Source organism: Staurois parvus, unplaced genomic scaffold (genome assembly GCF_062004578.1).
Source record: "Staurois parvus isolate SC_StPar_1 unplaced genomic scaffold, SC_StPar_1.0 ptg000633l, whole genome shotgun sequence".
In the NCBI taxonomy this organism is placed as follows: Eukaryota; Metazoa; Chordata; class Amphibia; order Anura; family Ranidae; genus Staurois; species Staurois parvus.
The window spans coordinates 430,853-502,941 of NW_028318429.1; the positions used below are offsets into that span (position 1 = coordinate 430,853).

The 72,089-nt window shown below is 49.7% G+C and overlaps 4 protein-coding genes across 4 annotated transcripts; 2 read left to right on the forward strand and 2 right to left on the reverse strand.

Moving 5' to 3' along the window:
• Positions 1-16,235: 16,235 nt before the first annotated feature.
• On the reverse strand, positions 16,236-18,675 carry LOC149449299 (tripartite motif-containing protein 14-like). Its single transcript, XM_089693417.1, has one exon. The coding sequence runs from the start codon at positions 18,672-18,674 to the stop codon at positions 17,082-17,084; it is 1,593 nt and encodes a 530-aa protein (XP_089549543.1). The 5' UTR covers position 18,675; the 3' UTR covers positions 16,236-17,081.
• A 3,127-nt stretch (positions 18,676-21,802) lies between these two features.
• Positions 21,803-25,484, forward strand: LOC149449300 (uncharacterized). The gene has a single exon (XM_089693421.1). It carries the CDS (start codon positions 22,482-22,484, stop codon positions 25,482-25,484), a length of 3,003 nt encoding a protein of 1,000 aa, XP_089549547.1. The 5' UTR covers positions 21,803-22,481.
• Positions 25,485-29,964: 4,480 nt separating this feature from the next.
• Positions 29,965-31,974, forward strand: LOC149449301 (uncharacterized). The gene has a single exon (XM_089693418.1). The coding sequence runs from the start codon at positions 30,896-30,898 to the stop codon at positions 31,937-31,939; it is 1,044 nt and encodes a 347-aa protein (XP_089549544.1). The 5' UTR covers positions 29,965-30,895; the 3' UTR covers positions 31,940-31,974.
• Positions 31,975-48,510: 16,536 nt separating this feature from the next.
• On the reverse strand, positions 48,511-50,205 carry LOC149449302 (E3 ubiquitin-protein ligase TRIM39-like). The gene has a single exon (XM_089693432.1). The coding sequence runs from the start codon at positions 50,203-50,205 to the stop codon at positions 48,610-48,612; it is 1,596 nt and encodes a 531-aa protein (XP_089549558.1). The 3' UTR covers positions 48,511-48,609.
• Between the last annotated feature and the right edge of the window lie 21,884 nt (positions 50,206-72,089).

Below are 72,089 nucleotides of genomic sequence, written 5' to 3' on the forward strand. Positions count from 1 at the left end.
TCTTTCCTCCATCTCCTCTTTCTTTCTCAGAAGTTTCTTCAGAACTTTCCTCAGGGCCTCCTTCTTTTTCCTAGAAGCCTTATTTATCATCTCCACCTGGTGACCTTGATGTTCTCCAGCCAAAGTGCAAGACACACAGAGACAGATATCATCCTCAGTGCAGTAATACTTCAGGATCTTCTTATGGACGGAGCATTTCCTGCTCTCCATGGACAAGGTGGGGTCACATAAGATGTGTTCTGAGGACTTTTTGTGGACCTTCAGGTGTTTATCACACAGAGAAACCTCACAGTGCAGACAGGATCTAACAGCAGGTACAGGAGAGCTCTTACAGTAAGTACAAAAGACCTCAGACTCCTCCAGATCAGGCTGAGCAGACAGGAACTTCTCCATTATGCTACGTAGCGTGATGTTCGTCTGCAGTGCCGTCCACTTCTTAAACTTCTCTCTGCATTCAGGACAGGAATATCCTCCAGACCCCTCCTGTGTATCCAGAACACGATCAATACAGATCCGGCAGAAGTTGTGTCCACATCTCAGGGTTACAGGATCTGTAGAAACGTTCAGACAGACGGACCATTACAGCTCAGCTCTCAGATCAGATGACGCCATTGCTGACAGCAGACACATGGGAAAGAATGCGGTTGGGAGGGGTCACATTCTCCTACTCAGAGTGAGGCTGGGCTGTGACTTGTGCTGTACGGAGAATATAAGTTGTAGGAAGGGACACAGATAATAAGATCTAATTAACCCCTTCCAGTCCGGACACTTTCCCCCCCTTCCAGTCCGGACACTTTCCCCCCCTTCCAGTCCGGACACTTTCACCCCCCTTCCAGTCCGGACACTTTCCCCCCCTTCCAGTCCGGACACTTTCACCCCCCTTCCAGTCTGGACACTTTCACCCCCTTCCAGTCCGAACACTTTCCCCCACTTCCAGTCCGGACACTTTCACCCCCCTTCCAGTCTGGACACTTTCCCCCCCTTCCAGTCCGGACACTTTTCCCCCCTTCCTGTCTGGACACTTTCACCCCCTTCCAGTCCAGACACTTTCACCCCCTTCCAGTCCGGACACTTTCCCCCCCTTCCAGTCCGGACGCTTTCAGCCCCTTCCAGTCCAGACACTTTCCCCCCCTTCCAGTCCAGACGCTTTCAGCCCCTTCCAGCCTGGACACTTTCCCCCCCTCCCAGTCCAGACACTTTCCCCCCTTCCAGTCCGGACGCTTTCCCCCCCTTCCAGTCTGGACACTTTCCCCCCCTTCCAGTCCGGACGCTTTCCCCCCTTCCAGTCCGGACGCTTTCCCCCCCTTCCAGTCCGGACACTTTCCCCCCCTTCCAGTCCGGACGCTTTCCCCCCCTTCCAGTCCGGACACTTTCACCCCCTTCCAGTCCGGACACTTTCACCCCCTTCCAGTCCGGACGCTTTCAGCCCCTTCCAGTCCGGACACTTTCCCCCCCTTCCAGTCCGGACACTTTCACCCCCTTCCAGTCCGGACACTTTCCCCCCCTTCCAGTCCGGACACTTTCACCCCCTTCCAGTCCGGACACTTTCCCCCCCTTCCAGTCCGGACACTTTCCCCCCCTTCCAGTCCGGACACTTTCCCCCCCTTCCAGTCCGGACACTTTCCCCCCCTTCCAGTCCGGACACTTTCCCCCCTTCCAGTCCAGGCTAATTTTCAGCTTTCAGCGCTATCACACTTTGAATGATAATTGCGCGGTCATGTAATGCTGTACCCAAACAACATTTTTTGGAAACAGAGACAATCAAGTACTGTCCGTGATAGTTTTTTTATTTGCACTAACATACAATTTTGAGGACAAGCTTTCGGGGTATGTCCCCTTCTTCAAGGTCCAGGCAGTACTTTTGTTTCTGTCGCAAATGCACTAATATGGCTACAATCACCTCTTGGAAACAGAGAAAACTTTCTTTTAGTGGTATTTATTCACCACGGGGATTTTTATTTTTTTTGCTAAATAAATTAAAAATTTTGCAAATAAATAATCTTTCTTCATAAATCTTGCCCAAAATGTATTTAAAAAAACCCAAATCAGTTTAAAAAAGCATTAGAATTTTTCAACATTTTATTTCTATTTTTATTTTATTTGTTATATTATTATGTTTTTGTTTTTTTTTGCATACTGTCACCCTAGTAGTAAGTGCCACCATAATGATACTGTGTTACTTGTGGGGGGTGATGAGGATTTTTTTTTTCTTTACACTGATGGCTTTTACACCCATAAAGGTTGTAAAAGCAATCATTTCTCCTCTCTGGCTGCATTTCTGCAGCCAATGAGAAATACTGTGAGAGCTGTGATTGGTCAAAGCTTGTCACATGGTACAAGTCTGTTATTATTTCAGGTACTTATATAGCTATGAATGGCCTTGTACCATGTGACCTCTGTGATCATTGGCCAATCACCGATCACATGACCTTGCACAGTGGTCCCATACATCGATCATGGTGCTGTGGGCTCAAAGGAATCATGCGCAGGCAATGGATGCGGGGGGACATTTCTAAAATTGGCAACGCTCCCATCCGGCCCTTTATCGGCATGGGCAGGACAGGAAGAGGTTAAGAACAATGTAACTTTTTTAGAAAAATGTCCATCCTTTTTTGAATACCTGCTGTTTCCATAGCCAGGGGCACAACTAGAGTCAGGTACACTGGGCACATGGCCCCCATCTAGTACTGGGTGTTTCGAATCCCATCACTGGCCTTGATTGCCCACCATTTTTTCTATTCTGACTGTAGGCAGGTTGTCTACTCTGTGTTGGTAATTAGCACCTGGCTGCCCAGGTCAGGGGGAAGGGTTTAATGTTTTGCCGCCTTTTTTCCCCAGGTGCGGGTGTGGGTTTTGCTGGTGTCCAGCCTCCCTCCCGTGTTCTATAAAAGAAAGACATCTGGATCCTAAGTGGGCTCCAGGGACTTGGGATTTGGGGAAAATGCATAGGGAACCTACACTAAAGACTTATTTGGTCCTATGATCAGCTCTGAAAAGCCGATTTGCCAAAAGAACCCTGGAACATGGACTTCTCTGTTGATCACTACCGAACATGGACTTCTGTCCAAGAGAATCTACCTGTGCGGGTAACCTGGGGCAGCCACAGTTAGGTTCATTTAGGAATGGAATGGTATTGCATGTTATACATGTTTGCCAAGTTAAAGTAAACATTGATTCAACTGCTCAGAGTTTGGTCTGAAGTTATTCAAGGTGTACATGTGAGGATTTAACATATCATCAATGAACTTGGGTCCTTAACCACAGAATGGGGTACATATAACATCACTACAGTAGAGGTTCATGAGTAAGGACAAGGAGAAAGAGTGACCAGTTATCACGTACCTGGTGATGGAGGCCAATGGAGAGAGGGCTTCCCTTGTGGCTAAGTTCCGGACTCCCCTGAGAGTAGGACAGCGGGAGTCAGGCCCAAAGTTGCACAGGTCGCCTGTAGGAGTGCTGGTTGGTGGACCACTCAGAAGAACAGCTGGTGCACGGAGATAGGTCTGCAGACAGGAGGCTCCTGTGCGTGGTATGCAAGCCCTTCCGGGATTTGGATGTTTACTGAGTAGTCGGTTCAAGCCAAGGTCAGGTACCAGGTGGGAATCAGAGTGGATGTAGTCAGATGGGAAAGCCGAGGTCATTCACAGAGGAGCGAGAGAGAGAGAGAGAGAGAGAGAGAGAGAGAAAGAGAGAGAGAGAGAGAGAGAGAGTATCCATAAGCCAAGCCGAGTTCAGATCAGGGGTAAATCAGAGTAGACAGGTCCAGGAGCAAGCCGAGTTGGTAACAGGTAATCACAAGTCAGAACCACAAGAAACAGGAACCAGGAACAGGGCACGAGGAGCTAGAGATCATCCAGCAACCAGAGGAAGTGATGAGCCTCCTTATAAAATTAGATCTGATTCGGTTATTTTGGCGACTGCTGATGTTGCATCCCTTTATACTATTATTAAACATCAAGATGCAATAGAATTTGCAAGCTTGGCATTGAGAGAACTAGGTGATCTAAAATGGTCGTAAAGGAAATACCTCCTTGAATTTCTTGAATACTGTCTTACACACAATTACATCTGACTTGACCATGCATACTACCGTCAAATAAAAGGTGTAGCAATGGAAGCATGATTTGCACTGAGTTTAGCTAACCTATTTATGACCCTATGGGAAGAAAGAGCAATATACTGTAATCCCCCTGAGGAATTAAAGTTGTATAAGCGGTATATTGATGATGTGATCAGTATATGGGGAGGTGAAATGGAGCGTTTGGAATGTTATTTGAATAGTCTAAATCTGAATGATAAGAACATTCATTTTTCTTGAGAGCCGAATGTGACTAAAGTTAATTTTCTGGATTTGGAGGTTTCTAAGCAGGGAGAAAGAGTTACCATGAAGACCTTTTTGTCAAAACAGTTGATTGGAATGGATATATTCCGTCGGACAGTTGTCACTGTTGGTGATGGCTCCTGAATTTACCGGAGGGCCAATTTATTAGATTAAGACGGAATTGTAGCAATAAAGAAGATTTTTACCATCGAGCCAACTTAATAGGACAGTGTTTTATCAATAAAGGTTATCAACCTAACCAGGACAGATTCAAGAAACAAACTTGAGGAAGTAGGAGAACTGGATTGAAGGGAATTGATTGAAGACAGGATGAGGGAAGGAAGAATCTTTGGCCCAAGTACTTATTATTCTTGATTTCTGGTACAATAATTTATTGTTGCAACAAAAGTACAGTAGATCACCCACGCAGGGGGAATACAATAGAAATTGAGTTAAGCAAACGTGAGCGAGAAGATGTGCAACAATTTTTTTATTTTAAATATGCTAATGGTGACTGCACAAACAAAGTCGTCACTCCTCACGTGTTCCCTGGGCCCTAGGGTCCAGGGGTATACCAAAAAATGGATGAGAAATAAAGGATGAGAAGGCGGTGGTTAGTGAACCAGCATGCCAGTCCTGGGGGGGGATAGAAATGGAAGAGGGAGAGGAGAAAGGTTCTATCTGGAAGAAGACCAAAGGAGGGGAGGAGAAAGGGGAGGGTTACTGCAGGCTTGGGCGATGGTGTCAGCAATTAAAGGCTGCCAAGCCTAGACGGGTAGGGCATACGACCAACAGGGGGTTCAAACGTTCAGGAATTTGGCATGGGAGTTGTGCAGAGGATGCTGGACATCTTTTCATTTATCCTGTGGGTGGTCAGGTTGCCTTTCACCACTGCAAATGATACGGAGGGTGTCTTCCAAGCCCTGGCTATGGCACGCTTTTCGGATAGGTACATGGAATAATGTATGTAGAAGCCCGAAGAACCGAGACCTAAATCTGGTTAGGCATTGGCAGGACCACCAGGTATGAACCACATTCCCACGTTGGCTGCATCATCTGAAGCATCTATTGCTGTAAGAAGGGCTTAAACCTGTGATGCAGGCCGGAACCCAGTACCACCTCACTATCATCCTTGATTTCAACAGCCAGTACAAGAAGATAGAAAACACCTTCAGGAAATAATGGCCGATATTAAAGTCAGATAGACAACTGAAGGAAATATTACCAGCACATCCTAAGTTTACCTATAGGAAGGCTCCGACTTTAAGAGATAAAATAGCTAGAAATATAATTTGATCTGAATTGTTTTATTAGTAATTTTTAGTTAATGAGCAGCCAGTCTTACTTTTTAGAATTTGCCACAAGAGGGAATTATTGGGTGGTCCTCGGGAGTCTATTTTTTATATTGCTCTTACTATGGGAGTTTTTGTCGTTTTATTTTAATTCTCTTTTATTGTTTTCTATATCTTTTTTAGTGATTAGAGTTTTTAGTTAGTTTGGGCCGTTTTATATGATTTAGTGATTCTGAGATCCCTTATTGTACTACAAAGGCATTTATTATTATGTGTGGTTAGGAGGTCTTTACCAGTAATCATTCTATCCTAGATTGGTCTCCAATAAAATGGCTGCTTCTGTTATTTCTATTTACTTGGTGCCGATCTTCAGTAAAATGGCTGCTGAAGTTAGATGAGCTATTATCCTCTATTGTCAGCCAATATAAATGAGTCACTTAGTCACTGCCTTCCTATCACGTGATTTGTGATGTAACATGTAACACGTAGGAAGGAAGTGTGATGACATCAGTTCCAGTAGGACGGTGTCTGCCTTCTTGGTACACCTGTTCCTATGTATTTTGTTACCAATACTTGTATGGGTCTGCTTGCCCGATTTTAAAAGTTGAGTATTCTATACCTAGTTTTTATACATTAAACACAGACATATTACACTATAAGATGTACACTGTAAAGTATTTCCATCTCATTGATGTTATTTCAAGGAATAAATATAAATATAAATTTACCTTTATGTAACGCAATATATTATCACCTAATTTACTGAGAACTTGAGGTTCAATAAAAAAAAATGTGGAGACAGACCTTTCATATAGTCCATGCACAGCATCTACACCTCGGGCAGCAGGCGTGCGTTTGAGCCCGAATCTTATTGTTGGTGGAATGCAGGGGCGGACTGACAACTCATGGGGCCCCCGAGCAATAGGGGATCATGGGGCCCCTGTGTCCTTGCCAAAATTCAAAAAAGCCTATGAAAAAGGTACCAGGGGCATCTCATGGGGCCCCCTACTGACCCCAGGCCCTCGGGCAGTTTCCAAATGGTCAGTCCGCCCCTGGTGGAACGCACGAGAATCTCGAGGTGATACGTCGGTGCTTTACATGAAAGGCTGTTTACATCAGTGCCAAAGTTGTGCACAAATAGAAGGATGATTGAAGTTCTATGGAGGTTGTGGAAGACCAACAGAGGAATGGTATCTGAAGGACATTCATTATCCCAAAGCACTAGTTAACCTTTAGTAAAGTAGAGGTTACTGGATAGCTGGTGAGTGTGCGCTTCTCACAGAGGTGGGGATCTGTGGTGGCACAATTGCAAGACTTGGTATCAAGGCACGAAGTATAAAATACATGGTGTGATGAACGCATTTCACGTGATGGACTTCATTGGAGTATATCATACAATTATGGACTTTTAGTCATTATAGAAACTGATGATGTTATAGAGGGATTGATTGTGTTAGTGCTTCACTTTTTCTTTTTTCACACAGGGGTAAGGTGCTAGTCCAGCTTATCAACTTGGGAACTACCTCGTTCCCACTCCCGAATCAGACCACCATCGCAGACCTCTACGTTACTGCATCTCTGGGGCCCAACCTGGGTTGGAAGCCGTGTGTGCCCCGTTGCGAGCTGCAACAACCTCCTTGAATGTTTAACAATATAAAAGCTACTGGACCAACTGACCATCCAATTTCAGGACTAACCATTGCCTTAGCAATGTCTTCTCCATCAACTACACGAAAAACACCTACTAGTCTTTGCAACTAGTCCTGAGGACTATGGCTGCACTGAGGCAATGGACCAGCCAGTTTAAACGGGGGATGTTCTGCCCATCTGGGAGCAAAACCGTTATGTTCTCCCCCACCCATGACAAGAGGTGAAGGACTTTGTCAGTAACATTCTGCAGAGTGGGATAATCCAAGAGAGTCACAACTCAGGGCCCCTTTTGTCCTAGTACATAAAATTGATGGTGGCGTGCGGTTCTGTGTGAACTATTGCAAGTGGAATATCAGTACCCATAGTGATGCCTATCCCCTACCCACGGTGAAAGAATTACTCATGGTGCTGGGCCAAGCTCAATACTTCTCTACTCTCGACCTGGCATGCATTTACTGGCAAAGCCCAGTGAGTGAACAGGAGCGGGGGAAAACAGCTTATATTACCCCCCCCCCCGGGATTATTTGAGTTCAACTGCATAACCTTTGGGCTAAACAACATCCTCAGTACTTTCTAATGGTTGATGGAGGAGTGTTTGGGGGATTACAATTTTGAGACTGTGCTAATCTATGTATCTGGATGATATCATTTTATATTTTCTCTAATTCATTTCAGGATAATTTACCCAACTGGCCCAGTATAGGTTAAAATTGAAGCCAAGCAAGTGCTGCCTGATGCGTCAGAATATCCAATAACTAGGAAATGTTGTGGAGGCTGGGGAGGGGGGGTCTTTTGAGATCTGGCAAAAGTCCAGGCAGTACAGGAAAAACTTCCCCTCAAAACTGTCACCGAACTACTCTCCTATCCTAGGACTTGTGGGATACTACAGGCGGTTCATTGTCAAATTCATACAGATCACTGCACCTCTCATTCCACGCAGAAGAAAGAGGTAACCTCCCCATCAATCCAGCCCCAGTGGTGGGAACAGCAGTAGCGAGGGTTTTATGTTATGATTACTTGAGGCCCTTCTGAGTATACAAAGATAAAAGCTTAGAGGGCCTGGGAACCATCCTCACCAGGGAACAGAATGGAGGGGAAAGAGTGATCACCTACGCGAGCTGCAGTCTGAAGCCTACCGAATGTAATCCCCACTATTATAGCTCCTTTAAACTGGAACTATTCGCTCTGCTGGTGGCCATCACTGAAAAATTTGTGGAATACCTTATGGGGGCAGAGCTTGAAGTATACGCAGATAACAACCCTGTCACCTACTTATAAAATGGCCAACTTGGGGACACTGCAACAGAGATCGTCTGCCTGGCCCATTTTAACCTCCTCGGTGGTATGATTATTTCCGATTTTTTGTGCTGAAAGCGGTACCATTTTTTTGTATGAAAATATGTAGTTTTTTATTGTAGGCTGTAATTTTTAGGAATAACTCACTGAAATCTGTCCGAACAAGAGTCTAGTAAACATCCCTGGTAGGATAAAATTTGAAACACGAAATCATAAATTATAATTTAATAAATAATCATAAAAAATAATAATATAATAATAATAAATTTAATTCAATAATATATTCAAACCAAAAACACTGAAATTTGAAATACAGAGGCAAATTCGCACATCGCTGAGCAAAGTCGCAGAATCGTTTTCAGTGTCTGATGAGGAATTTCCCCCACGAATCATTATCACTCAATTCTGCAAGTGGTTCTGACTTACTATTGCTGTTCTCTAGCTGGTCTAAAACCGCATTTGACGTAAAGGGGCGCTTTTTGGACGCCATGGACTTTTCTAAGTTTCCAGGCAGTCAAAATGCAGGCAGAGCGCCGGACAAAGCAGTAGGGACAAAATGTACAGTATGTGAAATGCATTGAAACAGCAATATTTTACTATGTATTAATCATTTAAAAAAAAATGACATTTTTTTAAAATTTCAAATTTGCCGCCGGTTCCGGCGCCCGTACGTCCCGACGTCACAGGGACCGGAACACGGAAGCCGGATGCCGGCATCGGCCAGAGGAGATGGCTGGGGACGCTGCAGGGGACACATTGTGGGAGCGAAGGACAAGGTAAGTGCTGCACGGACTCCCTGAGCAACGCCGCATGGTAAGCCCGAGTGTAGCTCAGGGTTACCGCTCTTGGTACTCAAATTTTACCCCGAGCTACACTCAGGAATACCGCTAAGGAGGTTAACTTTATTATACATTGAAAACCCAGGAAATTAAACTGCTATGTGAATGCCCTTTTTCCACTACCTCGCAGAAAGCCCAGGCAAGGTCTTGAGGCACCACCAGTTTTAACCCATGATGGCCTTTTCTCACTCCCATCAGGAACTCTCAGGCTGCTGAGATCCACACACTTGAGGAGTGGGCCCTGATTCAACAGAAGGACCCTGTGAGGGAGGGTAGACAGTACAGAACACACAGAGTAGATGGCAAACGCACAAAGCATCATGGTACTCCTTCAACATGTTGATGTGGACCGTGCGCTGCTGGCGGTCACGGACGTTGAGACTAATATCGTAACTAGTCTCATCTAACTTGCGAAGGACCTTGTATGGTCCTTCCCAGGTGTGCTGGAGCTTGTTCTGGGGGTTGGGGACTATCCTGAGCACCTGCTGCCCTTCGGTGGACTCGCGACCACGGGCCGTGTGGTTGTACCATACCTTCTGACGCATCTGGGCAGGTCAGCCTCTCCCGCAGCTCGAGAACGTAGGGAACGTCGGGGGTACCCGTGTCCTCAATCTTCCCTTCCCAATGCTCTCGGAGCAGGGATAGGGGACCGCGGACCCTCCGCCAGTACAGGAGTTCAAAGGGGAGAACCCTGTAGATTCCTGCGGCACCTCCTGGTATGCAAACAGCAGGTGAGGGAGGAACTTCTCCCAGTCCGCCTCCCCGTCAATGAAGGACATCAGCATGCTCTTCAGTGTTCCATTGAAGCGCTCGCAGAGGCCATTGGTTTGGGGGTGATAGGAAGTGGTCCGGATCACCCGTACCCCGCACGTGCGCCAGTGGGATTGGACCACCTCGAACATGAACTGGGTACCCTGGTTGGTCAAGATCTCGCTGGGGAAACCCACCTGGGAAAAAACGGTGACTAGGGCCTCAGCCACTTTAGGGGCAGAGATGCTGGACAGGGGGACAGCCTCAGGGTAGTGGGTGGCGTAATCCACCACTGTGAGGATGTACCGCTTTCCAGACTTACTGGGCCGGGCCAGGGGTCCCAGGATATCTACAGCTACCCGCTGGAAAGGCTCTTCAATGGTGGGTAAGGGGCGGAGCTGGGCCTTGGGGTGGTCCCCTGGGCTTCCCTTTTTCTGACAGACGTCACAGGTCTGACAGAAGTGGGCTACGTCCTGGGAGATACCCGGCCAGTAGAAGGCTTGGGTCAGCCGCTGCCCCGTCCTCCTCTTACCCAGGTGGCGGGAATGTCATGGGCTATCTGGAGTAGTGGGAACCTGAACCGTCTAGGCACTATCAGTTGCTTGGAGCCAGCAGAGGGTTGACCCGGGCGGCTTGGGCCTGCCTCGTGATACAACAGCCCCTGCTCCCACCAAAGCTGATCTCCACCCACCTCCTGCCGCCCTGGGTCCTAAACTTGGTCAAGGTGGGGTCTGTGGCTACCTCCCGCTTAAAGTTCTCCCAGTCCAAGGTCAGGGGAAGGTCTGTGTTAGGCGGGGGTTCACTCACCTAGTCCATGCTGCGGGAAGGTCCCGTGGTGGTTCCATCTGTAGGAGGACCTCGACCTGCTTGGCTCCGGGTCACTGTCCCGACGTACTGGCATTGTAGCTCCCCCAGGTCGTTTCCAAACAGAACATCCACCGGGAGGCCGCTCATGACACCGATCTGGCACTGTTGCTCTCCAAACCCATAGTCGAGGTGTACGGATGCCCTGGGGATATGATGTCTGGCTCCTCCTGCCAGTTCGATGGCGAAGCAGAAGCAGTGAAACCGGCTGAGGAAAACTATGCAAATAGTCCTTGACAGGCATAAGGGCTTGGCAGAGGACACTGACGTGGACAAACTGCTGCTGTGGCCAAGGGAAAAGGTGTTGGTAAAGAATCCAAAATGTGAAAGAGGCAGCAAGTGGGAATGCACCCCTATCAGAAGGAGAAACAGTCTTTCCCTGTTTATGATGTGGTGTCAGAAGACCTAGAACCACTCAAAAAATGGCTCCATCACAATCTGCTGAGACCCTGTGTGCTGAGTGGGGACTGTTCCACAAAACCTGTCGCGGACAGGGATGATGACCCGAGGATGTTCTGCCAATCCATGAGATCCCTTTTGAGTGGCATCTGCCTCTCATTGAACCTGGGCCTCTGGTCCCAGCTGATCCTGGGGAGGAAAGTACCACTGACACACATACAGACAGGAACCATTCCTGGAGGCTGACAGTCCTGCTGATTCTCTGGACTCCTCCAAGGGTACAGCCTTCAGCTAGGGTGAAGGGCATGTAGCTGGCCCTGATGACCTCCAACCACCCGAGGCCTGGGAGCCATGAACAGAACACGAGAATCTGGAAGGCAACTCCACAGAGGACAGTGGGGGTAGCTGCCCTACGCGATCCAACTGTGAAGAACTTTCTGCAAAGTACTTTGATTATGTTGTTTGAAATGCTACTGTTATTGCCTTAATTATGTTTCATGCAGTTATATGTGTTCTTTACTGTGGTTCGATACCAAGGACTGTCAAAGGGTGAAAGTGTAGGCAGGGGCAGTCTCTATTCCACACTGTAGGTGGAGCTCGACCAATGCAGAAAGGGAAGAAAGTCGTAAGGAACTTAGTTCCTCTATGACTTTCTGTGGTCACTAGGGAGACAGCTGTCCAATTGGATGCTGGGGCCCCATATGACCTTGGTGCCATCTTTAGCCAGGGCAGAGCCTATTTAAGACTCTGGGTTCTGTGCTTTATGAGAGTGGCTAGTGTAGGGACAGGTTCTCCATCTGGCAGGGACAGAACTATGCGGCAGGGAAAGGTTCTTGAGGAGTAGGGAAAGTGCAGGGACCATACCATCTCCTTGTAGGATGCCTCCCGTTTGCATGTGGACCAGCCAGGCTACATTCCTGTCAGGAATGGACTTGCCAGTAATGGTGGGACTCACCTGCCTTGTGGGCTGAAGTACCAGGGCTGGCCAGCGGGTGCTCTCAGCAATCAGAGACTCAACCCTGCAGCCAGCCAAACACCTGAAGCTGATTATGCAGGTGTATTTAAGGGATGGCCAGACCTGCAGTCTGTGCCTTGGTGTGTGTTTTTCCATGGGCCCCTGTATCTTGTAACCTGCGTTCCTGTTCCTGTTCCTGCCTCTGCCTCTGCCTGACTTGTTGCCGACCCGGTCTGATCCTGACCTCTGCTGACTTCTCCTGTTTTGATCCCTGGCTTGTGACCCTGTCCATTCTCTCCGCCTGCTCCTCCTGTACCTACCTGCCCGTTAGTTATCGACCCGGCCTGCCTGATTACGTTGTGCTCTATATGTGTATGTACCTGTGTATCTGTATCAGTTTAGGTTTGGGTTTGTTTCACCTTGTTGTATGTATTTGTGTTAGCTTGGGGTTTGGTGCACTGCGTTTATGTTTGTATTGTTAGTCTTTAATAAATTGTCTTATTGTTTATAACATATCTGAAGCCTGCGTTTCCCTGGGTCAGTTCACATACCTCTGGTCATACCCGGAGCCCTGACAATTCCTGCCCATTGCTCCAGAAGCTGTTGGCATGATTTCATGGTCACAATCCTCTGCTACTGTTTATAAGTGGCTCCCGTCGGCTGTGCATACCTGCCGGGCCTGATTGTACAGTTTTGGAACCTTGTCAATGTCCTGTTTTCTCCTACATCAGCCTTTGAGTAAACTCTTTACCGCCGGTGGCACTTTGCCCACATGCTCCTGCACAGGAGGTCTACCATAACTAACAATGTAGCTCAGCCCACACTGCTGCATTCTCTCTACGTGGCGGTGACTGCACTGTACAGCTGGGCAAGGGGAAAGAGAGGAGAGAGAAATGATTGCTATCTGAGATGGTAAAACTGTCCCCTTCTCTCTGGGGAGGAGGTGACAATGCATGCTGGGGAGGGTAGTGGAGAGGCAGTGCTGTGCAAGAAAGACTGTGTGGGACTAAAAGTCCCAGGAGAATGATGTACTGGAGGAGACTGGAATATCCGCACTGTGCAGCTCAGACCCATGTAAAAAGTTGGAGCAGATGGCTTTGGCTTGGGAAACTGAGTGGTGCAGGGAGACTGAACTGGTGCACCGGCACAGAGATTGCTGCAGTGGATCATGCATAAACAGCAGAGGGACCCATAAGGCTATGTGTAGAGGACCATGTCCCATGGGTGGTGAGAGACTGTTACCTTGTTTACTTGACTGTGTAGGATCCTTCTGAAGTTGTGGTGTCCACATCTGCATTGCCATGGGACTACAAGGCTCAGTGTGCTGCATGGGAGGACGTCTGCATGGACGACATTTGCTATTTCATCCAGGGTTATTGCTGTTTTCAGGATTTCCCTTATCACCCCAGAGACTGTGGGTGACCACATGCAGCTTGTGTCCAGTGGCACTGGTCCACACACCTCAGGAGAATGAGGAATCTTTGCGACAATCTGAGGAGTGCTGAGAGGCCTTCTGCCACCATCTTAGGTACTGCTTGGGGGGCCAGTGCTGCCCCTTGTCTTTATCATACATCAGGGGACACAGAGCAGCTTTAATAATTATTACTCATAGGGCTATTCTGCCACCTATAGGTGATTGGACACGGGCAAAAAACAGGAAGTCCTCTCCTATACTGTCTGACCCCTCCCATGCAGGAAGTACCCTGGTTTTTTGGCCAGTGCGTGAAGGTGAAGGTCAACACTTTGCAGCTCTCTGCACAAGGTTGCCAGATTCTCAAAAGATTCCAACAAGGATCAGGAGACTGGTGCTATCTGGATCCATTCCTAAAGCTATCATTGTATGGAAGAATGGTACCCGAACCCTACATTGATTGGAGAAGACAAGACATGGGGATTACCTGTAATGCAACCTCTCAACACTGCGCCTTGTGTATACAGAACCCTGTTCAGTAAAAACTTAGCAGGATTTTTTGGTAGGTTACATACATACATACAGGTCCAAGATCCTGGGCAGTGGACCCCACCAAGGGGATTGAGTCCATGAAGTTAGTATGAGACTTTGCTTGCCATGATGGGTGAATATTAGATCCCTATCTTTAAAAGGATGGATCCTATGGAGAGAATGGTGACTATCCAGGTAGCCTGCTGGTGCCTGTAGTGGACTTTCATCCTTGTGTATGCTCCCTGTATTAGTGTCCTCCCATGTTCTCCATCAGTGGGCAATGGTGTACATTAGCCCGCGAGCTGTCTGTCTCCTATGTAAGATGCGTTGCATGCCTGTTAGCTGCCTGGTGTTCTGGCAGGATCTACTGTGTTCTTTTATTGCCATCATAGGTAAGCCAGTCAATAAGCAGGTGTATATGCCAAACAGAAACAGAGGCAGAAGCATTGCCAGTAGAGTCAGCAACACAGGAGACACAGGGCAAGATTCCTAACCTTCAGAGACCTGTCACAGGTCATGTGAGTACACCAGTCAATGGGGTGTGGGGGGGGGGGGCATTGGCATCTTCTAGTGTAACTAGCACACTGTTTGTTGGGACTGCTCTTTATCTTAGGTCCTATTGTTTGATATCAGAAAGCCATATGCCTTCTAAATGGCAAAGAGGTGGGAACACAGCAGAGGACAGATCCTTCCATCAGGTGAGGAAGACTCTAGACATAGCCCCCTAGTGTAGTTTTCCCTGAGGGTCAGGGGGTCTCAAGCAAGTCCGAACCCTTTTTCTTTCCAGGTATTTTAGTCATTTCCAGGACACCTGCTTATGTAACTAAGGAGGATTTGTCATCTGTTTTGGCAGGGACACAGCAACAGCTTTCCAGGATAATTGTCACTGTAGAGTGAGAAGATTGAAAATGGAGGCATTAAGAATGTGGCCATCAAATGTCAGGAAATGTCACTCAGGGTATCTTTTGCCTTGGTGGGGGCTGCATTACAGCCAGCAGTGACACAGAAGATTCATGTCAGTTTTTTTTTTGGGAGAATAAGTTTTATACGCCAAATATAAGGATCGGGTCCACAACAAGTGCGTCTCAACAGGAAGAGTATCCTCATGGAATGTACCCAAGAGAGCGAATTTAGGATCCATCTGCACCTTCTTGGAACAAATTGAATGAAGGGTTGTAAAGACAGAATTCCAATATCGGTGGAGCTTGGGGCAACGTCATAACATGTGGACAAGTGAACCTGTAGGTGAATTACATCTAGGGCATTGTGGTGCAATGCACTACTTGTGGGGGGTGATGAAGATTTTTTTTTTTTTAACACTGATTGCTTTTATACCCATAAAGGATGTAAAAGCAATTATTTCTCCTCTCTGGCTGCATTCTTACACTACTGAGTGAGCTGTGATTGGTCACAGCTTGTCACATGGCACAAGGCTGTTTGTGAATAGCCTTGTACCATGTGACCTCTGTGATCATTCACAGATTTCACAGGTAGTAAGCAATGGTGTCAGAAGTGACATCTTACTACTCTGCATGTGATCACTGATTGGCCAATGGGTGATCACATAATCTCACACAGAGGTCCCGTCCGACAATCAGTGTTCCACTGTTTCGGAGGATGCAGCGGGCACCGCTCCCAGGAAGCACGCATAGCTAGAAAATGCGGGTGCCGTTTATGAACGGCAACCCACCCCTAGAGTGCCGTTTAAAAACAGTAGGCAGATGGCAAGTGGTTAAACCTCTTTTGGAACAAGATGTGGAAGTTGCCATAGTTAATGGTGTAGAGGGGTTCTACTTCACTGAATGTAACTTGTCTTTGACCATTGTACTTTCCTTTAAATGATGGAGGTAGGAGTGGTGGGGGGACCTTTGGGCTCATCCCAGCTGAATATCCACAAATTCTAAGGAAGCAGAAGCCGCACTCCAAATTTCCATCTCATACTTAGCTTTATTGATACAAAACCGTTTTGCACAAACATCTCACCCAATGCGTTTTGCTCCTGAAGGAGCCTACAGCAGAACTTAGCTGTATCTGGGCACCACAAAAAAAAAAACACCTTTTTTTTTTAATTTCAAAGCAAGCTCAATCCATCTGCCCTTACTGAGGTGACACCTGAGATAAGCCGTACAATGGACACAAGAGGCCGGTACACTGTTCAAGGTCGGCGAAGGCAGGAGGGCGTGCTTAGCTACGAAAGGCCCCTCCTCCATATTAATGGAAAAACTTGCCCTTGAAGACTCCTGGGATGTATGCCATCATTTTGGGCTAGGCCAGGAATCAGGAACCCACAGAAGAAATGAAAAAGTTACAAATGAGTAAATATAATATATCTTCTTATCTATTTATTAACGCCAACAGCATAAGGATTCATCAAAGTTCATTCAGATTGTAAGCTCCAAGGAGCAGGGCCCTCGAACCCCTCGTGTATTGTATTGTTACTGTATTGTCTCATGTTCTGTCCTCCACTATAATGTACAGCGCTCAGCAAACCTTTTGGCGCTATATAAATTCTGTATAATAATAATAATAATTCAGATTGAAAGAGTAAAGTTCCACTTTGAGCACAGGAACCAGAGGTGGTAAATGGTTTGTTTCACCCCTGTAAACTGATACATCTGGAAGAGAGCTTCTTTAGAAACAACAGACTTACTGGCCAGATCACCAGATGAAAATACAAGAAAGAAGACTAAAAACTAAAATTATTGCAGCCGTCACATCTAAGAATTTGTGAGCTGCAATATAATAAATGTTTGCTCTTAGGTTTAATACTACTTTAAGTGTCCCCAAAAATGTATTTTCCCCCTCTCCCCCCACAGATCTTTATACAACCTCTCCATACACGTAACCCAGCATGGAGGGGCTCAGTGAAGGTAATGGTGAAGGTATGGAGGTGTCGGATTGGTTCACACAGATCATAAAAGCAGATCCACCCGGCCTCATAATCCAGATATATCCTGACTCTGGGACTGGGGGGATTGGAGGGTAAGGGGGTCACATTACTGTCATGTAACACCATGTACTGATTACCATCCCTGTACAAACCCCAGGACTTGATATTATATCCGATCCCTGCTTCCCATCCTCTCCTCTCTATACTGGGGTAACACATCCCGACTCCCCATCCATCTGACCCCCCGACATCCACTTCCCAGTAATGTCTCCCTGAGGAGAAACTCCGACTGCTCAACACCTGAGGCCAATACTGAAATCTCTTTGGTGTTACTGGACGATTCTGGTCTATATCTGACCTGGATACAGTTTTCCTGTCATCTGATATATGTAGATTATTATGAGCTGTGTTTCCATCCAGTAATATGTCCTCAGCTCCCTGTATATAGAAGGATACATTTCCCTCTGTTATTATATCAGATAATGTGTGTAATGTGTGTGATATCCCAGCCACATCCAGCCCCCCTCCATCATGGAGGAGTTCCTCATGTCTCTTTCTGTCCTCATTATCTCCATCCTCAGTATCACACAAGTCACCTGTGTCTGATTCCTGTAGGACAGTCAGTGGATCCGTCATGTTACACAGCTCCTCAATGTCACGCATCTTCCTGGACAGCTCCTCCTTCTTTATTTCCAGATCCCAGATGAAGATGGAGACCCGCTCTGCCCTCCCGGAGATTTCCCTCAGGACTCTCTTCTCCAGGTCTTCCAGACGTCTCCTGAGATCTCTAAACAGGGCAGTGACTCTCTCGATGTCACCAGCTGCTTCTTCTTCTACTTTCCTCCTGTGTTCCTGCAGACTCTGGACTCTTTCCTCCATCTCCTCTCTCTTTGTCAGAAGTTTCTGCAGAACATTCCTCAGTGTCTCCTTCTTCTTCTCAGAAGCCTCATCCAGCATCTCCACCTGGTGTCCTCGACGTTCTCCAGCCAAAGTGCAGGACACACAGATACAGGTCTCATGCCCAGTGCAGTAATACTCCAGGATCTTCTTATGGACGGAGCATTTCCTGCTCTCCATGGACAAGGTGGGGTCAATTAAGATGTGTTCTGGGGACTTTTTGTGGACTCTCAGGTGTTTATCACACAGAGAAACCTCACAGTGTAGACAGGATCTAACAGCAGGTACAGGATAGTCCACACAGTGAGTACAGAGGACCCCGGACTTCTGATCAGGCTGAGCAGACAGGAAATTCTCCATTATATTACGCAGTGTTATGTTCCTGTACAGTGCAGGACGATCCGGAAACTTCTGTTTGCATTCAGGACAGTAATATCCTCCAGACCCCCCCTGTGTATCCAGAACACAATCAATACAGACCCGGCAGAAGTTGTGACCACATCTCAGCATTACAGGATCTGTATAAATGTTCAGACAGATGGAACATTCCAGTTCGGCTCTCAGATTAGCAGACGCCATCACTGACAGCAGAAAGAGAAATGAAAGTGAAAGTCTCTAACACGGGGAAGAATTCAGCACATAGTTAACCTTTTGATCGCCCCTCATGTTAACCCCTCCTGCCCAGTGCCATTAGTACAGTATCAGTGTTTTTTATTATCACTGACCACTGTATTGGTGTCACTGCAGAAGTCAGTGACACCAAGTCAGTTCCCCCCGTGTCAGAATGCCCGCCACAGTCCTGCAGTCCTGCTATGAGTCGCTGATCGCCGCCATTACTTGTAAAAATAATAATAATTTTAAAAAATCCCAGTAACTATACCGCCGTTTGTAGACTTTATAACTTTCACGTAAACCAATTCATTTACATTAGTGGGATATTTTTTTTTAGCAAAGACACGGAGCAGAACACATTTTGGCCTAAATTTATGATGAAATTTGATATTTTACATTTTTTTACTAGACGTTTTTAATAGCAAAAAGTAAAAAAATATGTATATTTTTTTTTTTCAAAATTGTCAGTATTTTTTTGTTTATAACACAAAAAATAAAAACCGCACAGGAGATCAAATACCACCAAAAAAAAGCTCTATTTGTGGGGAAAAAAAGGACGTAAATTTAATTTGGGTGCTGGCGCAAATATGCGCACCAGATGCAGGCACGGCCTCCATTTTGTTAAGAGTTCTCCATGTCCCCCCCCATTCTCCCCCTTCCTCTCTGTTCAGCCACAGTGACATCTGGTTGTGTGTCACTGGCAGGCTAGAGCCCAGCAGGGACCCCAGAGCTATAAAACACCTCTCTGAGCAAGGTGCCTGGCTGTTTGAGCAACCTGTGCCATTCAACACCTCGTAAAAAGATAACGCGGCCTTCCCAGGAGTTCAAAAGACCTTCCAAGGAAGAACGCCAGATAACCTTGTTAAAAATCAATTTTTCCTCTATGTCTTCTTATATCTTGGAATATGAGAGACTTGCATAAAAACCAGGCATATCGTCAGATTGGCCGAGAGGAGGCGAACATTTTGATAGGTCCTTCTCCTTGGCTGGAATACATAGGAAAGCAGAAAAGTAGATCTCATGAACCATTCAGTGTAGAATTTCATAATTCATATCTAATCAATCCTCAGACGTGTCTGCATAATAATCTACCCGCGGGTGGAGTGTCACTTATGCATATGGAAAGTTATGAGCCAAAATATGAGTTATGAGAGATTTTGGCTCTAGTTGAGGTATCCGCCCAGACCATCCCTCCCTAATGAAGCATTGGTCCTTGGCTTTAGAGACACCCCCTGCTAGGGAACTACAAATTGGTTTGTCAGGCCTAAGAAGAGTTAAGTTGAAGAAGTTGTGACGGGAGTGACTTTTGGGGGTGGGGGGACCGCTTGGTCAGCTCATGTCCCCCTCATTATGTTTAACCCACCCTGTGCCTGTTAAGGGTACAGGGTGTGAATTTGAATGTCCCAGTATTGTGTATAGTGTGTGTTCCTTTGTCCCTGCCATGTGCTCCCCCCCATGGTGCTGTGTCTCCCTGTCCAGCCAACTATTATGGGATGTACTGTTTGTGTATTGGTGTGGGGGTTGGTCAATGTCCTTTGCCACATGGTTGCATCCCATTGTTCTGTGTCTGGTTGGATGGGGAGGGGTGATGAGGTGTTTCCTGCCTATACTGTAGCCCTTCCCACTGAGAGAGTGGGCTGATGATGTATGTCCTGTTCCTGGTTGTGTTTCCCCGCCCTCTGTATAAAACATGTTGTTTTGTGTTCAATAAAAGTAGTTGGCTTTCTGTCTTAAGAGCTGGGTGTTGTCTATTTTCCTGAGGGATTCCAAGGGCGTGGTCCGTGGATGGTGTTCGGACAGGGGAAGCTGCAGTATAACGGAATATACCCAAGTGCGGTCGGGTACCGGTTCCGTTACAGAAGTCTCCCATTTTAACATCAGTACCACCTGGGGAGACCCGTGCCCTTTCGCTCTGAAACTTGATCTGCTAACCCAGGACTTTGGCAAGTACCTTAACCCTTTAACCTCTCTCTGTTATCTCTTTGCTGTGCTGTTGTTCTCTATATATTTATATATATATTAGTTACCTCTTGTTCTGTAAATATTTTTATTGCACCCCTTTTCAGTAATAAATCTTTCCTTCTGAAAGTGTTGAACTGTTTCTATAGCTCTTAATTGCAATTTACGAATTCCTGCTTCTAAAAAGAACACTACTGTGTTTGTTTAACCCTCTGTATAACCAGCCTGCGGTGACCGTGTTATACAAACGATTACCTCAACCATTATAGTGTTATAGCTGATATCGCCGAGTTTCCTCTTTCCCTGTACAAAAAGGAGGTGGTGGCAGTGTGAAGGGTTAATTGCGTAATTAACCTGACTCAGTAACAATCGCTCAGGCTGCCATTACATAGATTGTGGTCCAATTAGCTGGAAAATCGTTGTGCAGGGTGCAGCTGGGTGTGGCATTGTTACGCTGTCGCGGTATGGGAGCCTGCCAATTATGAATCCCCTTATTAATGCCTTGTATCACATGCCCTCAGAGTCCTGCTCTGTATTGTTCCAATTGTCCCCGTGTCACTGGCCTAATGGCCTAATTAAATTACTTTGGACCCCTCCTCCCTTCACCCTCATGCACAAATTCCTGAACTCTCTGGACAGGACCCATTGCCATGGTAACCCGACAGGAAGTATCCGGTTACCAGCTCAATACTTAAGAGAGAGCAAGGAAACCCCCCCTGTGTGTTCTCCTGGCTGTGTGTGTGAGGGAAGGCTGTGCTGAGCGTCAGCTTCTCTCATCCCCGTCCTCCTCCTCATCTCCTGGACTGTCTGTGCTGCCTGGAATCCCTGCACTGTGGAGGAATCTTCTGCTGTCCCCGTGAATCTGCCTGGATCTATCCCCTGCCTGGACTGAACCCCTTGTTCTCCGTGAGTACCTGCTTCCCCACTGTTACCTGAACTGTTACGGTGGTGACTCCAGGCACCCCTCTCCTGTGTCGGACTACCCCTGTTACAGGGACACCCCCTTGGCTCTCCTAGTGGACTATAAGTGGGTGGGGACCCTCGTTACCATTTAGTGGCAAATCCACCCTGTCTGCCACTGCCGTCTGTTTGTCTCAATAAAGCTTTGTGCATCGGTCATCCTCTCTGTGTGTTCTGTCCTGCCTTTCCTCCGTCACATACTGGTTGGCAGCGGTGGGATCAGGACACTGAGGAGATGACAGACAGCGAAAGCCAGCGGATGCAGGAACAGACCCGGCCCAGCGAATACAGGAAGTGGACTGTGGCATGTCTGCAGGAGAGGGCTGAGGAGCTGGCCCTTTCCTGGAGGGGCCTAGCCAAAGAGGATCTGATCACCGCCATTGAGGAGGCAGACCCCCAGGACGCCCCGAGAAAAAGCAGATCAACACCAGCCTCCCCAGCACGCAAGGATCCAGGGCCCAAGAGCCCCTGGCTTACTCGGGTGGAGGAAGAGATGGCCCTCCTGGGGTCAGACGCCACAGCAGAGGACAAGCGAGAGGCTATCCAGAGGGCGCATGAAAGAGAGAGCCAAGGGAGCCACCGTGACCTAAGCTGCCCGTCCAGCCCCAAGGCCGCGGGATACCGCCCTCCCCGGGTCAGCCGCAAGGACTTTAAACCCTTCAATGAAGCCACCGGGGATGTGGAGGGGTTCTTTCAGGACTTTGAGCAGCAGTGCCAGCTCATGGAGGTGCCAAGCATGGATTGGATACGGCACCTCGTGGGTCTGTTAGAAGGGGGTGCAGCTGCGGCCTACCAGCCTACCGCACTCTGGACTATGTGGATGGCCGGGATTACGCCCGGGTCAAACAGACTGTGATGGAATATTATGCGGTGACCCCAGAAGTGCACCGGGCGCGCTTCCGTGACCTTCCCTACCTTGCGGAACCGTCCTATAGGATGTATGCACACAAGATGTCGCAGTCCTGTCGGAGGTGGCTAGAGGGGGAACAGGCCTGCACCGCAGAAGAAATCATCCAAGCATTTCTGAAGGAGCAATTCTACAACCAATGCCCGGCGGAGGTGCGTGGATGGGTAAGAGAGAAAGCCCCTACCACCCTTGCAAAGGCCACTGCCCTGGCTGATGAGATCCTGGCCATCAAGCCACACTGGAAACGGTGGGCCCCTGAGCCGTCAAGGGCCCTGCCCCCCGCCACCTCTGCCAAAACGGGCCCCCCACCTACCACTGCCAATCCCGCAGGGCCACCCCCCAGAGCCCAGTTCACAGGGCCCCCCATGGAGCGCCGCTGCTACGGATGCAACCAGCCAGGGCACCTCCAAGCTAACTGCCCCACCTCTCGAAGGCGGCGTTTTACCCGTCCGGTTCACTACCTGGAACTTCATCCCGCAGAAGAACCACTGCCCCCGCCTCCCGGCAAATGGATGAGCCCCCCAGACGCCAACCAACCCTGGGGGGTTTACAGTGTCCACCCCCCGGGGGCTACATACTCCACCCAGAAACAACGCCACTTGCAGGCCGTGCGGGTAGACGGGCAACCCGCCACCGGTTTTCGGGATACGGGGGCCTTCCTGACCATCGCTGATCCCCGAGTGATCCGGCCTGAAGCCATCCAACCCGGCCCTGGATTCGCCATCGAGCTGGCGGGAGGAGCCAGGCATCACATCCCCAGGGCATCCGTGCGCCTCGACTATGGGTTCGGGGAGCAACAGTGCCAGATCGGCATCATGGGTGGCCTCCCGGCGGATGTCCTACTCGGCAATGACTTAGGGGAGCTACGATGCCAGTACGTCGGGGCGGTGACCCGACGCCAAGCAGGTCGAGGTCCTCCTACAGACGAAGCCACCACAGGACCTTTTCCCAGCATGGACTCGGTGAGTGAACCCCTACCTGACTCAGACCTTCCCCTGACCTGGGATCGGGAGACCTTTAAGCGGGAGGTAGCCACAGACCCCACCTTGGCTAAGTTTAGGACCCAGGCCGCCGCAGGGCGGCAGGAGGGGGATGGGGGCCAGCTTTGGTGGGAGCAGGGGTTGTTGTACCGCACAGCAGGCCCAAGCCGCCCGGGTCAACCCTCTGCTAGCCCTGCACAACTGATAGTGCCCAGACGGTTCCGGTTCCCGCTACTCCAGATAGCCCACGACATTCCAGTAGCTGGCCACCTGGGTAAGAGGAAAACGGGGCTGCGGCTGACCCAAGCCTTCTACTGGCCAGGTATCACCCAGGACGTAGCCCACTTCTGTCAGACCTGTGACATCTGTCAGAGGAGGGGACGCCCAGGGGACCACCCCAAGGCGCCGCTCCGCCCCTTACCCATCATTGATGAGCTCTTTCAGCGGGTAGCTGTAGACATCCTGGGGCCCCTGGCCCGACCCAGTAAGGCCAGCAAGCGGTACATCCTCACGGTAGTGGATTACGCCAACCGCTACCCCGAGGCTGTCCCCCTGTCCAGCATCTCCGCCCCCAAAGTAGCCAAGGCCCTAGTCACCGTTTTCTCCCGGGTGGGTTTCCCCAGCGAGATTCTGACGGACCAGGGTACCCAGTTCATGTCCGAGGTGGTCCAATCCCTCTGGCGCACGTGCGGGGTAAGGGCGATCCGGACCACTCCCTATCACCCCCAAACCAATGGCCTCTGCGAGCGCTTCAATGGCACACTGAAGAGCATGCTGAGGTCCTTCATTGATGGGGAGGCGGACTGGGAGAAGCTCCTTCTACACCTGCTGTTTGCATATCGGGAGCTACCGCAAGAGTCAACGGGGTTCTCCCCCTTCGAACTCCTGTACAGGCGGAAGGTCCGCGGTCCCCTATCCCTGCTCCGGGAACATTGGGAAGGGCAGATAGAGGACACGGGTAACCCCGTCGTTCCCTACGTTCTCGAGCTACGGGAAAGGCTGACCCGCCTGGCCACCATGGCCCACGGCCACCTCCAGGCAGCCCAGACACGTCAGAAGGTCTGGTACGACCGCAAGGCACGCGGCCGCGAGTTCACTGAAGGGCAGCAGGTGCTCAAGATAGTCCCCAACCCCCAGAATAAGCTCCAGCACATCTGGGAAGGACCCTACAAGGTCCTCCGCAAGATAGACGAGACTAGTTACGTCATTGGTCTCGACGCCCGCAACCGCCAACAGCGCACGGTCCACATCAACATGCTGAAAGAGTACCATGACCGGGCTCTGCCCGTGCTCGCTGTCTGCCCCGCCTCCACGGGCGGAGCAGACGAGGGAGCCCTGCCCGATCTCCTGCAAGCCACCAAAGTCACCACTCCCCAAGATCAGATTCCAACGGGGGCTCGGCTGAACCCCCGCCAGACGGCCCAGATGCGGGCCATGATAGCGGACCGGGCCGTCGCCTTCTCGGCCACCCCAGGTCGCACCGGGTTAGCCCTCCACCACGTGGAGACCCACAGTCAGAAACCCATCCAGCAGGCCCCATACAGAGTCCCCGAATCTGTGAAGGCGGCCATCCGAGCAGAACTCTCCGAGATGCTCCAGCTGGGTATCATCCGACCCTCCCGCAGTCCTTGGGCCTCCCCGGTGGTGCTCGTGCCAAAGAAGGATGGGACCACCCGCTTTTGCGTGGATTACCGGAGGTTGAATGACTACACTGTCAGTGACGCTTACCCCATGCCCCGCATAGACGACCTGCTGGACTGTCTGGCCGGGGCCCGCTACGTGAGCACCCTAGACCTCAGCAAAGGCTACTGGCAAATCACCCTCACAAAAGAGGGCGTTGAGCGCTCCGCCTTCATTACCCCATTCGGCCTGTATGAATTCCTCGTCATGCCCTTCGGCATGAAAAACGCCCCCGCCACCTTTCAACGGGTCGTGGACCAGCCAAGAGTTCGCGTGCGCTTACCTAGATGACATAGCGATCTTTAGCGACACGTGGGAGGAGCACCTGGCCCACGTGGGGGCCATCCTAGACCGCATCTGCAGGGCCGGGCTGACACTGAGACCAGACAAGTGCCAGTTGGGAATGGCGGAGGTACAGTACCTCGGGCACCGAGTAGGGGGGGGGACACTGAAACCGGAGCCAGCCAAGGTTCAGGCCATTTATGACTGGCCCACTCCCCAGACCAAGAAGCAAGTGATGGCATTCCTCGGCACTGCCGGCTATTACCGTAAATTTGTACCTAATTTCAGCTCCATGGCCCAGCCCCTGACCGACCTGACCCGGAAGAACAGTCCCCAGATGGTGACCTGGACCTCGGCCTGTGAATCCGCCTTCTGTGACCTCAAATCCGCCCTGGCGAGAAACCCCGTCCTGGCCGCCCCTGACCACAACAGACGCTTCCTCGTACAGACAGATGCCTCCACCTATGGCCTAGGGGCTGTCCTCAGCCAAGTCAACGAGGCTGGGGAGGAACACCCCGTTGCCTTCCTCAGCCGCAAGCTACTGGACCGGGAAGTTGCCTATGCTACAGTGGAGAAGGAGTGTCTGGCCATAGTCTGGGCCCTAAAGAAACTACAGCCCTACCTGTATGGCTGGGAGTTCACCATCGTCACCGACCACAACCCCCTCACATGGCTGAACCGGGTGTCCGGGGACAATGGGCGCCTCCTTAGGTGGAGCCTGGCCCTCCAGCCCTACAACTTTACCATTCGATACAGGCGGGGAAGCCAGCACCAAAACGCTGATGGCCTTTCCTGCCAACAAGACCCACAGTAGCTAGGCTAGGCCCCACAAGTGCCTTCCAGGGAATCCGGTTGGGTCCCCCTTATCGGCACTTGTGAAAAGGAGGGGGGAGGAGTGTCGCGGTATGGGAGCCTGCCAATTATTAATCCCCTTATTAATGCCTTGTATCACATGCCCTCAGAGTCCTGCTCTGTATTGTTCCAATTGTCCCCGTGTCACTGGCCTAATGGCCTAATTAAATTACTCTGGACCCCTCCTCCCTTCCCCCTCATGCCAAATTCCTGAACTCTCTGGACAGGACCCATTGCCATTGTAACCCGACAGGAAGTATCTGTTTACCAGCTCAATACTTAAGAGAGAGCAAGGAAACCCCCCTGTGTGTTCTCCTGGCTGTGTGTGTGAGGGAAGGCTGTGCTGAGCGCCAGCTTCTCTCATCCCCCGTCCTCCTCCTCATCTCCTGGACTGTCTGTGCTGTCTGGAATCCGTGCACTATGGAGGAATCTTCTGCTGTCCCCTGGATCTATCCCCTGCCTGGACTGAACCCCTTGTTCTCCGTGAGTACCTGCTTCCCCACTGTTACCTGAACTGTTACGGTGGTGACTCCAGGCACCCCTCTCCTGTGTCGGACTACCCCTGTTACAGGGACACCCCCTTGGCTCTCCTAGTGGACTATAAGTGGGTGGGGACCCTCGTTACCATTTAGTGGCAAATCCACCCTGTCTGCCACCCCCCGTATTGAAGGACTGCCGTCTGTTTGTCTCAATAAAGCTTTGTGCATCGGTCATCCTCTCTGTGTGTTCTATCCTGCCTTTCCTCCGTCACATACGCATTTGACATCGCAGTTTCAGATTGGCCAGTCCTTCGGTTTGGTGAGAAGGTCAGGGGTCTGACGCCGCGTTTGTCACATATTGGTGACAGCGATCGTGGGATTGTCACATATTGGTGGCAGCGATCCCGCATTCGTGACAGGTACAGCGTTGCATGACCGTGCAATTGTCAGTTAAAGTAATGCAGCGCCGTAAAGCAAAAAATGGCCTGGTCAGGAAGGGGGGGAAATCTCTAGAGGGAGGGGTTAATGCTCTGCAACCTCACCACAAATGCCCCCGTGTTTGAGGAGCATTGCGATAGGCTTGAATGGGAAGCGTTGAAAGGCTTCAAACTCCTCCTGAGGGTCCTTTCACACGGGGTTTTTACAAGAAAAAATGGATCAGTTTCCTCGGTTTCTTGTCATATTCTCTTCAGTTTTTACATTCTTTACCAATGCAGAACAAGATGCAAAAATGAACCTTATATCCGTTTACATCCATTTTCCGTCCGTTCTGTTTTTTGTTTTCTTTTTTACGGAAGAAAAATAGGGTTTTCGTTTGTTCAAAAAAACGGATGTTAACATTAAAATGTTACTAAACCCCAGACTCTGCATTCACTATATCCGCTCTCCTCGGACCCCCCATTCACTATATCCGCTCTCCCCGGACCCCGCATTCACTATATCCGCTCTCCCCGGACCCCCCATTCACTATATCCGCTCTCCCCGGACCCCCCATTCACTATATCCGCTCTCCCCGGACCCCGCATTCACTATATCCGCTCTCCCCGGACCCCGCATTCACTATATCCGCTCTCCCCGGACCCTGCATTCCCTATATCCGCTCTCCCCGGACCCCGCATTCCCTATATCCGCTCTCCCCTGACCCTGCATTCACTATATCCGCTCTCCATGGAACCCGCATTCACTATATCCGCTCTCCCCGGACCCCGCATTCACTATCTGGTCTCCCCGAACCCCACATTCACTATATCCTCTCTTCTCTCCCCGGACCCCACATTCACTATATCCGTTCTCCCCGGACCCCGCATTCACTATCTGGTCTCCCCAGACCCCGCATTCACTATATCCTCTCTTCTCTCCCCGGACCCCCCATTCACTATATCCGATCTCCACGGACCCCGCATTCACTATATCCGCTCTCCCCGGACCCCGCATTCACTATATCCGCTCTCCCCACACCCCGCATTCACTATATCCGCTCTCCCCTGACCCCGCATTCACTATATCCTCTCTCCCCGGACCCCGCATTCACTATATCTGCTCTCCCAGGACTCCGCATTCACTATATGCGCTCTCCCCTGACCCCGCATTCACTGTATCCGCTCCCCCCGGACCCTGCATTCACTATATCTGCTCTCCCAGGACCCCGCATTCACTATATGCGCTGTCAGGGATCCCGGCTCCGTCTGCCGCAATCGCGGCTCTGTCCCCCGCGCATGCGCATTGGCGGCAGATCACGCCGGGACACAGGAACTAGGTCCCGGCGAGCCGCGGCTGACAGGACGCCGCGCATGCGCAGTAGAAACCGCGGGCGCGCCTCAGGCGTCCAATGACAGCCGGGGGCGCGTCCTAGCCAGCCAATGACAGTGCAGGGCGCACTATTTAAAGATGCCCTGCACTGTCACAAATTGCCGCAAGGTCTATATGTGATCCTGAATACCTGCTCCTGCTGTGACCCTGTTTTTTGACCCTGACTACGCTGCCTGCCCCTGTGATTGACCCGGCTTTGTTCTGACTATTCTACCCGCTCCTGTGATTGACCCGGCTTTGTTCTGACTATTCTGCCTGCTCCTGCGTTTTGACTCGGCTTATCCCGACTGTTCCTACGGATTGATTTACCTGGCTGACCCTGCGTGTGACCCGACTACTCCTAGCCCGCCGATTCGGTACCCCGCTTACCCCACGGGGCCACTATCCGTACCACCCTGCTGGGGCCGCCATCCTCTTCACAGCTGGCTCTCCTGGTACCTACATACATCCCCGGAGGCCTCCTCGGCCGCTGGTGGCCCGCTCAGAGGTCGTGACCTGGCCCGGGACTGTTTCAAGTCCATCCCCACCATCAGGGGCCCTGGTGAAAGCACAGCCCGGGCTTAGACCCCACGCTCTGGGTAGGTCTACCAGCTGGCAGACGGAGGGCTCCGCCTGGCGGATCCTAACATGCGCTCTCCATGGACCCTGCATTCACTATATCCGCTCCCCCCGGACCCCGCATTAACTATATCCGCTCTCCCTGGACCCCGCATTCACTATATCGGCTCTCCCTGGACCCCGCATTCACTATATCCGCTCTCCCGTGACCCTGCATTCACTATATCCGCTCCCCCCGGACCCCGCATTAACTATATCCGCTCTCCCTGGACCCCGCATTCACTATATCCGCTCTCCCTGGACCCCGCAATAACTATATCCGCTCTCCCCTGACCCTCATTCACTATCTCCGCTCTCCCCGGAACCCGCATTCACTATATCCGCTCTCCCCGGACCCCGCATTCACTATATCTGCTCTCCCTGGACCCCGCATTCACTATATCCGCTCTCCCCGGACCCCGCATTCACTATATCCACTCTCCCTGGACCCCGCATTCACTATATCCGCTCTCCCCGGACCCTGCATTCACTATATCCGCTCTCCCCTGACCCCGCATTTACTATATCCACTCTCCCGTGACCCCGCATTCACTATATCCGCTCTCCCCGGACCCCACATTCATGATATCCGCTCTCCCCAGACCCTGCATTCACTATATCCGCTCCCCCCGGACCCTGCATTCACTATATCCACTGTCCCCTGACCCCACATTCACTATATCCGCTCTCCCCAGACCCCGCATTCACTATATCCGCTCTTCCCGGACACCGCATTCACTATATCTGTAAGGGTGTGACGCATGGATGAATACTGACATCTAATGTTAAACTATATTGTGCCTGTAATATGCTCTTTGGTCAGTAGATGGCAGCAAAGTACAAGAATCGATTTTGTAGTGACTTTTGCTAAGACAAGATAAATGCTTATTTACCCTATAAAGTTTAATGAATACTAATTTAGGGGCCGAGTAGGACCCTCAGAAGGGTCATAGTGAACTGTAAATGCAGGTTTGAGGCTGCAATTAAGAAATGACTTACTGCATCACAAACTCTATGGGAAGGGGAGGAGTTCCTGTGCTGAGGAGGAAGTGAAGTCTGGGTCTGGCTGTTGGATGCTGAGGACATCTGGAGAATCTGTGTGGGGCCTGGAAGAGGATTTACGGCTCACAGTGGAATCTGGCGAGAGCACTTAGGGAAGATTCACCACAACGCGACCAGGAAACAAGTGACTGTGTGGTCCGGTTCTGGAGTGGATTAGGAGAAAGCACCAAGAGCCTGCCAGGGAACTGTAAGTGCGACTTTGCCGCAGCACATCGCACCACACGTGGTCAGTGACATTTTGGATATACCAGAAAGTTACAAGAGACACACTCCACTTTCCTTTGGATTACAAATAGTATTGCGCAATACTTAGGGTGCACCCCAACGTTATATCTTGCTCAGGAACATTCAGGTGCAGCCAGGCTGCTTTCTGGACATTGGGGAAAAGTCCGCAAGTACGGGGTCAGTGTTAGACAGTATTATTCTTACTGTGTGGTTATGCGCTGTTATCATTCTGTTCACGTATGCTCAACTACACGATCACTATAACTGTTCAGTAAACGTAATTGTTTTGAAAGAACCGCTGTCTGTGTCTGTGTGGCATCGTGTACCCTCTGAATCTGTGGGCCCAGCCCTCGGTCTTCCTTCATTTGGCGGTGCGAACAGGGTACATTGATCGCCATGCAGAACGCAACCGGTTCTGAGGCGGCTCCGGCCGTGGCCTCTGTCATCCCTCCTGCCGTGGGAGTAGCTCCGACCATGTGTTTGCCCGCAGGAACAATATTTTATCAGCTAGTGCGGTTTGATGGCCAGAATATTCTGTTAGAAGACTGGGCCGCACGTCTTAAAAGCACCCTCAGATTGTACAATTTGGCACCAGATTTACAAACAGACGTGGCGCTGAACGCTCTGGAAGGGGATGCTAGACGCACTGTAATGCTACGCTCGGAGGAGGAAAGGAAGACACTGGATGCTATATTCTCGATTCTCGAGCCTATTTACGGAGAAACGGCCGGCACTGGCAGCCTTAGGTCCCGCTTCTTCACACGCTTCCAGCAGGAAGATGAGACTATTCCCCAGTTCGCCAATGCCCTTCAAGAGATATGGGCACATATACAGAAGAGAGAGGCCAGCGGTGCTAACGTGCTTGGAAATGGAGATCAAATCCTCCGGGATCAGTTCGTCCTTGGATTGCACAGTCATCATCTTCGCCAGGCTCTCAGGGAGCATATCCTGGTTGATGCTACATTGCAGTTTCAGAAGATACAAGGTGAGGCTGTGGCCCGGGACAAAGAAGCAGCGTATGGAGCTTACACCGTGAGAATGCAGGCTGCAGGAAGTCAAAGCACTCCCTCTGATGGGGGGGATCTGCGAGAGGCAGTGGGGGCACTTAGTGCATCCCTGGGAGAAATTCAGAGACAGTTGGCACAGTTACGGGCTACACCAATGGCCCCAGTGCTGCCTGAGTACTGGCAAAGAAGTGCAGCCCCCATGGTTCCACCTCTATTTCGAACAACTCAAGTGGCTGAAGTGAGAGACTCTACCATGCTCCGGGCTGGCCTGGAACCATCCATAGGGGCACAGTTGTGTGGTCCTCCAAGGGACCGGAAAGCGAGGGGACCGCAGTGTTGGATTTGCCAAGAAAGAGGACATATCTCCCGTCAATGCCCCCTAAGGGTCCTGCATCCAGAACAGCCACCGTTAAACGGGAACCCCTCGCGGTAGTGAGGCGCACCACGAGGGAGGCCAGTTGCCAGGGTACCCCTAACAACCCCCGGGACCTGGTGACCGAAAGCCCTTACCTAAAAGTGCAGATTGAAGAACAGATGATGGGATGTCTTATAGACACAGGATCAGAAGTAACCACGATGCCAGTGGAGTTCTTTGAAAGACACTTCGGCCACCTGATGAGGCCTGACAAGGGCACCATGATCAAGCTGGTGGCGGTAAACCAGACTGCTATACCGGTGTTCGGAGTGGCATGGTTGAGAATGAAGCTATGTGGGCAAGATGTCGGCAGGAAGGGAGTGGTGCTTGTAGAGAAACCGGCTCGGTGTGGAGCCCCTGTTGTATTGGGGATGAACGTCCTGCGGGAACTGGACCAGCTCATGTTTACAAAGGAGGGCCCGGGATATTGGAAGAAAACAACGTCCCACGAGCCTACCCAGAAGGCATTCCAGAGGTTGATCCGGACGTGCGGTATCTGCAAAAGTGCCCCAGAGGATAAGCCGGTGGGAGCAGTGTATGCCCCATATGGAGGAGCCTGTACCGTACCTCCACGGCAGGAGAAGATGATACGGATGTCTGTCGGCAGCCGGCGGAAACTGAATGGGATAGGGGTGCTGATAGAGCCTCTAGGTGTGTCGGAAGCTGGACGGAGCCCAGTAGTCGCCAAGACCATTGTGACCGTAATGGACGGCCATGTGTTAGTCCGGTGTGTCAACATACACGACCATGAAGTTACCTTTCATGCTGGAGAAAAAGTGGCTGAGTTATATGTACTGCAAGGAGAACCACTCGCAGGTAGCCAATTCGCCCTACGGGCTGTTGAAAATAACGTCTGGACCTTGGCAGTGGACCAGAACTCGGTGGAGGAACCCACGCCAGATTGGAATGGCCAGCGGATCTTGGAGCAAATGGAGATTGATGTGAACCAATTCACCGCTGAACAAATGGAGAAGATTGAAGCAGTACTGTGGGAATTTCAATCTACCTTTTCCCGGTGTGAAGAGGACTTCGGATGCACCACGGCTATAGCACATGAAATACTGACTGGGGATACTCCCCCAATTCGAGAAAGATACCGTCAGATCCCGCCTACCCTCTACCAAGAAGTGAAAACGATGCTGTCACAGATGTTAGACAGTGGAGTGGTAAAAGAGAGCCAAAGCCCGTGGGCCGCCCCAGTGGTCTTGGTGCGGAAGAAGGATGGGTCCTTGCGATTCTGTGTGGATTATCGAAAGTTAAATGCTGCCACAGTAAAGGACGCTTTTCCCCTGCCCAGGATTGAAGAGTGATTGACGACATTACAGCGGGCCAAGTACTTCTCTACTCTAGACTTGGCGAGCAGTTACTGGCAAGTACCTGTGGCAGAGAAGGATAGACAGAAGACAGCTTTTATCTTACCCATGGGCCTGTATGAATTCAACAGAATGCCCTTCGGGCTGACGAATGCTCCGGGTACATTTCAACGCCTAATGGAACACTGCCTGGGAGAACTGAACTTTGAGTCGATTCTGATATACCTGGATGACGTGGTAGTCCATGCCCCTACGTTTGAAGAACATTTGAGAAGATTACGGCAAGTGTTAAGTAGGCTCCGTGCTCATGGTCTAAAGGTCAAACCGAGGAAGTGTCATCTCTTCCAAACAAGCCTAGAGTATCTGGGACACGTCGTATCAGCTGAAGGAGTTCGTCCTGCGGAGAGTAAGATAGAGGCAGTGAGCAAGTGGCCACAACCCAAGACGCTTCGAGAAGTGAGAGCATTTCTAGGATTGGCTGGGTATTATCGAAGATTTATCAAAGGCTTTGCGAAGATCGCTGAACCACTACACAAACTATTGAGAGGGACCGCCCAGGGTCCGAAGACACGATCCATATCATGGGGAATGCCTCAGCATCAAGCGTTCGACGTGTTGAAGAAAGCCCTGATTAGTGCCCCCATCCTGGCATATGCTCGGTATGACAGACCATTCACACTCTACATGGATGGAAGTCTGTATGGATTGGGAGCAGTGCTAGCACAAGAGCAAGACGGGGAGGAACGAGTCATTGCGTATGCTAGCCGATCCCTACGGGACTCTGAACGCAATCCAGACAATTATAGCTCTTTCAAACTTGAGTTGTTGGCGTTGGTCTGGGCAATGACTGAAACGTTCTCCGGGTATCTCACCAGAGCACAAGTCCTTGTAAAGACAGACAATAACCCATTGGCTCACCTGCAGAATGCGAAGCTGGGCGCCTTGGAGCAAAGGTGGATGGCAAGGCTAGCGAAGTTTGATTACACCATCAAATACCGTGCCAGTAAGGACAACGCAAATGCAGATGCACTGTCTAGAGTCACCTGGAAAGTCCCAGCCGGTGAGGTGGATGAAGAGGATGAAGGGACTGAGATACCCGATCTAGGTAGAGTGCCTCAGCAGTCACCCGTGGCCAGTTCAAGTGGGGTGGCCACCCTTAACACAGTGTTACTGGGGAAGACTGAAGAGGAATGGGCTCAGGTGCAAGAAGATGATCCCGACTTAAAGAAGATCAAACATTGGGTGAAGACTGGCCTATGGCCCAAGCTGGAAGAGAGAAGTCGCTTGTCCTCAGATGGATGGAAGCTGCTACAGCAGTGGGATCGGCTACGAATCTGAAATGGAATAATGCACCGGAGGGTGTTTCTACCTACGGATCTTGAAGAAAGGTGGCAAATAGTGATACCCAGTAGCCTGGCCTGTAGAGTGGCCCTCGAGGGACATGAAAAGGGTGCCCACTTCGGAGCGGAGAAGACATACAAGTGGGTACAGAGATTTGTATATTGTCCGCAGTTGGAGCGGATTGTCCGAGAAGTGTGCCAGAAGTGCCGAGGATGTGAGCTAGCGAAGCCTCCTGAACAGAGAGCCCCAATTCAAGTGATTAAAACGTCTGCGCCATTGGAGATACTAATGATTGATTACATCTTGATCGGCCAGTCGGTGAGGGGTCATCAATATTGCCTGGTGATGACTGACCACTTTACAAAGTTCTCTGTGGCGATACCTACCCGTGACCAGACGGCAGAGTCAGCTGCCCGTGCAGTGTGTCAACACTTCATCCAGGTGTTCGGATGTCCGAAGCGGATTCATTTAGGTCAAGGAGCTTGCTTTCAAGGAACGTTAATGGGAGAGCTGTGTCGGTTGTATGGGATTGAGAAGTCAAGGACGATGCCATATCACCCGCAGGGCAACGGGGCCTGTGAAAGATTCAACAGGACGCTGTTACAGATGCTCCGTACTCTGGAGAAAGACCGTAAGCTACACTGGCCCGAGTATTTGCCTGAACTACTCTGGGCATATAATAATCGTGTTCATAACACTACCGGCTATACGCCACACATGTTGCTGTTCGGTCGTCCAGGGCAAGAAGTTGCTGAAATGAACTCCTCTTTCGGAGGAGTTCCCCAGGACAGCTGACTCATAGGTGCTGGAGCACCAAGACAAACTGAGGACTGTCCATCGGCTGGTCAACGAGAAGTTGCAACAGCAAAGCCCTAGGGATCACCAACCGGTGCAGACTACACCTGTCAGGGCTCCCAGGTGTGACCAGAGGTGTGTGACTGACGCAGGGAAACGCAGACTTCAGATACAGTCATGGCCGAAATTGTTGGCACCCTTGATATTTCTCCAGGAAATCATGTATTTCTCACGAAACGTATTGCATTAACACATGTTTTGCTATACACATGTTTATTCCCTTTGTGTGTATTGGGACAAAACAAAAAAAGGGAGGAAAGAAAGCAAATTCGACATAATGTCACACAAACCTCCAAAAATGGGCTGGACAAAAGTATTGGCACCCTTTCACAACTGCGGATAAATAAGAATGTTACAAGCATGTGATGCTCCTGTAAACTCACCTGGGGCAAGTAACAGGTGTGGGCAATATAGAAATCACACCTGAAAGCAGATAAAAAGGAGAGACGTTCACTTAACCTTTGCATTGTGTGTCTGTCTGTGCCACACTAAGCATGGACAACAGAAAGAGGAGACGAGAACTGTCTGAGGACCTGAGAACCAAAATTGTGGCAAAATATCAACAATCTCAAGGTTACAAGTCCATCTCCAGAGAACTAGATTTGCCTTTGTCCACAGTGCGCAACATTATCAAGAAGTTTGCAACCCATGGCACTGTAGCTAATCTCCCTGGTCGTGGACGGATGAGGAAAATTGATGAAAGATTGCAACGCAGAATAGTCCGGATGGTGGATAAGCAGCCCCAAACATGTTCCAAAGACATTCAAGCTGTCCTGCAGGCTCAGGGAGCATCAGTGTCAGCGCGAACTATCCGTCGACATTTAAATGAAATGAAACGCTATGGCAGGAGACCCAGGAGGACCCCACTGCTGACACAGAGACATAAAAAAGCAAGACTACAGTTTGCCAAAATGTACTTGAGTAAGCCAAAAGCCTTCTGGGAAAACGTCTTGTGGACAGATGAGACCAAGATAGAGCTTTTCGGTAAAGCACATCATTCTACTGTTTACCGAAAACGGAATGAGGCCTACAAAGAACAAAACACAGTACCTACGGTAAAATATGGTGGAGGTTCAATGATGTTTTGGGGTTGTTTTGCTGCCTCTGGCACTGGGTGCCTTGACTGTGTGCAAGGCATCATGAAATCTGAGGATTACCAAAGGATTTTGGGTCGCACTGTAGGGCCCAGTGTCAGAAAGCTGGGTTTGCGTCCAAGATCCTGGGTCTTCCAGCAGGACAATGACCCCAAACATACGTCAAAAAGCACTCAGAAATGGATGGCAAAGAAGCGCTGGAGAGTTCTGAAGTGGCCAGCAATGAGCCCAGATCTAAATCCCATTGAACACCTGTGGAGAGATCTTAAAATTGCTGTTGGGAAAAGGTGTCCTTCCAATAAGAGAGACCTGGAGCTGTTTGCAAAGGAAGAGTGGTCCAAAATTCCGGGTGAGAGGTGTCAGAAGCTTATTGATGGTTATAGGAAGCGACTGATTTCAGTTATGTTTTCCAAAGGGTGTGCAACCAAATATTAAGTTAAGGGTGCCAATACTTTTGTCCAGCCCATTTTTGGGGTTTTGTGTGACATTATGTCATATTTGCTTTTCTGCCTCTGTTTTATATTTGTTCCAATACATACAAAGGGAATAAACATGTGTATAGCAAAACATGTGTTAATGCAATACCTTTTTTGTGTGAAATACTTGATTTTCAGGAAAAATATCAAGGGTGCCAACAATTTCGGCCATGACTGTATGTGATTAACAATGTAATTTATTAACACTAACAATACAAACATAAACGCAGTTCAATACTAAACATAATACAGTGCAAACAAACCCAACCAACCACCCACAGATAACAGTACATACAAGCAAGCGTCGTCAGGCAGGCCGGGTCAATATCAATTGGGCAGGTAGGTACAGGGGGAGCAAGCGGAGATGGGTCGGGGTCACAGGCCAGGTTCAGCAGGTAGCAAGCAGCGTAGTACAGAGGGTCAGGCAGAGGGATGGTCAGGGTCAAAAGCCAGGGATCAGAACAGGTAGCAAGCAGCGTAGTACAGAGGGTCAGGCAGAGGGATGGTCAGGGTCACAAGCCAGGGATCAGAACAGGTAGCAAAGGAACAGAAACAGGATGCAGGACAGATACAGGGCCCAGGACAAACACAACACCAAGGCAGAGTCTGCAAGTCTGGCCATCCCTTAAATACACCAGTATCATCAGTTCCAGGTGTTAGCTGGCTGAAAGGTTGAGTCTCTGATTGCTGGGAGCATCCGCTGGCCAGCCCTGGTACTGCAGATCAAAAGGCAGGTGAGTCCCACCATTGCTGGCCAGTCCATTCCTGACAGTACCCCCCCCTCAAGGAGCGGCCTCAGGACGCTCCAAACAGTCCTAGCTGGGAAAAATGTTCCACCGCCCGGGTCTGGTAACTGGCGGGATATCAAAGACTGGCACACCGGGCAGGACTCCGGGCAGCGGTACACCGGGCAGAGGCACATCGGGCTGGACTCCGGGCAGAGGCACATCGGGCTGGACTCCGGGCAGAGGCACATCGGGCTGGACTCCGGGCAGAGGCACATCGGGCTGGACTCCGGGCAGAGGCACATCGGGCTGGACTCCGGGCAGAGGCACACCGGGCAGAGGCACATCGGGCTGGACTCCGGGCAGAGGCACATCGGGCAGGACTCCGGGCAGAGGCACATCGGGCAGGACTCCGGGCAGAGGCACATCGGGCAGGACTCCGGGCAGAGGCACATCGGGCAGGACTCCGGGCAGAGGCACATCGGGCAGGACTCCGGGCAGAGGCACATCGGGCTACCAGGCGAAGCAGCAGGCAGCGGGCCACCAGGCGGAGCGGCAGGCACCGGCCCCCGGGCGGGGCGTCAGGCCTCGGGCTCCCGGGCGGGGCGTCAGGCCTCGGGCCCCCGGGCGGGGCGTCAGGCCTCGGGCCCCCGGGCGGGGCGTCAGGCCTCGGGCCCCCGGGCGGGGTGACAGGCCTCGGGCCCCCGGGCGGGGCGACAGGCCTCGGGCCCCCAGGCGGGGCGACAGGCATCGGGCCCCCAGGCGGAACTACAGGTCTCGGGCCCTCAGGTGGAGCGGCGGGTGCCGGACCCCCAGAGGGAGCGACAGGCCTCGGGCCCCCAGGCGGGGCGACAGGCATCGGACCCCCAGGCGGGGCGACAGGCATCGGACCCCCAGGCGGGGCGACAGGCATCGGACCCCCAGGCGGGGCGACAGGCATCGGGCCCCCAGGCGGGGCGACAGGCATCGGGCCCCCAGGCGGGGCGGCGGGCGCCGGACCCCCAGGCGGAACTACAGGTCTCGGACCCTCAGGCGGAGCGGCGGGCGCCGGACCCCCGGGTGGAGCGACAGGTCTCGGGCCCTCAGGCGGAGCGGCGGGCGCCGGACCCCCAGGTGGAGCGACAGGTCTCGGGCCCTCAGGCGGAGCGGCGGGCGCCGGACCCCCCAGGCGGAGCGACAGGTCTCGGGCCCTCAGGCGGAGCGGCGGGCGCCGGACCCCCAGGCGGTGCGACAGGTCTCGGGCCCCCAGGCGGAGCGGCGGGCACCAAGTCACCAGGCACGACAGTGGGCTCCGAGTCAACTGGCATGACCGCTGGCACTAGGTCAGACATTGGATCGTCTGGCTGGACAGCGGGCATCGGGTCACCAGGCATCAGGTCATTTGGCTCGACAGCGGGCACCGCGTCATCTGGCAAGGCAGTGGGCTCCGAGTCAACTGGTATGACCGCGGGCACTGGGTCAGACATTGGATCGTCTGACCGGACAGCGGGCATCGGGTCACCAGGAATCAGGTCATTTGGCTCGACCGCGGGCACCGCGTCATCTGGCAAGGCAGTGGGCTCCGAGTCAACTGGTATGACCGCGGGCACTGGGTCAGACATTGGATCGTCTGACTGGACAGCGGGCATCGGGTCACCAGGCATCAAGTCATTTGGCTTGACAGCGAGCAGCGCGTCATCTGGCAAGGCAGTGGGTTCCGAGTCAACTGGCATGACCGCGGGCACTGGGGCAGACATTGAATCGTCTGGCTGGACAGCGGGCATCGGGTCACCAGGCATCAGGTCATTTGGCTCGACAGCGGGCACCGCGTCATCTGGCAAGGCAGTGGGCTCCGAGTCAACAGGCACGACAGTGGGCACCGGGTTATCAGGTACCGGATTGTCTGGCTCGACAGCAGGCATCGGGTCACCAGGTATGACAGCGGGCACTGGGTCACCAGGCATCAGGTCATTTGGCTTGCCAGCGGGCACCGCGTCATCTGGCAAGGCAGTGGGCACCGGGTCACCAGGCATTGGATCGTCTGGCTCGACAGCGGGCATCGGGTCACCAGGTATGACAGCGGGCACTGGGTCACCAGGCATCAGGTCATTTGGCTCGCCAGCGGGCACCGCGTCATCTGGCAAGGCAGTGGGCACCGAGTCACCAGGTACGACAGCGGGCTCTGAGTCAATTGGCACGACAGCGGGCACCGGATCAGGTACCGGATCATCTGGATCAACAGCGGGCATCGAGTCAACTGGCCTAATAGGATCGTCAGGCTGGATCAGTTCATCATGCTGGGTAGAGGCATCAGGCTGCATACAGGCATCAGGCTGAAGAGAGGCATCAGGCTGAAGAGAGGCATCAGGCTGCGTACCGGCATCAGGCTGAAGAGAGGCATCAGGCTGCGTACAGGCATCAGGCTGAGTATAGGCATCAGGCTGAGTAGAGGCTTCAGGCTGAGTAGAGGCTTCAGGCTGAACCACGGAAGGCAGGCTCACCGGTTTGGATACTGGCAGGATGGTATTGGTTGGAAAGAATTTTCGCTTTTTTCTGGTTTTAACTACTGGAGCACTGCAAGTAAACGCAGGTCTGCAAACGAATGGAGCAGCTGGAGACAGAGAAGAACTGGAGGATGGAACAGGAGAGGGAGCAGTTGCTACAGAGGGCTTTTTTACAGGGTTAAAGGCAGGATAGGTGCAGCGAGTGGGAACAGGGTACTGACATGCGGTAGATAGCCAAGTATACTGGGCTGTAACTGGAGGAGCTGTTGGGAATACAGGAGTAGAGTTAGAAGCAGGACTGGGTCTTTGTAAGCTGACTGAGGCTGGGTGCAACAAGTCTGTCCATGTCTGCAGTATGGGTTGAACAAAGCTGAGCTTACACAAAGCCTGTCTGACCAAAGACTGCACTGCGTTTATACAATCTCTTAGTGTCTGTGGTGAACATGTGGAATAACGCTCCAGAAAGTAACCCACATCATCCTCTAATAACCACACCAGGGACTCTACCTGGTCTGCACTAAATGGTGGCAAAAATTCATCCCTGCATTCGGGGGTACCAGATGAAACCAACTCTGCACAAACCTCAATCAAAGGCTGCACCTCAGAGAACTCTGTGCCCTGATCTACTAGAACATGAGCGAGCCGTATACATTCTAGCAGTTCATCCCGGGTATACTCCTTCAGAGTTTGATAAGCATACTCCCTGTCATCAAACACTAGCAGATATAAATACGCAACCTCATCCAGATCCATCCTTCCCATCAACAAGCCAAGATGGCTTCCCTGTGCAGCCACTTCTGGTCAGGATTGGCCTTGGTTTAATGTCAGGGCTCCCAGGTGTGACCAGAGGTATGTGACTGACGCAGGGAAACGCAGACTTCAGATATGTGATTAACAATGTAATTTATTAACACTAACAATACAAACATAAACGCAGTTCAATACTAAACATAATACAGTGCAAACAAACCCAACCAACCACCCACAGATAACAGTACATACAAGCAAGCGTCGTCAGGCAGGCCGGGTCAATATCAATTGGGCAGGTAGGTAGGGAGATGGGTCGGGGTCACAGGCCAGGTTCAGCAGGTAGCAAGCAGCGTAGTACAGAGGGTCAGGCAGAGGGATGGTCAGGGTCAAAAGCCAGGGATCAGAACAGGTAGCAAGCAGCGTAGTACAGAGGGTCAGGCAGAGGGATGGTCAGGGTCACAAGCCAGGGATCAGAACAGGTAGCAAAGGAACAGAAACAGGATGCAGGACAGATACAGGGCCCAGGACAAACACAACACCAAGGCAGAGTCTGCAAGTCTGGCCATCCCTTAAATACACCAGTATCATCAGTTCCAGGTGTTAGCTGGCTGAAAGGTTGAGTCTCTGATTGCTGGGAGCATCCGCTGGCCAGCCCTGGTACTGCAGATCAAAAGGCAGGTGAGTCCCACCATTGCTGGCCAGTCCATTCCTGACAACACCCCTGTTGCCAGGTGATAGAGTGTTGGTGCGCGCTAAACGGCCCACAGATAAACTGGATGATCGCTGGGAACCGCAGCCATATATTGTGAAACAGCAGGTCTTCCCGGAAGGCCCAGTCTACGATGTCCAACGGGAAAGCCATGATGGGCCGACTCGAAGATTACACCGTAACATGCTCAGACCATGTCTCTCAGAGAGTTGCCCCACGACAGATAATTCTGGAGATGCTCAGCAGAGACAATCAAAGCCTGTGAGCCCAAGAGACATAGAGTGGTGGCTGACCCCTACGCTGCCTTTACAAACTGATGAGTCTTCCGCACCCCATGGTGCAGTATCACACACTGATCCGGAAGATGCGCTACCACCCCGGGAGGGGTCGGATCATGTTGCTATACCAACTACAGAGAACCCAATCCTTCGCAGGTCGGAGCGCTCCACGGCAGGTATTCCCCCTCAGCGCTATGCAGCAGACGAATTTATTTGGTAGTGTTGTCGGGACGCCAATATTTTAGTGGGGTGGCATGTAAGGGTGTGACGCATGGATGAATACTGACATGTAATGTTAAACTATATTGTGCCTGTAATATGCTCTTTGGTCAGTAGATGGCAGCAAAGTACAAGAATCGATTTTGTAGTGACTTTTGCTAAGACAAGATAAATGCTTATTTACCCTATAAAGTTTAATGAATACTAATTTAGGGGCCGAGTAGGACCCTCAGAGGGGTCATAGTGAACTGAAAATGCAGGTTTGAGGCTGCAATTAAGAAATGACTTACTGCATCACAAACTCTATGGGAAGGGGAGGAGTTCCTGTGCTGAGGAGGAAGTGAAGTCTGGGTCTGGCTGTTGGATGCTGAGGACATCTGGAGAATCTGTGTGGGGCCTGGAAGAGGATTTACGGCTCACAGTGTAATCTGGCGACAGCACCTAGGGAAGATTCACCACAACGCAACCAGGAAACAAGTGACTGTGTGGTCCGGTTCTGGAGTGGATTAGGAGAAAGCACCAAGAGCCTGCCAGGGAACTGTAAGTGCGGCTTTGCCGCAGCACATCGCACCACATGTGGTCAGTGACATTTTGGATATACCAGAAAGTTACAAGAGACACACTCCACTTTCCTTTGGATTACAAATAGTATTGCGCAATACTTAGGGTGCACCCCAACGTTATATCGTGCTCAGGAACATTCAGGCGCAGCCAGGCTGCTTTCTGGACATTGGGGAAAAGTCCGCAAGTACGGGGTCAGTGTTAGACAGTATTATTCTTACTGTATGGTTATGCGCTGTTATCATTCTGTTTACGTATGCTCAACTACATGATCACTATAACTGTTCAGTAAACGTAATTGTTTTGAAAGAACCGCTGTCTGTGTCTGTGTGGCATCATGTACCCTCTGAATCTGTGGGCCCAGCCCTCGGTCTTCCTTCATTTCCGCTCTCCCCGGACCCCGCATTCACTATATGCGCTCTCCCCGGACCTCGCACTCACTATTAAAAGAAATATAGCGAGCGCTCATTGTAATCAGCTGCTAGAACACTCAAAGAAATCACCAGATCTCATATCATAAGTATTAAAAATATATAGTGCAGCGCTGTAACATAAATCTGTAAATAAATATGTAAACAAATAAGTGAGCATAGAGTTCATGAATCCTCCATAAATGCAAAAAAAAAGCTCTTGTAGGAAAACTTGCAGTGAGAATCTTCTCTATATCAAAATAGGTGACTGGAACCGTATAGATAAAATGCGCACTCACCGACCGCACATTAAAAATACGCATGTATATGACCATCTATCAGGTAATCAGGTCCATCCCTCCCAGGTGGGTCATCAGCCTTGGGTGTAGTGATATGTGGCAAGGTCCAGGGAACACTTCAAGCCAGTAAGTGAAGGCGGCTGAACTCCCTCTTCTGGATACAAGGTGCACTAGGAACCAGCTGCTAATGATCTCACAGTTTTTTGCTCCCTGCTGTTTCCTCCCTGAGCTTGCAAAGCCAACATTCCGATAACACGTCCCTTTCCTGGCGTCCTCTCTGCTTGTCAGCCTGACAGCAAAAATCTATTCTTGAAATTCAGGCATCCGTTGACAAACCCAGTGCTGAGCCAAGGACTTCCTGAGGCGGCTGGCCGCTCTCTCTCTCGCACTCACTATATCCGCTCTCCCCGGACCCCGCATTCACTATATCCGCTCTTCCCGGACCCCGCATTCACTATATCCGCTCTCCCCGGACCCCGCATTCACTATATCCTCTCTCCCCGGACCCCGCATTCACTATATCCGCTCTCCCCGGACCCCGCATTCACTATATCCGGTCTCCCCGGACCCCGCATTCACTATATCCGCTCTTCCCGGACCCCGCATTCACTATATCCGCTCTCCCCGGACCCCGCATTCACTATATCCGCTCTCCCCGGACCCCGCATTCACTATATCCGCTCTCCCCGGACCCCCCATTCACTATATCCGCTCTCCCCGGACCCCGCATTCACTATATCCGCTCTCCCCGGACCCCGCATTCACTATATCCGCTCTCCCCGGACCCCGCATTCACTATATCCGCTCTCCCCGGACCCCCCATTCACTATATCCGCTCTCCCCGGACCCCGCATTCACTATATCCGCTCTCCCCGGACCCCGCATTCACTATGTCCGCTCTCCCCGGACCCCGCATTCACTATGTCCGCTCTCCCCGGACCCCGCATTCACTATGTCCGCTCTCCCCTGACCCCGCATTCACTATATCCGCTCTCCCCGGACCCCGCATTCACTATATCCGCTCTCCCCGGACCCCGCATTCACTATCTCCGCTCTCCCCGGACCCCGCCTTCACTATATCCGGTCTCCCCGGACCCCGCATTCACTATATCTGCTCTCCCCGGACCCCGCATTCACTATATCTGCTCTCCCCGGACCCCGCATTCACTATATCCGCTCTCCCCGGACCCCGCATTTACTATATCCTCTCTCCCCGTACCCCGCATTCACTATATCCGCTCTCCCCAGACCCTGCATTCACTATATCCTCTCTACCCGGACTCTGCATTCACTATATCCTCTCTCCCTGGACCCCGCATTCACTATATCCGCTCTCCCCGGACCCCGCATTTACTATATCCGCTCTCCCCGGACCCCGCATTCACTATATCCGCTCTCCCTGGACCCCGCATTCACTATATACGCTCTCCCCGGACTCTGCATTCACTATATCCTCTCTCCCCGGACCCCGCATTCACTATATCCGCTCTCCCCGGACCCCGCATTCACTATATCCGTTCTCCCCGGACTCTGCATTCACTATATCCGCTCTCCCTGGACCCTGCATTCACTATATCCTCTCTCCCTGGACCCTGCATTCACTATATCTGGTCTCCCACAGCACACACAACATGGAAGTGCAATTATTTTAGTAAATACAAACTGCTAAATACCTTTTCTCATCAGTAGTTGGAGCAGTCCTGTGGCTTCTATCACTGTCCAGCAGAGCGCTGGTTAAAGCTGAAACTGAGCACGTGCAGAGTGTCTTCATATGATATGTCTTATCAGGAGATAAGAGGGGGGCACTGGAAGAAGGGGAGGATCAGAGAAGACAGGATCAAACAGCGTTTTTACACAATGTGTAAAAACCTTATAGAGTCAGTATATGAACTATGATCCTACCCTTCTGGTGTAACTAGTATCTAGCTTCCCTCAGCAGATCCCAGGGATAGCGGTGGAAATGTTGATTCCTTGGACTCCAGCCACAGGGACCTTTTTTTTTTTTTTTTTGGGCATCTCCTATTTTTATGTTAGCTCCTCCCTCCTTAAAATTAAGAGCACTGCACCCTGATTATAAGTTGGAGGTATGGACGAGATCCATTATTGGAGAATAAGTTTTATATGCCAAATATAAGGATCGGGTCCACAACAAGTGCGTCTCAACAGGAAGAGTATCCTCATGGAATGTACCCAAGAGAGCGAATTTAGGATCCATCTGCACCTTCATGGAACAAAGTGAATGAAGGGTTGTAAAGACAGAATTCCAATATCGGTGGAGCTTGGGGCAACACCATAACATGTGGACAAGTGAAGCTGCAGGTGAATTACATCTAGGGAATTGTGGTGCTTCTGCTCTTCCCCAGGAAGATCATTTTTGTGGGGTGTAGTGTACCCTATGGAGTATAAATCAGTCAGGCGTTGTGAGGGGGATAATGCAGGGGCGTATCCGCCGTGAGGCAGACAAGGCATTTGCTTTGGGCGGCTTTTTTCAGGGAACAGTGCCGTCACTATAAATGACTGTGCTCAGACGCGGGGGACGGGATCAGCTGTCTTCAGGCTAGCGAGGACGGGTGAGGAGACAGAGAACCTGGCAACCATGCCCAATAAAGGGCACGATGTCTATGAAGATCTACGGGTTCTACTCCTTTTACTACGAGGTGCGGTATGTGAGTCTTCTCCGAGCTGCTGGATGGGTAACTATATTGGTGAAAGCACGATGTAGACCAGAAAATCTTGGCAAATGTGAAATGACCACATTGTATTTATATTGTGAATTATCGGACAGCACTGGGATGAGTCTTGTTGACCCTTCGAGTGGCTTCAAGGTCTAATGGGTTGTGCAGCACTCATCTAAAGTGTGTAGGCAAACCGGTCATCCATAGTGCTTGGTCTAGACCAGGCCTTTCCGGGTGGTCCACAGTCCCTGACCTTCTGTAGTATCTCAGCAGACTCTGACCATCTCCTGTGTCCTCTACACAGTCTCTGACCATCTCCTATATCCTCTACACAGTCTCTGACCTTCTCCTGTATCCTGTCTGCAGTCTCTGACCGTCTCCTGTATCCTGTCCACAGTCTCTTACCAACTCCTGAGGCGGAGCTCTAATAGGAAGAGGTGGAGCCAAAAGTGGATGGGGTGGGGTTTACAGATGAAAGGGTAGATCTTAAATAGGAAGGGTTGGGACAAATTTAGATGGGGGTGTGATTTTAGTCTTTCCTAGGGCAGCACAAAACCAGCATACACCACAGGGATAATGATACCCTTGTTAGGGTTTCTAGCGCCCGAGTCCATTCCTCATCTTCTGTCGAATCAATATCCTGTCTCCGCTGTAGGAAGCGGCATTTACAGCCATTTGCAGAGCGGAGTATGGATCCCCAAATCAGCCTCTTTTGGAACAAGATGTGGAAGTTGCCATAGTTAATGGTGTAGAGGGGTTCTACTTCACTGAATGTAACTTGTCTTTGACCATTGTACTTTCCTTTAAATGATGGAAGTAGGAGTGGTGGGGGGACCTTTGGGCTCAGCCCAGCTGAATATCTACAAATTCTAAGGAAGCAGAAGCCGCACTCCAAATTTCCACCTCATACTTAGCTTTACTGATACAAAACCATTTTGCACAAACATCTCACCCAATGTGACACCTGAGAAAATCCGTACATTGGACACAAGAGGCCGGTACACTCTTCAAGGTCGGCGAAGGCAGGAGGGCGTGCTTAGCTGCAAAAGGCCCCTCCTCCATATTAACCACTTCCAGACCGGACACTTTTACCCCCTTCCTGACCAGGGCAATTTTCAGCTTTTAGCGCTATCACACTTTGAATGACAATTGCGCGGTCATGCAACACTGTACCCAAATGAATTTTTTACCATTTTTTTGAGATAGATAAAGCTTTACTTTGGTGGTATTTATTCACCACTGGGATTTGTATTTTTTTTGCTATGTAAATGAAATGTCCAAAAAATTTGAAAAAAAGTGTTTTTTTATACAATTTTGCAAATAAATAATATTTCATCATAAATCTTAGCCAAAATTTATTCCGTTATCTTTTTAGTAAAAAAAAAAAATCCAAATTAGTTTATAAGCAAAAATTATAATTTTTAAACATTTTTTTTTACATTTTTTTTTTTACATACTGTCACCCTAGCAGTACAGTGTCACCATGACACTGTACTACTTGTGGGGGGTGATGAAGATTTTTTTTTTTTTTTTTACACTGATTGCTTTTACACCCATATAGGATATAAAAGCAATCATTTCTCTTTCTCTCTGTGTGCATTCTTGCACTCATTGAAAAGAACTGAGTGAGCTGTGATTGGTCATAGCTTGTCACATGGTACAAGGCTTTTGTGAATAGCCTTGTACCATGTGACCTCTGTGATCATTCACAGATTTCACACATAGTAAGCAATGATGTCAGAAGTGACATCTTGCTTACTACTTTGCATGTGATCACTGATTGGCCAATCAGTGATCACATGATCGGGACTTCGTACAGAGGTCCCGTCCGACGATCGGTGTTTCACTGTGTCCGGAGGACACAGTGGGCACCGGATCGCGGTGCTGCGCGCTCCCAGGGAGCGCGCACAAGCAGGGTGCGGGGAGGCCGTTTATAGACGGCCACCCGACCCTGCAGTGCCACCGTCCGGCCGTTTATATACAACGGCCGGTCGGGAAGTGGTTAATGAAAAAACTTGCCCTTGAAGACTCCTGGGATGTATGACATCATTTTGGGCTAGGCCAGGAATCAGGAACCCACAGAAGAAATGAAAAAGTTGCAAATGAGTAAATATAATATACCTTCCTAACTATTTATTAAGGCCAACAGCATAAGGATTCATCAAAGTTCATTCTGATTGAAAGAGTAAAGTTCCGCTTTGAGGAAAGGAACCAGAGGTGGTAAATTATGATTATTATTATTATACAGGATTTATATAGCGCCAACAGTTTGCTCAGCGCTTTACAATATAAGGGAGACCGTACAATTACAATACATTTCAGTACAGAAGGAATATGAGGGGTAAATGGTTTGTTTCACCCCTGTAAACTGAAACATCTGGAAGAGAGCTTCTTTAAAATACAAGAAAGAAGACTAAAAACTAAAATGAATGCAGCCGTCACATCTAAGAATTTGTGAGCTGCAATATAATAAATGTTTGCTCTTGGGTTTAATACTACTTTAAGTGTCCCCAAAAATGGATTTTCCCCCTCTCCCCCCACAGATCTTTATACAACCTCCCCATACACGTAACCCGGCATGGAGGGGCTCAGTGAAGGTGGTGGTGAAGGTGTGGAGGTGTCGGATCGGGTCACACAGATCATAAAAGGAGATCCGCCCGGCCTCATAATCCAGATATATCCTGACTCTGGTACTGGGGGGATTGGAGGGTAAGAGGGTCACATTGCTGTTATGTATTGCCCCAAACTGATCACCATTCCTGTACAATCCCCAGGACTTGTTATTACATCCAATCAGTGACTGCCGTCCTCTCCTGTCTATACTGGGGTAACACATCCCGACTCTCCATCCATCTGACCCCCCAACATCCACTTCCCAGTAATGTCTCCCTGAGGAGAAACTCTGACTGCTCAACACCTGATAAAAATCCTGAAATCTCTCTGGTGTTTCTGGACGATTCTGTTTTCTATCTGACCTGGATACAGTTTTCCTGTCATCTGATATATGTAGATTATTATGAGCTGTGTTTCCATCCAGTAATATGTCCTCAGCTCCCAGTATATAGAAGGATACATTTCCCTCTGTTATTATATCAGATAATGTGTGTAATGTGTCTGATATCCCAGCCACATCCAGCCCCCCTCCATCATGGAGGAGTTCCTCATGTCTCTCTCTGTCCTCATTATCTCCATCCTCAGTATCACACAAGTCACCTGTGTCTGATTCCTGTAGGACAGTCAGTGGATCCGTCATGTTACACAGCTCCTCAATGTCACGCATCTTCCTGGACAGCTCCTCCTTCTTTATTTCCAGATCCCGGATGAAGATGGAGACCCGCTCTGCCCTCCCGGAGATTTCCCTCAGGACTCTCTTCTCCAGGTCTTCCAGACGTCTCCTGAGATCTATAAACAGGGCAGTAAATCTCTTGGTGTCACCAGCCTCTTCTTCTTCTACTTTCCTCCTGTGTTCCTGCAGACTCTGGACTCTTTCCTCCATCTCCTCTCTCTTTGTCAGAAGTTTCTGCAGAACATTCCTCAGTGTCTCCTTCTTCTTCTCAGACGCCTCATCCAGTGACTCCATCTCATGTCCTTTATGTCCTCCAATCATACAACAAGACACACAGATACAGGTCTTATCCGCTATGCAAAAATACTTCAAGACTTCCTTATGGACGGAGCATTTCCTGCTCTCCATGGACAAGGTGGGGTCACATAAGATGTGTTCTGGGGACTTTTTGTGGACTCTCAGGTGTTTATCACACAGAGAAACCTCACAGAGCAGACAGGTTCTAACAGCAGGTACAGGATAGTCCACACAGTGAGTACAGAAGACCCCGGACTCCTCCTGATCAGGCTGAGCAGACTGGAAATTCTCCAAAAAATTACGCAGTGTTATGTTCCTGTGCAGTGCAGACCGATCCGGAAACTTCTCTCTGCATTCCGGACAGGAATATCCTCCAGACCCCCCCTGTGCATCCAGAACACGATCAATACAGACTCGGCAGAAGTTATGTCCACATCTCAGCATTACAGGATCTGTATAAATGTTCAGACAGACGGAACATTTCACCTCGACTCTCAGATTAGCAGAGGCCATCGCTGACAGCAGGAAAAATGGAAGTGAAAGTCTCTGACACCAGGAAAAATGCAGCACACAGTTAACCCTTTGAACGCCTCTCATGTTAAACCCTCCTGCCCAGTGCCATTGGTACAGTGTCAGTGTTTTTTATTAGCACTGATCACTGTATTGGTGTCACTGCGGATGTCAGTGATACCAAATCAGTTCCCCCTGTGTTCGAATTCCCGCCACAGTCCTGCTATAATTCGCTGATCGCCACCATTACTTGTAAAAATAATAATAATAATGAAAAAAAAAATCCCAACATCTATACCGCCATGTGAAAACTCTATAACTGTCATGTAAACCAATTCATTTACACGTATTGGGATTTTGTTTTAGCAAAGACACGGAGCACAATACATTTTGGCCTAAATTTATGATGAAATTTGATATTTTAAATTTTTAACTGGACGTTTTTTAATAGCAAAAAGTAAAAAAAAAATTATTTTTTTTTTCAAAATTGTTAGTATTTTTTTTTTTTACCACAAAAATAAAAACCACACAGGAGATCTAATACCACCAAAGGAAAGCTCTATTTGTGGGAGGAAAAGGACGTAAATTTCATTTGGGTGCAGTGTTGCATGACCGCGCAATTGTCAGTTAAAGTAATGCAGCACCGTAACGCTAAAAATGGCCTGGTCAGGGAGGGGGGAATCCTCAGGAGGGGGAGGGGTTAATGCCCTGCAACAGCACCACAAATGCCCCCGTGATTGAAGAGCATTGCGATAGACTTGAATGGGAGGCGTTGAAAGGCTTCGAACTTCTCCTCGGGGTCCTTTCAGTTTCTCCTCGGTTTCTTGTCATTTTCTCATCAGTTTTTACATTCTTTACAGAAAACAATTGAGTACTGTCCGTGATACTTTTTTTTATTTGCACTAACATACAATTTTGAGGACAAACTTTCGGGGTATGTCCCCTTCTTCAAGGTCCAGGCAGTACTACTTCACAAAGTTTTAGCAGAATGTTAAAAGAAATGTTAAAAAGGGGGAAAAAACACACACAATCAAATGTACACAGCAATGGTTATAAAACTAGGATTAGACTAGAGATAAGACAGAGCAAAAGCAATGGAAAAAGATTACCAATCAGGAAACAAAAGTAGTCTTTGAAACCCTAACATCATTGGACCCTGCCAACATTAACCAAATCAAGAATGAGTTGGAAACTCTACAAACACAACTACAAAAACTTGACATGAATGGGAAGCAAAAAAAACTTCAGAAGTTATGCCAAGAGCAGACATTTTGGATACAACCTAAAAGTAAAAGCAACCCAACACCTATACCTCCTACTATGACCTGGAATCCAATCCAGAATCCCAAGGGATCCCTTGTGTAAATGCTGACCCGACTGAAAATGTGGATATAACATAAGAACTCGGATTCATCAATTTGTCAAATCATAAACTTTCTGAACCAGAATTAAGCATCCTCTCCAAAGGCCTTACATTCTGCCCAACCACCAAATTGGATCATTTACAATTATTGTCAGATATGGAGGATTTCTTCAGGAGACTAAGGCTCAAAGAATATTTCCACAATAATGAAAGTAATCCTAGGACAATGGAGTGCGACACAAAGAAAAAAAACATCTGCTTCACACCTCCACAAGGACGCAAACCCAAACTGGACAACTGTATTGATAGCTTCAGATTGCGAGCTACATCCCTGATATCCACCCAGCAAAATAAAATTCTGTAAAATCCTTCACCACTGGAGCGAAGAGCTATACACGATTTGCACAATAATCAGGCCATCAACATCAAAACAGCGGATAAAGGGGGGAGCAGTTGTTGTGATGGATACAAACAAATACATACAAGAAGGCCAGAGGCAGCTGGAAAATGCCATCTACTATAAGAAACTGGATTATGAGCCAACCCAGGACTTTACAAAGCAATTAAAAGGTCTCATTAAAACACTTCCAGCCCACCTACATTCAGAACTCATAAATGCGATTCCAGATCATCCAGAAATCGGGGACTTCTACATGCTGCCCAAAGTCCACAAGCCAGGAAATCCAGGCAGACCCATCATAACAGGTATGAACACACCGAACAAATCTCAGGCTTTGTAGAAAAAATGTTAAAACCACTATTCATAAATACTGCTAGTTTCCTGCAAGACACAACTGATTTCCTGAACAAAATCAACAATATCCAGCAATTACCATCAAACTGCTATGGGAAGTAAAATGGCACCCCAATATGCCAATTTATTTATGGCTGACCTGGAGGAAAAATTCCTGAACAGCACGGAACAAAAACCATACAGATACTATCGCTATATTGATGATATTTTCATCATCACCGAAGCCGCGGTGTCTCCTGCCGGCCGCGGCCGGAATCGCGGCTAGGATCGCGGCCACGCCGGGACGCCTCCGCTCCATCCCCAGGACAGGGGAAGCTGCCACCACCCCTACCGGTCCTGCCGACATCCAGGAGGGGTCCTGAGCCGCGACGAACCGGTACACCGCCGCCCAGCCCAGCTGCCATCACGCTGCTAGCCACCAGGTACACTATCAAGGGCACCTACTACCCACCAGGGAGCCCAGCCGCCATCACACCGCTAGCCACCAGGGACACTAACAGGGGCACCTACTACCCACCAGGGACTGCAAACCAACACCAGGGACTATAGGCCACTATCCCACCAGGGATTGCAAGCCCACCATCCCACCAGGGATCGCAAGCCCACCATCCCACCAGGGATCGCAAGCCCACCATCCCACCAAGGATCGCAAATCCACCACCCCACCAGGGATCACAAGCCCACCACCCCACCAGGGATCGTAAGTCCACCACCCCGCCAGAGACCGCAAGCCCACCATCCGGCCAGGGACCGCAAGCCCACCATCCGGCCAGGGATCGCAAGCCCACCATCCCACCAAGGATCGCAAATCCACCACCCCACCAGGGATCACAAGCCCACCACCCCACCAGGGATCGTAAGTCCACCACCCCGCCAGAGACCGCAAGCCCACCATCCGGCCAGGGACCGCAAGCCCACCATCCGGCCAGGGACCGCAAGCCCACCATCCCGCCAGGGACCGCACGCCCACCATCCTGCCAGGGACCGCAAGCCCACCATCCCGCCAGGGATCGAAAGCACACCATCCCGCCAGGGATTGCAAGCACACCATCCCGCCAGGGATCGCAAGCCCACTGTCCCGCCAGGGATCGCCAGCCACCATCCCGCCAGGGATCACCAGACCCCATGCTCTACACCGACTCCAGACGCCATGCTCTACATCAACTCCATGCGCCGTGCCCTGCTTCATCTCCAGACGCCGTACCCTGCATCATCTCCAGACGCCGTACCCTGCATCATCTCCAGACGCCATGCCCTGCATCATCCCCAGATGCCGTGCCCTGCATCATCCCTAGATGCCGTGCCCTGCTTCATCCCCAGATGCCGTGCCACAGCACTCACGGCCGCCGGCCTAAAGCACCCACGGACTGCAACTTGCCAGCTGCTGACCCACCTGCCCACCACTCTCACTCTCCTCCTACAGATGGACACAGATGACCTCCACCATGACGTGCCAGACTCTCCGCATCATCACGCCCTAATATGAAACCTCTCACCTCCCCAATCTGACCAGCACTCCGCTCACTCTAACATGCCACCTGCACTCCTCCTCGTATTCCTCTCCTCCATTCCCAAAATTGCCTCCCCCTACCCCCCTACTCCCCCAAAACAGCTCTACATTGCTCCTTCACTTCTTCCTTCTCCCCACTACGGCTCTCACCACCTCCTCCTAATACTCCACTCTCCCGCCGACCCTCATGCCACCACTAACAAATCCACTCGCTCCTGCACATCCCGTTCCCATGTCACCTTCCTCACCCTTCTCCTCCTAAGCGCCGGTGACATCTGCCCAAACCCTGGCCCCCCACGTCCCCACTCCCCCTCTAGGCACCCTCCTGCTCCCGCCAGCCGCTGCAATCCCCTCAACTTCATACCCGTCCCCCTCCTCCCCGCATCCACCCCTCCACTCTCAGTTGCACTCCTGAACGCCCGCTCGGTTTGCAACAAGCTCACTGCCATCCATGACTACTTTGTTTCCCACTCCCTCAACCTCCTAGCGGTCACCGAAACCTGAATCCAACCCACCGACTCCACCTCCACTGCAGCACTCACCTATGGAGGCCTCGTCTGGACCCACTCACCCAGACCGAGTGGTCGCAGAGGCGGCGGGGTCGGCATGCTCCTGTCACTGCTGAGCACCTTCCAGGTCCTCCCTAACCCCCCCTCCCTAACCTTCTCCTCCTTCGAGGCCCACTGCATCCAGCTCTTCTCTCCCACTCCCCTGAGAATTGCAGTAATCTATCGGCCTCCTCGATCCATATCCCTCTTCCTGAACAACTTTGCCGCCTGGCTTCCCTTCTTCCTCTCCTCTGAGCTACCGACCATCATCAACATCCCCATCAATGCCAACAACCCGGCTACTTCCCAAATCCTCCTGCTAAATTCCTCCTTCGCGCTCACACAGCACACACAGTCCTCCACCCACACCAATGGAAACACCCTAGACCTTGTTTTCTCCCACCTCTGCACCCCCCACAACTTCACAAACACCCCCTTCCCCCTCTCTGACCACCACCTCCTCACATTTTCAATCTCCCCCTCCTCTAACTCCCCCCCCAAAGTGTCAAACCATCACCAGCCGTAACCTCCGCAACCTGAACCCGGCCCATCTCCAGCCGGCAGCTAACAGTCTGTACGATAGTATCCTTCCTCTGTCATGCCACTACTGCGTACAACGACTCACTGTTGGCTGCCCTTGACTTCCTGGCACCTCTAACCATGCGTAAAGTCAGACCCCGACTGCTTCAACCCTGGCAGAACGATCACACAAAATGTCTCAAACGATGCAGTCGCGCGCTGGAGCGATTATGGCGCAAAACCAGATCCCCTTGTGCGTTCTCCCTCTACAAAGCCGCCTTTCTCACCTACACCACCTCCCTCCACGCCGCCAAGCAAGCCTAGTTCGTTAACCACATCAACACCCTCTCCACCTGTCCTCGCCGGCTCTTCTCCACCTTCAAATCCCTGCTCTCTCCCCCCACCTCCACTCAGTACCTCACTCACTGCCCACGAGGTTGCCAATCATTTCCAAAACATGATTGACGCAACCCGTAAGTTCATCGTCAACTCACAATCTACCTCTCCACCTTGCCCCCCATCACCCCCTCAACTCTCCCCTCCTCCGACCTCATACCTGCACTGCCCCCCACCATACCTAACACCCCACACACTATCACCTCCCCAACACTCTGCTCCTTCAGCCCAGCTACCACTGAGGAGGTCACTAAGGTCTTCACTGAAGCCCGCCTCACCACTTGCACCCTGGACCCTATTCCCCCACAGCTTCTCCATTCACCCCCCCCCCCTCCGTTATTCGCTCCCTCACCCACATCTTCAATCTCTCCCTCTCCACTGGCACTTTCCCCTCCCCCATAAAGCACGCACACATCACCCCCATACTCAAAAAACCCTCCCTTGACCCCACTGACCCAAACAACCTTAGACCCATCTCCGTGCTACCATTCACTTCCAAGTTCCTTGAGCGCTTGGCCTACAATCGCCTAAGCGCTCACCTTACAGATAACAACCTCCTTGATCCAGTACAGTCAGGCTTCAGTCCCCTACACTCCACCGAAACCGCCCTACTTAAAATCACTAACGACCTGCTAACCGCCAAAGCTAATGACCATTGCTCAGTCCTCCTGCTCCTCGACCTCTCCGCGGCCTTTGACACAGTCGACCGCCCCCTCCTCCTTACAAAACGTAACTCCCTTGGCATCAGGGACGCTGCTCTCTCCTGGTTCTCCTCCTACCTATCCCAACATTCCTTCAGCGTCACCTATAACACTGCCACCTCCGCCTCTCTCCCCCTCACTGTTGGAGTCCCCCAAGGCTCTGTCCTCGGACCCCTCCTCTTCTCCATCTACACCTCCTCCATTAGCAAACTGATACACTCCCACGGCTTCAACTATCACCTCTATGCCAACGACACACAAATTTACCTCTCCACCCCCCACGTCACCCCCTCACTCTCCACCCGCATCGCCCACCTCCTGAACGACATATCAGACTGGATGTCACTCCATTTCCTCAAGTTAAACCTGTCCAAAACCGAGCTCCTGGTCTTCTTCCCAGCCTGCGCCCCCCAGATCCTCTACATCACTACTAGCAACACCACCATCAATCCCACCCCACACGCCAAAGACCTGGGTGTCACCCTGGACTCAAACCTTTCCTTCCAACCTCATGTCCAATCACTATCAAGGTCATGAAGGCTCCACCTTCGCAACATCTCCCCAGACACTACTAAACAACTCGTACACTCCCTCATCATCTCACGCCTGGACTACTGCAACTCCCTTCTCACCGGCCTACCCAAACAAACGCTATCCCCACTCCAGTCTATCCTGAATTCAGCGGCTAGACTTATCCACCTCACCAACCGCTCCACATCTGCCACCCCGATCTGCCAATCCCTTCACTGACTCCCGATTGCCCAGCGCATCAAATTCAAATTACTAACTCTGACCTACAAAGCCATTCACAACGCCACCCCAAACTACCTAACTGACCTGATACCCAAATACCACCCTACCCGTGCCCTTCGCTTCTCACAGGACCTCCTACTGTCTAGCTCCCTGGTCTCCTCCTCCCACGCCCAACTGCAGGACTTCTCCAGGACTTCCCCCATCCTCTGGAACTCCCTACCCCAATCCATCAGACTGTCACCTACCCTCCTCACCTTACGGCGCACCCTGAAAACCCATTTCTTCAGGGAAGCCTACCCCACCCTCACCTAACAACCGATCTCCTCCACTTCTCCCACCACTCCATCCCCCACAGCCACTTCCTCGTGTACCACTTCCCCTCCCTCCTAGATTGTGAGCTTGAAAGAGCAGGGCCCTCGAACCCCTTGTGTATTGTACTGTTACTGTTTTGTCTCATGTTCTGTCCCCCCTGCTATTGTACAGCGCTGAGCAAACCCTTTGGCGCTATATAAATACTGTATAATAATAATAATATGGACAGAAGGTGAAGAAAACCTAAAACAATTTTACTAATTGATCAACACTTTTCATCAATCAATCAAAATAAAAATGGAATACTCAAACACACGTCACCTTCCTAGACACCACAGTATACATCAGGGATGATACGCTTCACACCTCAATATACAGGAAACCCACTGACAGATGCAACTACCCCCACAGTTCCAGCTTCCACCCCCAACACACGAAACGTGCCATCATACACAGTCAGGCCATTAGATACCACCGAATATGTTCTGACCCAAGAGACAGAGATACACATCTCGGGACACTAGCAGACTCCTTCCATAAGAAAGGTTACAAGGAAAAAACTATCAACACCGGCATAAACACAACCTTGAGAACCTGAAGAGAAAATCTACTTCAGTACAAAGAGAAAAAATAAACAACCGTGTACCTCTGTAAATAAAATATGCAGCGCTATTAAAGTTAATATGAACAGGCGGAAAATCAGAACATGAATAGCATAATAACTAATATGAAAAAACTCAGTCCATATTGCATGGTGAGATAAAGTGATAGGTGCAATTGTCCCAATAATCCATGTTCAAAGATATTCGTGACTCTTGTGATCTCGTGATTGTACAAATAATGCACTAACCAGATAGCGCAAAAGATGCGCATGGAGCAATTAAGACCCACTCCTGGTGCTCTGGACTTGTGATATTAGGAGGATGTCATCTGCAGGTTGGCCACCAGATGTCATCAATCCAGGTATAATGGTAAGTCATCCACCAAAAAGATCATCAGCGGGAGAGGGGGTGATCACACATCATTCCCAAATAAACGTAACCTTCAAAAACGGGCTCCCATGCAATGGATGAGACCCAGAGAAGCCTCTGATAGTGTAATATGTCTTTAATAAGCAAAACTTACAGCACGTACAATTGAAGGATAAACTTACATCCAAAATAGAATCTGGCCACCAGGGTGTCAGTCAGGATAGCCTTGTGGTATGGATACACAGGTCAGGGGCACCCCCCTAACGCGTTTCGTGTGAATAACACTTCCTCCTTTCGTGTGAATAACCGTGTACCTCTAGTAACCACATACAACCCGGCACTAGAAGGAAGAAGAAAAATAATCAAAGATTTACAACCCATCATAACAGAGGATGGAACTCTGAAAGAAATATTCCAGCAACCCCCAATACTGGCCTTCAGACAACCCCCCAACCTCAGAAATAAACTAATCAGTAGGAAACTTCCTTCTGATTATGATGTCACAAATAATGGAAGCAAACCCTGCAATAAAAAACGCTGCAAACTGTGCAATCAAATCAATCCATCAAAAAGTGTCAGACACTCAAAAGGGATCTTCAATATCATACAGCTGCACCTCCAGTCATGTTGTGTACCTTATCCAGTGCAGAAAATGTAGCAAAGGATCTTATGTTGGTGAAACAGGACAGAAGTTGCGAATAAAGATGAATTTGTACAGACATACCATCAAGGAACATAAGGAAGATGACTTCTGCACACCTGTGGGACACCATTTCACACAACCAGACCACACAATGGGAGACCTCAATGTTTTAGTTCTGAAAGGAAAATTTTAAAACTATTCAGGAAAGGAAAACTTTTGAACTAAGAATGATAATTCTATTTGATACAAGAGATAACGGCCTTAATTTGGACCTGGGATTTCTCAATCATTATCCAACAGTTTTACGACCCCCCCCCCCCCCCCTCTTTGCTTTTGCTCTGTCTTATCTCTAGTCTAATTCTAGTTTTATAACCATTGCTGTGTACATTTGATTGTGTGTGTTTTTCTCCCCCTTTTAACATTTCTTTTAACATTCTGCTAAAACTTTGTGTAGTAGTACTGCCTGGACCTTGAAAAAGGGGACATTCCCCGAAAGCTTGTCCTCAAAATTGTATGTTAGTGCAAATAAAAAAAAGTATCACGGACAGTATTTAAATGTTTCTGTCGCAAGTGCACTAATACGGCTACAATCACCTTAAGCAAAATGGAAGATACATTCTTTACCAATGCAGAAACAGATGCAAAAATAAACGTTATATCCGTTTACATCCGTTTTCCGTCTGTTCTGTTTTTTGTTTTCTTTTTTACGGAAGAAAAATAGGGTTATCTTCTATTCAAAAAACCGAATGTTAACGGATGCGGACATTAAAGTGTTACTAAACCCTGAACCCCACATTCACTATATCCGCTCTTCCCGGACCCCGCATTCCATATATTCACTCTCCCCGGACCCCGCATTCCATATATTCACTCTCCCCGGACCCCGCATTCACTATATCCGCTCTCCCCGGACCCCGCATTCACTATATCCACTCTTCCCGGACCCCGCATTCCATATATTCACTCTCCCCGGACCCCGCATTCGCTATATCCGCTCTCCCCGGACCTCGCATTCACTATATCCACTCTCCCCGGACCCCGCATTCACTATATCCACTCTCCCCAGACCGTGCATTCACTATATCCGCTCTCCCCGGACCCCGCATTCACTATATCCGCTCTCCCCGGACCCTGCATTCACTATATCCGCTCTCTCCAGACCCCGCATTCACTATATCCGCTCTCCCCGGACCCCGCATTCACTATAGACCCCGCATTCACTATATCCACTCTCCCCGGACCCCGCATTCACTATATCCGCTCTCCCCGGACCCCGCATTCACTATATCCGCTCCCCCCGGACCCTGCATTCACTATATCCGCTCTCCCCGGACCCTGCATTCACTATATCCGCTCTCCCCGGACCCCGCATTCACTATATCCACTCTCCCCGGACCCCGCATTCACTATATCCACTCTCCCCAGACCGTGCATTCACTATATCCACTCTCCCCGGACCCCGCATTCACTATATCCGCTCTCCCCGGACCCTGCATTCACTATATCCACTCTACCCGGACCCTGCATTCTCTATATCCGCTCTCCCCGGACCCTGCATTCACTATATCCGCTCTCCCTGGACCAATATATAATATATATTGTGTTCAGTTGTTTTTGTTACATTTAACACGTGTTGGTCCACTGTGCACCATTGGGTGTGCAGAGTATTAATGCACCATTGGGTGTTGCAGACTGGTTGTCAGGGATCCAACCGTGGTAGCCTCTAGCACTCCACAGACCGGATTCCCCCAAGGCGCAGAATCTAAGCTCCGACCTGCTTGTTCACCAGGGCCCCTGATGGTGGGGATGGACTTGGAGCAGGCTGAGACCAGGTCTTGGCCCCTGGGTTCACCCAGCTGTGGTAGAAGCACCGTTGAAGGTGTGTAGCGGGTGAGAGTCTGATGTGAGGAGGTAACAGGAGCAGTGTCGGCCAGGCCGCATAGTACAAAATCAGCAGGCAGAGGGATAAACAGGTCACAAGCCGGGGTTGGTAACAGGAGGTCAGAACGTGCAGGGTTAAGCAGGAGAATGGTCAGACAAGCCAGGGATCAGAGCAGGAGACGAACAGCAAATCAGGGTCAGGCAGGGTCGGCAACAAAGCATTCTACAATCAGGAACTTCAGGAAAACAGGTAAGACCATACAGCACTTGAGCATTGCAAGAGCTGGGTTTAAATAGCCCGCCCGACTCCTGACAGGCGCTCCTGGGTCCTAGTGCTTGCCCGGCGCCATCATTGGTGACAGGTGCGCCTGGGTCCTAGTGCCCGCCTGCCTGTACGTTTTGTCAGGATTCTAAGCATTTGCAGATTCGATCGCCGCGACGATCTTCCCATTCCCTGACACTGGTGCACTATACATCATGAGTGTTGTGAACTGATAAGTGATAAGGGGTGTAGCATGTCCTACCTAACCCATATTATTTTGTGTGTGGACGGAAGGCAAGGAAAAGTTTGCCCCTCAAAGCCAATGGTACCTGTATCATAGCAGAACGTATTTATGCCGCAAGGCCAGTAAATATTTCTGATTTGTTAAAAGAACAAAAAGGACATAGATAGAAAAGATCTACAGAAAGGAAGGTCTGTTCAGTAGAGGCTGCTTCAGATGCTATGACTAACATTGCACAAAAATATAACATATCAGTATTTGGGGATGCATTTAAGGCATGGATCTATGCTCCATCCTGGGCAGGGTGGGGGCAGGAGATGACAACCAGGATAAACAGTTATGCAAATGAAGCAAATATAATGCTGGGTCATGTCTTAGCAGCACTAAAGGATGAAGCAGAAGAATTGATAGAAATGAGAAGACAGGTAATGGCCAACCATATGGGCCTAGATCAGCAATGGGTAAACTACGGCCCAGCGGACCTTTTAATCCGGCCCGCGGAGCGTGATACTGTCAGGATGTGTGTAGGCGGGGCAGCGTGACGAACGTGAGGGGAGCTAGGCTCCTCTCACAGTCCGCCCTGAAGACCGGAACGGCGCGGGAACACGGCGAGAGGAACGCGCGGAGCAAAGGTAAGTGAATTGACGCAGGGGGGACTTGGCTTACTACTTGGGGGGGAATAATATGGGGGATGAATTAATATGGGGAATGAATTACTATAGGGGGGATGAATTACTATAGGGGGGATGAATTACTATGGGGGATGAATTACTATATGGGGGATGAATTACTATATGGGGGATTAATTACTATGGGGGATGAATTACTATGGGGGATGAATTACTATATGGGGGATTAATTACTATATGGGGGATGAATTACTATATGGGGAATGAATTACTATGGGGGATGAATTACTATATGGGGGATGAATTACTATATGGGGGATTAATTACTATGGGGGATGAATTACTATGGGGGATGACTTACTATATGGGGGATTAATTACTATATGGGTGATTAATTACTATGGGGGATGAATTACTATATGGGGGATTAATTACTATGGGGGATGAATTACTATGGGGGATGAATTACTATGGGGGATGAATTACTATATGGGGGATTAATTACTATTTGGGATGAATTACTATGGGGGATTAATTACTATGGGGGATGAATTACTATATGGGGGATGAATTACTATGGGGGATGAATTACTATGGGGGATGAATTACTATATGGGGGATGAATTACTATGGGGGATGAATTACTATGGGGGATGAATTACTATGGGGGATGAATTACTATGGGGGATGAATTACTATATGGGGGATTAATTACTATGGGGGATGAATTACTATGGGGGATGAATTACTATATGGGGGATTAATTACTATATGGGGGATTAATTACTATGGGGGATGAATTACTATATGGGGGATTAATTACTATATGGGGGATTAATTACTATGGGGGATGAATTACTATGGGGGATGAATTACTATAGGGGATTATTACTATGGGGGATGAATTACTATGGGGGATGAATTACTATATGGGGGATTAATTACTATGGGGGATGAATTACTATGGGGGATTAATTACTATGGGGGATGAATTACTATGGGGGATGAATTACTATATGGGGGATTAATTACTATGGGGGATGATTACTATGGGGGATGAATTACTATATGGGGGATGAATTACTATGGGGGATGAATTACTATGGGGGATGAATTACTATATGGGGGATTAATTACTATGCTTACTATGGGGGAATATTACTATACTTACTATGGATGACGCATACACATCATTCATCTACTCTTGGTCCGGCCCCCGGGTCCAATATATGAACCCATTGCGGCCCTCAAGTCAAAAAGTTTACCCACCCCTGGTCTAGACATTCTGTTTGCATCTCAAGGAGGATTATGTGTAGCAATAAAACAAGAGTGCTGCACCTATATGGCTGACAAACGTTGTAACATAAATGCCCACTTGGCTGCAGCAGAAGAATTACAGGGTGATGTCCATGATATCCTAAATCATAACTTAGATTTATCTGATTGGGGTGGAGGAGTGTTGTCATGGACATCATGGTAGAACCCATCAAATTGGTACATTGTTCAAAACATTTTTAATAGGATTATTGAAGATAGGAGGGATAATATTGGGAGTGATGGTGAGCTGGTTTGTGTGTTATAAGCTAAGTATATGTGCATGTAAAAAGGTTTATAAGCAATTGAACTTTAAGAAAAACTCAGATATGTTTGTTGCTCCCATTTAGAGATGAGCGAATCGAACCAGGCGAACCGGAATTCGAGTCGAATTTCAGGAAATATTCGATTCGCGGCGAAACCGAAATTTTGCCTACTTCGGGTGCGCGAATCGAACATTTCCCGATCAGCCGGCAAAAGTGTCCCTGCAGTGAGCTCCGCTATTTCTGACAGTTCTCTGACAGAAGGAACACATGTTTAGCGGTTGAAACATTGTATCTATTAGTTTACATTTAGGATACAGATGTTTCAACCGCTGTACATGTGAAGAAGCTGTGAGAGAACTGTCAGAAATAGAGGAACTCTGCACATACACTTTTTGCCGGCTTGGAATTATTCTTCTTTTCATCCTACTTCTTCTTCTTCTTCTTCTTCATCCTCATCCTCATCCTCTTCTTCTGAGGATGAGGATGAGGATGAAGAAGAAGAAGAAGCAGTAGGATGAAAATAAGAATAATTCCAAGCCGGCAAAAAGTGTATGTGCAGAGTTCCTCTATTCTGCAGATACACTTAGAGGAGCTCTGCACATACACTTTTTGCCTGTTTGGAATTAATCTTATTTTCATCCTACTTCTTCTTCTTCTTCTTCTTCTTTATCCTCATCCTCAGAAGAAGAAGAAGAGGATGAAGAAGAAGAAGAAGAAGAAGAAGAAGAAGTAGGATGAAAATAAGAATAATTGCAAGCCGGCAAAAAGTGTATGTGCAGAGTTCCTCTATTCTGCAGATACACTTAGAGGAGCTCTGCACATACACTTTTTGCCGGCTTGGAATTAATCTTATTTTCATCCTACTTCTTCTTCTTCTTCTTCATCCTCATCCTCATCCTCAGAAGAAGAAGAAGAGGATGAGGATGAGGATGAAGAAGAAGAAGAAGAAGAAGAAGAAGTAGGATGAAAATAAGAATAATTCCAAGCCGGCAAAAAGTGTATGTGCAGAGCTCCTCTAAGTGTATCTGCAGAGCTCCTCTAAGTGTATCTGCAGAATAGAGGAACTCTGCACATACACTTTTTGCCGGAAACCGCTGTATGGAGGGAATGTCCCAGAACTGTCAGAAATAGTCTATTTCTGACAGTTCTGGGACATTACCTCCATACAGCTGTTTCAACCGCTGTATGGAGGGAATGTCATGGAACTGTCAGAAATAGACTATTAATGACAGTTCTGGGACTGTCCTTCCATACAGCGGTTGAAACATTGTATGTATTTGTTTCCATAAATGGATCCATTTATGGAAACAAATACATACAATGTTTCAACCGCTGCATGGAAGGACAGTCCCAGAACTGTCATTAATAGTCTATTTCTGACAGTTCCATGACATTCCCTCCATACAGCGGTTGAAACAGCTGTATGGAGTGAATGTCCCAGAACTGTCAGAAATAGACAGAAACTGTCACAGAACTGTCCTTCTTCTCATCCTTCTCCTTCTTCTCATCCTTCTTCTCATCCTTCTCCTTCTTCTCATCCTTCTCCTTCTTCTCATCCTTCTCCTTCTTCTCATCCTTCTCCTTCTTCTCATCCTTCTCCTTCTTCTCATCCTTCTCCTTCTTCTCATCCTTCTCCTTCTCCTTCTTCTCATCCTTCTCCTTCTCCTTCTTCTCATCCTTCTCCTTCTCCTTCTTCTCATCCTTCTCCTTCTCCTTCTTCTCATCCTTCTCCTTCTCCATCTTCTCATCCTTCTCCTTCTTCTCATCCTTCTCCTTCTCCTTCTTCTCATCCTTCTCCTTCTCCATCTTCTCATCCTTCTCCTTTTCCTTCTTCTCATCCTTCTCCTTCTGCTTCTCCTTCTCCTTCTCCTTCTTCTCATCCTTCTCCTTCTTCTCATCCTTCTCCTTCTCCTTCTTCTCATCCTTCTCCTTCTTCTCATCCTTCTCCTTCTTCTCATCCTTCTCCTTCTTTTCATCCTTCTCCTTCTCCTCATCCTTCTCCTTCTTCTCATCCTTCTCCTTCTCCTTCTTCTCATCCTTCTCCTTCTCCTTCTTCTCATCCTTCTCCTTCTCCATCTTCTCATCCTTCTCCTTCTCCTTCTTCTCATCCTTCTCCTTCTTCTCATCCTTCTCCTTCTCCTTCTTCTCATCCTTCTCCTTCTTCTCATCCTTCTCCTTCTCCTCATCCTTCTCCTTCTCCTTCTTCTCATCCTTCTCCTTCTCCTTCTTCTCATCCTTCTCCTTCTCCTTCTTCTCATCCTTCTCCTTCTCTTTCTTCTCATCCTTCTCCTTCTTCTCATCCTTCTCCTTCTCCTTCTCTTTCCTCATCTCCAAGGGCATTTAAATTAAAGGTACAGTGTTCTGCACTAATTTAAAGGCTCTCTGAAGCCTAGAAACCCTTTTTATAAGTCATCTTCGTAGCAAAGAAATTCGCATCGAATCGAATTTCACACTGGAATTCGCCGAATCAGCCGAATCGAATTTTTGAGAAATTCGCTCATCTCTACTCCCATTCAAAAGAACAATGAACAGCGGCATGGAAGAAACTGAGATGCCTAAGTTGTCACCCGTCTATGAGCCGGACCTTGACCTAACATTCGGTGCACTCCTTGAACTACCTGTGTGGACACCAGCAACCCCTGGAATAAGAGATACAGGGATCGAGCCTGAAAATAATGATGAAATGGAGCCTCAGCCTGACAGTACCCAAGGTCCCTCCAATCACAGTTCCTCACCAGATGTGTCCTGAAATAGAATGGACTAAACCTGCATTAATTGACCTACCAGCAACTAGCAGTGGACGGAGTCAAAACCCAAATCCAAGGCCCCGGATGCAACAATGAATTGAAAAAACTATTTTAATTGACGGACATTCATATATAAATAAGAGTTGAAGTGTTGCGAATGCTAAGAGTGAAAATGCAAATAAAGATGAGTGCTTGCTGGTGTGATTGCATAAGGACAGCGTCCTTCTGTCGTGTACCTGCCCCGGTTGGAGGCATTCCTCCGACATACAGGTGGGTCTAGCCTACCTATATGTCCCGGTAAAGGACGGGGATGGGATGTTGTCCACCTCTAGGCAAGTTAGTAAGGAAGCTTTTGTAACATCCACTGGGGAAGAGCCGAGAGGTAAAAGGACGCAGAAGGTGGAGAGCCATGCCTGGGAGACACAAGTAAAAGAAGGTATCACAGGGCTCACCGCCTCTGAGTGTCATGCTGCTGGGTTTCACAACCAGTGAATGGTAAAGGGAGATGGGTCCAGTGATTGGCAGGTGGTCAGAAGAAGAATGTAGGGAACCCTGACGTTCTCTGTAGCCTCTCTAATGGTCATGTGTGAATCAGCTGGAATACATGTCCCTCATCTGCTTTTAATTGTTGAGAACTAATGTGTGATAAGAAGTTAAGAATACTGAAAGTAAAGCATTAGCCCTCCAGTGTACATATGTGTGCTAGGAGTGAGATGTATGATTACTAAGGATCAAAAGGAGGGAATAATGTATAGGGATAACGGTGATCCTTACTATATCCTACATCATAGCAATATATATAATTAAATAGCAGTAATAAGAGTGTTCAACTAAGTTAATATATATATATATGAGTGTCTTAGAGTGAGGTCTATTGCATTAGAAATGGCTATTATTACTAGGCGTATGTAGATATAAGCACTTTATTCTAAAACATATATAATATATATTGTGTTCAGTTGTTTTTGTTTATTCAGCTACATTCAACACGTGTTGGTCCACTGTGCACCATTGGGTGTGCAGAGTATTAATGCACCTTTGGGTGTTGCAGAGTATTAATGCACCATTGGGTGTGCAGAGTATTAATGCGCCATTGGGTGTTCAGGGTATTAATGCACCATTGAGTCTTGCAGAGTATTAATGCACCATTGGGTGTGCAGAGCATTAATGCACCATTGGGTGTTGCAGAGTATTAATGCACCATTGGGTGTGCAGAGTATTAATGCACCTAGAGTCTTGCAGAGTATTAAGGCACCATTGAGTCTTGCAGAGTATTAATGCACCAATGGGTGTTGCAGAGTATTAATGCACCATTGGGTGTGCAGAGTATTAATGTACCATTGGGTGTGCAGAGTATTAATGTACCATTGGGTGTGCAGAGTATTAATGTACCATTGGGTGTGCACAGTATTAATGCACCTTTGGGTGTGCAGAGTATTAATGCACCATTGGGTGTGCAGAGTATTAATGCACCATTGGGTGTTGCAGAGTATTAATGCACCATTGGGAGTGCAGAGTATTAATGCACCATTGGGTGTTGCAGAGTATTAATGCACCATTGAGTGTGCAGAGTATTAATGCACCATTGGGTGTTGCAGAGTATTAATGCACCATTGGGTGTGCAGAGTATTAATGCACCATTGGGTGTGCAGAGTATTAATGCACCATTGGGTGTTGCAGAGTATTAATGCACCATTGGGTGTGCAGAGTATTAATGCACCATTGGGTGTGCAGAGTATTAATGCCCATTGGGTGTGCAGAGTATTAATGCACCATTGGGTGTGCAGAGTATTAATGCCCATTGGGTGTGCAGAGTATTAATGCCCATTGGGTGTGCAGAGTATTAATGCACCATTGGCTGTGGCAGACTGGTCCACTATACATCATGAGTGTTGTGAACTGATAAGCAATGAAGGGTGTAGCATGTGCTAAGAAAACCCTATGAAATGTGACCTGTAATCAACTTAACCAGAGCATCTGATGGGCGGGGCATATGTGCTCTCATACAGCTGTATTCTCACCAAGAGATATGTGATTTGGAGCTCTCATTTACAAGGTTGTTTATTTCAGGTTTAGAGCCGTGAAATTTTCTAAACACGGGGAGAGCAGATATAGTAAATGCGGGGTCCGGGGAGAGCGGATATAGTGAATGCGGGGTCCAGGGAGAGCGGATATAGTGAATGCGGGGTCCGGGGAGAGCGGATAAAGTGAATGCGGGGTCCGGGGAGAGCGGATATAGTGAATGCGGGGTCCGGGGAGAGCGGATATAGTGAATGCGGGGTCCGGGGAGAGCGGATATAGTGAATGCGGGGTCTGGGGAGAGCGGATATAGTGAATGCGGGGTCCGGGGAGAGCGGAGATAGTGAATGCGGGGTCCGGGGAGAGCGGATATAGTGAATGCGGGGTCCAGGGAGAGCGGATATAGTGAATGCGGGGTCCGTGGAGAGCGGATATAGTGAATGCGGGGTCCGGGGAGAGCGGATATAGTGAATGCGGGGTCCGGGGAGAGCGGAGATAGTGAATGCGGGGTCCGGGGAAAGCGGATATAGTGAATGCGGGGTCCGGGGAGAGCGGATATAGTAAATGCGGGGTCCGTGGAGAGCGGATATAGTGAATGCGGGGTCCGGGGAGAGCGGATAAAGTGAATGCGGGGTCCGGGGAGAGCGGATATAGTGAATGCGGGGTCCGTGGAGAGCGGATATAGTGAATGCGGGGTCCAGGGAGAGCGGATATAGTGAATGCGGGCTCTGGGGAGAGCGGATATAGTGAATGCGGGGTCCAGGGAGAGCGGATATAGTGAATGCGGGCTCTGGGGAGAGTGGATATAGTGAATGCGGCGTCCGGGGAGAGCGGATATAGTGAATGCGGGGTCCGGGGAGAGTGGATATAGTGAATGCGGGGTCTGGGGAGAGCGGATATAGTGAATGCGGGGTCCAGGGAGAGCGGATATAGTGAATGCGGGCTCTGGGGAGAGTGGATATAGTGAATGCGGCGTCCGGGGAGAGCGGATATAGTGAATGCGGGGTCCGGGGAGAGTGGATATAGTGAATGCGGGCTCTGGGGAGAGCGCATATATTTAAAGCGATGGTCCGGGGAGAGCGGATATAGTGAATGCGGGGTCAGGGGAGAGTGGATATAGTGAATGCGGGGTCCGGGGAGAGCGGATACAGTGAGTGCGGGGTCCGGGGAGAGTGGATATAGTGAATGCGGGGTCCGGGGAGAGCGGATATAGTGAATGCGAGATCTGGGGAGAGCGGATATAGTGAATGCGGGGTCCGGGGAGAAGGATATAGTGAATGCGGGGTCCGTGGAGAGCGGATATAGTGAATGAGGGGTCTGGGGAGAGCGGATATAGTGAATGCGGGGTCCGGGGAGAGCGGATATAGTGAATGCGGGGTCCGGGGAGAGCGGATATAGTGAATGCGGGGTCCGGGGAGAGCGGATATAGTGAATGCGGGGTCCGGGGAGGGCAGATATAGTGAATGCGGGGTCCGGGGAGGGCGGATATAGTGAATGCGGGGTCCGGGGAGAGCAGATATAGTGAATGCGGGGTCCGGGGAGAGCGGATATAGTGAATGTGGGGTCCGGGGAGAGCGGATATAGTGAATGCGGGGTCCGGGGAGAGCGGATATAGTGAATGCAGGGTCCGGGGGGGCGGATATAGTGAATGCGGGGTCCGGGTAGAGTGGATATAGTGAATGCGGGGTTCGGGTAGAGTGGATATAGTGAATGTGGGGTCCGGGTAGAGCGGATATAGTGAATGCGGGGTCCGGGTAGAGTGGATATAGTGAATGCGGGGTCCGGGTAGAGCGGATATAGTGAATGTGGGGTCCGGGGAGAGCGGATATAATGAATGTGGGGTCCGGGTAGAGCGGATATAGTGAATGTGGGGTCCGGGTAGAGCGGATATAGTGAATGTGGGGTCCGGGGAGAGCGGATATAGTGAATGCGGGGTCCTGGGTTTAGTAACACTTTAATTAGCTGTTATGCAGCACTTTATTGTATTCTAAATCATGAGGTGGAGTAATACAGCCCTATAGAGTCAGTATATGAACTATGATCCTACCCTTCTGGTGTAACTAGTATCTAGCTTCCCTCAGCAGATCCCAGGGATAGCGGTGGAAATGTTGATTCCTTGGACTCCAGCCACAGAGACCTTTTTTTTTTGGGCATCTCCTATTTTTATGTTAGCTCCTCCCTCCTTGCAACTAAGAGCACTGCGCCCCTGATTATAAGTTGGAGGTATGGACGAGATCCATTATTGGAGAATAAGTTTTATACGCCAAATATAAGGATCGGGTCCACAACAAGTGCGTCTCAACAGGAGGAGTATTTCTGTGGGGTGTAGTGTCCCCTATGGAGTATAAATCAGTCAGGCGTTGTGAGGGGGATAATGCAGCGGCGTATCTTCTGTGAGGCAGACAAGGCATTTGGCTTGTGTGGATTTTTTCAGGGATCAGTGCCATCGTTATAAATGACTGTGCTCAGGCGCGGGGGGGCGGGATCAGCTGTCTTCAGGCTGGCGAGGACGGGTGAGGAGACAGAGAACCTGGCAACCATGCCCAATAAAAGGCACAATGTCTATGAAGATCTACGGGTTCTACTCCTTTTACTAGGAGGTGCGGTATGTGAGTCTTCTCTGAGGTGCTGGACGGGTAAACTATATTGGTGAAAGTGCGATGTAGCCCAGAACATTTTGGCAAATGTGAAATGACCTCATTGTATTTATATTGTGAATTATCGGACACGGTGCCAGCACTGGGATGAGTCTTGTTGAACCTTCGAGTGGCTTCAAGGTCTAATGGGTTGTGCAGCACTCATCTAAAGTGTGTAGGCAAACTGGTCATCCATAGTGCTTGGTCTAGACCAGGCCTCTCCGGGTGGTCCACAGTCCCTGACCTTCTGTAGTATCTCAGCAGACTCTGATCATCTCCTGTATTTCATTTGCAGTCTCTGACCTTCTCCTGTATCCTGTCTGCAGTCTCTGTCTCCTGTATCCTGTCTGCAGTCTCTGTCTCCTGTATCCTGTCCGCAGTCTCTGACTTTCTCCTGTATCCTGTCTGCAGTCTCTGTCTCCTGTATCCTGTCCGCAGTCTCTGACCTTCTCCTGTATCCTGTCCGCAGTCTCTGACCTTCTCCTGTATCCTGTCCGCAGTCTCTGACCGTCTCCTGTATCCTGTCTGCAGTCTCTGACCGTCTCCTGTATCCTGTCTGCAGTCTCTGTCTCCTGTATCCTGTCTGCAGTCTCTGTCTCCTGTATCCTGTCTGCAGTCTCTGTCTCCTGTATCCTGTCCGCAGTCTCTGTCTCCTGTATCCTGTCCGCAGTCTCTGACCTTCTCCTGTATCCTGTCCGCAGTCTCTGTCTCCTGTATCCTGTCCGCAGTCTCTGACCTTCTCCTGTATCCTGTCTGCAGTCTCTGACCTTCTCCTGTATCCTGTCTGCAGTCTCTGTCTCCTGTATCCTGTCTGCAGTCTCTGTCTCCTGTATCCTGTCTTCAGTCTCTGTCTCCTGTATCCTGTCCGCAGTCTCTGTCTCCTGTATCCTGTCTGCAGTCTCTGTCTCCTGTATCCTGTCTTCAGTCTCTGTCTCCTGTATCCTGTCCGCAGTCTCTGTCTCCTGTATCCTGTCCGCAGTCTCTGACCTTCTCCTGTATCCTGTCCACAGTCTCTGTCTCCTGTATCCTGTCCGCAGTCTCTGACTGTCTCCTGTATCCTGTCCGCAGTCCCTGACCTTCTCCTGTATCCTGTCCGCAGTCTCTGTCTCCTGTATCCTGTCCGCAGTCTCTGACCGTCTCCTGTATCATGTCCGCAGTCTCTGACCGTCTCCTGTATCCTGTCCGCAGTCTCTGACCGTCTCCTCTATCCTGTCCACAGTCTCTGACCATCTCCTGTACAATGTCCACAGTCTCTGACCATCTCCTGTATCCTGTCCGCAGTTTCTGACTGTCTCCTGTATCCTGTCTGCAGTCTCTTACTAACTCCTGAGGTGGAGCTCTAATAGGAAGAGGTGGAGCCTAAACGGGAAGGGGTGGAGTTTACAGATGAAGGGGTGGATCTTAAACAGGAAGGGGTGGGAC

What these genes read in the sequence shown, in the direction of transcription:
- LOC149449299 (XM_089693417.1), bottom strand. Translation starts at nt 18,674, where the DNA reads ATGGCGTCTGCTAATCTGAGAGCCGAACTGGAATGTTCCATCTGTCTG.
- LOC149449300 (XM_089693421.1), top strand. Translation starts at nt 22,482, where the DNA reads ATGGAATATTATGCGGTGACCCCAGAAGTGCACCGGGCGCGCTTCCGT.
- LOC149449301 (XM_089693418.1), top strand. Translation starts at nt 30,896, where the DNA reads ATGCAGAACGCAACCGGTTCTGAGGCGGCTCCGGCCGTGGCCTCTGTC.
- LOC149449302 (XM_089693432.1), bottom strand. Translation starts at nt 50,205, where the DNA reads ATGGCCTCTGCTAATCTGAGAGTCGAGGTGAAATGTTCCGTCTGTCTG.